The 72,089-nt window shown below is 41.8% G+C and overlaps 1 protein-coding gene and 1 long non-coding RNA gene across 5 annotated transcripts; one reads left to right on the forward strand and one right to left on the reverse strand.

The window, feature by feature from the left end:
* Positions 1–9,813: 9,813 nt before the first annotated feature.
* Positions 9,814–36,159, forward strand: LOC143903179 (uncharacterized). Of its 4 annotated transcripts, none has more exons than XR_013258640.1 (4): positions 9,814–10,251; positions 10,415–12,221; positions 33,503–33,800; positions 34,553–36,124. It is a non-coding gene; the product is annotated as an uncharacterized LOC143903179 (long non-coding RNA). The 4 variants fall into 4 exon arrangements; XR_013258642.1 differs by lacking the exon at positions 9,814–10,251 and having other exon boundaries at positions 10,281–10,823; positions 11,189–12,221; positions 34,553–36,159; XR_013258641.1 differs by lacking the exon at positions 9,814–10,251 and having other exon boundaries at positions 10,284–11,344; positions 12,016–12,221; positions 34,553–36,126.
* LOC143903178 (uncharacterized) lies at positions 26,192–32,549 on the reverse strand. The gene has a single exon (XM_077416640.1). The coding sequence runs from the start codon at positions 32,547–32,549 to the stop codon at positions 30,324–30,326; it is 2,226 nt and encodes a 741-aa protein (XP_077272766.1). The 3' UTR covers positions 26,192–30,323.
* Positions 36,160–72,089: the final 35,930 nt, after the last annotated feature.

Below are 72,089 nucleotides of genomic sequence, written 5' to 3' on the forward strand. Positions count from 1 at the left end.
TGAATCTAATAAATGGTAAGGAAAGGCGGGTAATGAATGTATGTACACTGCGTCTTCCTTTAGAACACTATATATTGTACGTGTAATACGTGGCACGGTTGCTTGCACAATGCTCCCTGGCAACACGCGTGTCGCCCGCATCAAGACGTCTGCGCATTGGACTGCACAGCTAGGTAATGCGCGCTACCTATAGGGACGCGCGCACATGTGAACGCTTACACACAACACTCCCCTCGCTTATGAATACAATGTACGGGGTACTGTGTGATTTACGAATCTTAATCCATTACGTAATCACGCAGATGCAACGGAAACTTTCGGTTACGTGGTATGTACACGTGAAGGCTGAACTGGCGTATTGTCGTTTTTATTATCAACAGTCCCGTTTACAATCCTTGCAAGTGCTTGTATAGGCGTAGACGCTGCTATCACGCTTGGAGGCGTCGCGAACGAATCAGAGCTCGAATCTGCTCTTTCTAAACCCGTAAGGGGTGAATACGGAGGAGCCTTAATCGTACTCGAATCACTAACTATACTATTAGACACATTCTAATCTTTAACGGTTTTGTCAGACGTAACCTGACTTGAATTTGAAACCTTGGACGGCTCCCAGCTTGTATCCGTCATTTCCGTTGTACTATCAGCAAAAGAAGAGTCGTACTCTTCCTCTTTAACCGGTGTGTCTTTACCGATTTTCCGCAGCTGGTTAACATGACGTTTCCACGTACGTCCATCGTCTAACGCACGGTCTTACATACAGGTCTGGAAACTCGCTCAATTTTCTGTGGTGGGGGTAGGTCGCTTATTGAGGCAACCTTTAATTCGCTTTACCGCCACGAGGGTCGTTACGAACGAGTAATGCCGACAAACATAACCAACAAATCAAGTTTTGTCACGGTCACAGTCAGGCTGTAGTGCATTGTCTCCATTCCCGAGAATTCCATCGGCAAGACGTGTACGTTGTGCCCGAGGAACGGCATAAAGCTTGCGTCCGCCGACAGTTTGGCATAGTGAGCGGCGATCGCGAAAAGTTCTTTAAAGCGGAGGAGCGCACGGTTAGTGATTTTTGCTTCCTCCTGATTCGGACTCAAACCAGAGATCCCAGGTTTAGGTCTCTGCTACATAGCCTGTGGAGGGGATAGGCTGTGGAGGGGATAGTCACGTGACGCTGACGTCACGTGACGCTGACGCACACAAGCCAAGCGCCCCGTGTACATGTGCGCTCAGCGCTCGGCCGGCCTCGGCCAGCTAGAGAGAGCAAACAGCAAACATGCTATGCTCTTTCTCTTTCTCTCTTGAACCGGCGCGTCATCAGCCTCGCAGACGAAATACGTATATTAGCGGGCTTGACTGTCGCGTGCCTCTTTCTACACTAGATGCTATCAGATGCGATACACTATCATATCGCTTAATGATTTTACAATTTAGAAGTTAAAATCATTAATTAATTAAATTACCCAAATAGCACTGTTGATCTTTATGAATTCATAAAGATCAGATTCAGATCTTTTTGAATTCATAAAGATCAGCTGTGCTATCTGGGTTATAATTTCTTGTGTATATAAAAAGTATTAACTTAAAATTAAGGAAGTAAAGGATAGAAAAAGAAGATGAAATCCACTCTTGGCCAACGTGTACGTTTTTTTCTTACAAAATCATCTGTTAGTGATTTAAAAAGATGATTTATAATTAGCACAAGAAAATGTAAACAAAGAATTCATATTAAGGTTTTATTACATGCTAGTGGATAAATTATTCTAATAATATATTTGTTATTTTACTAATAGAAAATATATGTAATAAAATAAAAAAGAGAAATTATTTTTACAACAAAATAAATAATTTTTTAAATAAAGCTGAAGGTTTATTTGAGCCAACGCATGATATTTCCATACAATGTACTTATTTAAGATTTTATATTTGAACATGGTTCGTCTTTTCATTTGGAATTAATGATTAAAATAACAAAATTTTCGATTTTTGGTAAAATCAAGAAAAATATCGAGTAAAAATAATTAAGCAAGGAACAAATATTTCTGTTATGTAAATTTTTTTTTAATAGTCGACGTACACATTGTTGCTCAACGGAAACCGCGAGAAGGTGGTGGTCTCTTCCGTCAGTAGGAAATGTAAAAGTTATTTTCTTTAATATATTAAAGAAAATAACTTCTACATTTCCAATGAATGAATGAATGAATGAATGAATGAATGAATGAATGAATGAATGAATAAATGAATATTTAATGTAAATAAGATAGAAGATAGGTAGAAAAATAGATAGAATAGATAGAATAAAGGATAGTTTAAAGGATAGACACAAGATAGATATAAAAGAATAAATAAAATTAAAAAAGAATATAAAGGACAGAGAATAGAAAAGCAAAAGTAATATATAGAGAATATTATGATAATTTTTAGATCACTTTACACAATTTATAATTAACAGAATGTGGAATAAAATCGTATATATGTATATAGAAAAAATTAAAACAATTAAATTTATAAATGTATGCATACATTCATAAATGAATTGTTTCTTATGTTATACGATGCAAAAAATTATTAACATAATTGTATTCTTTATCTGTTGTGAATTATAAATTGTGTAAAGTGACCTTTATACAAGAAATATTAAATAATTTAAACCGTTTCAATTTTTTTAATAAATATATTTTTGATTTTATATATTAAAGATTGAAATAAAATAAATTGAAAGTTCTAATTCTTACTTTAATAAAATTTTTTATTAGAATAAAAAGAACAATCAATAAAATTTCATAATATTTCAAAATTTAACATTTTCGATCAAGTAAGATTGCAACAGAATAAAAAATTGAGTCGGTCGAAATTATTTAGTACTTCTAGTATTTAACTGATAAAAGCGCACATGCTTACATTACTTAATGTAATATAATGTTTTATATAATATAGTATACGTTAATAAAAAAATATTTTCAAAATATAGTTAAATATTTACAATTGTAAATAATGATTAAAATTAACAAAACAAATAATTTAATAAAACTAATATAAACATTAATAGAATCTAATTTATATATCACAGAATATATATATATATATATATATATATATATATATATCACAGATGGTGTGTATATCACAAAAAAAATATATATATATCACAGATCAGATGGAGGAAATAATCTTTTTATGTATCTTAATATATTTTATCTATATATTTTTTAGACACTGCATTCAAAACAAAATACGGAATGTTTTTTGATTCTGTCATGGAAATGTCATGGGAAAAAATGTTCTTTTTAAGAAATGTCATACTTAAAACTAAAATTTTGAAGTAAAAATTGTAGTTTATGTAAAACAGTTTTTTGTCTACAAAAACATCAGTATTTTTAAAGATAAAATTTAAATGTAAAAGCATTTTTTAATATTTTGAAATATTTTCCATTTAAATATGTACATTATGTTTTTTCGTTCATTCTATTCAATATCAAATAAAGAATTATTTTGCTTTTAAATGATTATTTTTAATACAGGGTGTTTCTTAAAGACCGCCCACTAAATACATAGTGATACAAAACTGAGTCAAAAAGTCCTGAACTATTTATGTCTATAATGCTTAATAAAGCAGTATAGACAAAAATGGTTCAGGACTTTTCGACTCAGTTTTTAATGAGGTTTAACACTGTGTACTTAGTGGACGATTTTTAAGAAACACCCTGTAATGAATTAAATTTTTTACACAAACGCATTATAATTGTAAAATAATATATTTTTGTCCCTTGAAATATATATATTGGGTACACTTTTATATTTTTTAAATAATTTTTTTCTATATATACACCAATTTTATTAATGTTCACTTTGCATTTTATTATTCATTTATTTTATTATTTTATTATTTATAGAAAATAGAGTACCACCGGATTTAATGTTATATAATATGCACCACGGAGAAATTATTCCATCTGATTTTGCTTGTTATATATGTATATATTTGCATACATATTTTTTGACTCTCCACAGCTATTCAGTCCATTGAAATTGAGATTATTCTTGTGCAATAATGTGATGAAGTTCAATGATTAAGAGTCCATACTTTTCCAAATAAGAGCGCAGGTTGTAACTTCTGCAGACTAGATTAAAGGCTCTTATGTTGTTTAGAGCCAAAATCAGAAGATTGTAGATGGAGAATTTCCAGATCTTCTTTTTCTTGTTCTTCTTATTCTTCTTATTTTTCTTCTCTTTTCTTCTTTTTCTTCTTTAATTCTGTTACTCCGAAGTGGGACATCGGACCGTAACAGTGTTCCTCCGTATTATAGGTGGACGTGCCAATCGACAATTATTTCACTGGTCTCAAAGAAGGTGTTTATGTTACTTTTGTAGACCGAGTTTTAGACTCTATATGTAATTCAGAGTCGAACCCAGATGACGAACTATTCTCAAGCAATTGTCTTGTTGTTATTGTATCCTTCGTTTTTATTGAGCGTGATTAATATATTGATGTTCCTTGTTTTCTTCAATATTAATCAATTTTTTTATGTTGTTTTTGATGGAGAATATTGTTTGTAGGTCGAATGGCATTTATTCCTCATTGTCAAATTCTTAAGTGTCAAAAATTCCAAATTGGAGAGTCACAAATGTGAAGGACTTTTTCAAAATGTGATGGCTTACATTATAATTCATATAATGATATAATCCATATCATACAATGCTAAAATCGGTGGTACTCATTGTTTTTATTAAAATGTAACGTTAAGTGTACAATCATAAAATTGGCATAATAATTTATTGTAAAATATATATAATCTTTTTAGATTCCACAATTAGATTTACGATTCTAAATATGTCTATAATTGCAACAAAATTTGTAAGAAAATTCAATTTGATGGACTATCAAATATTTATACTTTTTAATTAATAGCACAAAGAAAGAGTATATGAAAAATAATCGTGGATAAAAAGCAGAACAATTCTTTATAAGGAGGTACTCAATGTAAACAAGAATTCAATGAAATATTTTTCAAAATATTAAAAATTATTTTGAAATTGGAGGTTACCCTTTAAATGCAGTTTTTTAATATTTCTTTTTCATTATTTTGACTAGAAAAGTATGGTCTCTAAAAGAACATTTCTAAGTAAAATTAAAGGAATTCTGTATTTTGTTTTATGTTGCATACTTTCAATTCAAGATTTTAAATGAGTATTACATTAAGTCTAAGCTCTCTAAATTTCTGGGAACAAAATTTCACCCGAAATTATTGCAATTTTACTTGAAGCAATAGTGATAATATTAACACTCAAAAGGATATTTCATCTTTTATAACAATTAACATTTAGCTACACCCAAGGAGGGAATTCTCAATCCATGTAGGATCATATTTCAGAAAATTAAGTAAATTTTTTTTTTCGATGAAATCCTATATCTCATTGCTTCAAGTAAACACATTTGTTCTTAAAATTAATAAATTTGTTTAATAAAAAAAATATATATAATATTAAATAGATTCCGCATTCTTTCTACTTGAAATGGAACAAGTAGTTGATAATATTCAGAATACTAAATTCTCCATTTTTGTTGACGAAACATCAGATGTAACAAATAATAAATGGATGACGTTTTTTGTAAGATATGTAGATTCTCTGAAACCTTAGATGTTCGATCACAATTAGAAAAATTGATTGAAATTGATGCAAGAGATTGTAGTGCAGAGAAATTATTTAATGCATTTCAATCTGAAATGCATAAACTTCAGATTCCATTTCTAAATATTCTTGCCCTGTCATGCGACAATGCGTCTGTCATGACAGGAAAACATTTATCGTTTAAAACAAATCTTGAGACAAAGTGTAAAAAATTAACATTTTCATGTCCTTATCATTCCGCTGTATTAGCAGCGCACGCTGCATGCGCTAAATTGCTCAATTTTTGTGAACATTTTAAGAAAAATTGTCAGTTATATTAACAGTAGTCCAAAGCGTTCTGCTATTTTTAATGAATTTTGTAAATGTTTCCAAGATACACATCGAAAAATTTTAAAGTTATGCGATACTCGATGGCTGTTATATGTGTGTTGATAGACTTCTTGAATCGTGGGATACAATGCAACATTTTCTAAACGAAATGGTTATAGGCAAAAAAACAAAATCTGTTGAACCTTTATTAGCTTGTATGATAAACGTAGAAACAAAAGCATATTTTCTATTTTTAAAATATATTTCAAATTACTTCAATTCGTTCAATGCATTCTTTCAAGCTAGTGAAACAAGGATTCATTTGTTACAATCAAAAACTGTTAATCTTCTTAGACAAATATCGCAAAACTTTTTAAAATCAGAGTCTTTAAAATATTTACTTACAAACACATTATTTCAAGATAAAAATAATCATAAATCTCTTTGTGATATAACTTTAAGATCAGATTGCGATGAATATCTTTGTGACTTAATGACAGAAGGACATGAAGATGTTGTCACAAATGTACGACAAAATTGTTTGACTTTTTATGTAACGACTGCCGAGGAAATTAGAAAGAGATTACCTGTTAATAATGCATTTTTTTATAAATTAAAAGTGTTAAAAGTGTTTCAACCACAGATAGCTTTATTTGATAGTAATAGAGTAACGTCGTTTAATGATGTTTCTTATATTGCAAAAACTATTCACGGTTTTGATGAAGACGGTTTAAAACAAGAATGGCTCACATTGCATTCTGATTTTACAATCGAAGCAAAACAAACTCTTGCAACATTAAATTTTGATGACATGTGGAAGAAAATTTTAAAAAGTCAATGTAACAGTGTTCCTAAATATCCTAATTTAACATTAACTTATAAATGCAATTAGATCACTTCCGAATTCGAATGCTGATCTGGAAAGAACATCCCCCCTTTAACTTTAAAAACTACAAAAAAAAGGCTTTTATCTATTTGTATTTAAGACTGCTTTTATTTAATATTATGTATATATATACATATATATATATTTAATTTTACTATATAGAAATATTATTTTTCAAGTGAATTTTCGATCCAAGAAATTTAGAGAGACAAAGTGAACAAATGGAACATTTAATATTTTAATAATAATATGGGTATTCAAAATTCAAATAGTGTCACAGCAGAGATCAGGACCCCGTGGTTTGTCACTTCCACAGCATTTAACGACTCCAAACATTCTCTGTGTGTGTGTGTGTGTGTGTGTGTGTGTGTGTGTGTGTGTGTGTGTGTGTGTGTGTGCGCGTGTGTGTATCTGTCTTAAAAAAAACCTAAAACATTGAATACCCATATTATGTATCATAGTACATGAATAATAATGTTTAAGAGTGAGAGAGTGAGAGAGAGAGAGAGAGAATACATTGTTTTTTAACATTATTATTCATGTAATATGATATACATAATAATGTTCAAAAGATAATATATTATCTTTTGAACACTATTACTGCGTATTATTAGACGAAGAGGGACCAGCAATATCATTACCCGCAGCATGTAATGTCAAAGAACTTTTTGACTTTTTAGCTGCGGGTGCATATAAATTTCTCGCACACATTAATTGTAAATGTCTTTGAGAAATTTTCATACTTAAGGCTGTTTCCCCCCTCGTCTTCAACGCTGACTTGAATACGCAAATAGCGTTAATACTGGCCGACGAAAGGCGATTTCTTTTTTTAGTTTTTACATCTGTTAAAACAGAGAATGTTCTTTCTGGATCAGCATTCGAATTCGGAAGTGATCTAATTGCATTTATAAGTGATGTCAAATTGGGATATTTAGGAACACTGTTACATTGACTTTTTAAAATTTTCTTCCACATGTCATCGAAATTTAATGTTGCAAGAGTTTGTTTTGCTTCGATTGTAAAATCAGAATGCAATGTGAGCCATTCTTGTTTTAAACCGTCTTCATCAAAACCGTGAATAGTTTTTGCAATATAAGAAACATCATTAAACGACGTTACTCTATTACTATCAAATAAAGCTATCTGTGGTTGAAACACTTTTAATTTATAAAAAAATGCATTATTAACAGGTAATCTCTTTCTTATTTCCTCGGCAGCCGTTACATAAAAAGTCAAACAATTTTGTCGTACATTTGTGACAACATCTTCATGTCCTTCTGTCATTAAGTTACAAAGATATTCATCGCAATCTGAGCCTAAAGTTATATCACAAAGAAATTTATGATTATTTTTATCTTGTTGTTCTAAATGTTTCAAAAACTCTGGTTTTAAAAAGTTTTGCGATATTTGTTCAAGAAGATTAACAGATTTTGAATGTAACAAATGAATCCTTGTTTCACTAGCTTGAAAGAATGCATTGAACGAATTGAAGTAATTTAAAATATATTTTAAAAATAGAAAATATGCTTTTGTTTCTACGTTTATCATACAAGCTAATAAAGGTTCAGCAGATTTTGTTTTTTCGCCTATAACCATTTCGTTTAGAAAATGTTGCATTGTATCCCACGATTCAAGAAGTCTATCAACACACATATAATGTGAAAGCCATCGAGTATCGCATAACTTTAAAATTTTTCGATGTCTATCTTGGAAACATTCACAAAATTCATTAAAAATAGCAGAACGCTTTGGACTACTGTTAATGTAAGTAGCAATTTTTCTTAAAAATTGTTCACAAAAATCTGGCAATTTAGCGCATGCAGCGTGCGCCGCTAATGCGGCGGAATGACAAGGACATGAAAATGTTAATAAATTTTTACACTTTGTCTCAAGTTTTGTTTTAAACGATACATGTTTTCCTGTCATGACAGACGCATTGTCGCATGACAGGGCAAGAATATTTGGAAATGGAATCTGAAGTTTATGCATTTCAAATTGAAATGCATTAAATAATTTCTCTGCACTAAAATCTCTTGCATCAATTTCAATCAATTTTACTAACTGTGATCGAACATCTAAGGCTTCAGAATCTACATATCTTACAAAAAACGTCATCCATTTATTATTTGTTATGTCTGATGTTTCATCAACAAAAATAGAGAATTTAGTATTCTGAATATTATCAACTACTCGTTTCGTCTCAACTGGACCCAGAACATTAGTTATTATATTTGCGCATTTCGTCGAACCAATAGTAACAGTTTTCAAAAGTTTGGGAAAATCTGTTCTTTCCCTTGCCTCTCGAAAAAGTCTGAGAATCTTTTCTGCAGTTCCGTGTGAAAGACTATTTTCTGTAATTAATGCAGAAAATCGTATTTCGAATGATTTTTTGAAATCATCGAACGTTAGAAAAGATTCATCAGGTTGCGTATTCAAATTTTCGTTCGATTTGGTCACTTCTACATCGCTTTTACCGCATTTATTTATATGCATGTTGGATTCTGCGTGCCTATGTATCTGCGACAAACCGCCAACAAATGACCGTTCGCAAATGTCACATTTAAACAAATGAGAATTATTTGGGACTTCGCGTAACCATAATTTGAATTCCTCAATATCGAGCCATTGTTGCCGGAATGTCTTTTTTGCAGATGTATTAGAAGTGTGTACGTTGTCGTTAACGTTATTGTGCAACGATTCTACTTCTTTCATCTTATTTTTATGACACGCAGAATCCGCATGCCTGGAAACTAGCGATGAACACGAAAAATTTTTGTTGCACATATTGCAATAAAACGAAAATTCATCAGATAATACTTGGCGTATCCAATGTTTGTAGCGATCATCGCTAAGCCAAGTTTCTGAGAATTTTCGTTTCGGGTTTTTTTTTCGATTTCTCGCAAGTTTCCATGATAAATATTGTGTAATATGCATATTACACAATATATATATATATATATATATATATATATATATATATACATATATACAGGGTGTCAGAAATAAAAGTAACCATCCGAATAGTGGGGGTAGATTGGGTCAAACTAGTGATGGGCAATCTCGATTCGATTTTCAGGAAATCGATCTTTTTCCTCCCAAAATCGAGTTTTTTAAATTGATTCTTTTCTTTTCGATTTTAGCATGAATCGATTCTTTTAATAGAGAATCGATTTTCGATCTATTTGCTATGTTTATTGTTATTCTTTGAACAACTTTTACTAGAAACTTTAAAACAACGATGAGCGGAAAAGCTATACGTTCATTGGATATTGCGCGACGTTATTGCGCAGGTCTACCGAGGCCCAGCCACTAGCCAGGACTAGACACACTAGACACTAGACAGAGGCGCCTGGGGCCTGCCTGAGAAATATTCTAATATTTTGACGCTCGCAATTAGTTTCGTGTTTCGTGAAATGATAGAACAACATCAGGTCTGTTTTTTGTTGCTGTACTGCTGAACTAGTGCATCCTAGTGCAGTAAGTTAGAGTGAAACAAGTACATTTTGTTTCACTCTAACTTACTGTACTAGGCTGCACTAGTTCAGCAGTGCAGCGACAGAAAACAGACCTATCGATCGTATTTTACGCACACAGCCAGGATTATCACTGTCCCGTAAACTACGACGAGTCCGAATATTACGTATTATTTACGTAAACATTCTATCACGCCGGAATCGAGCGGATCGCAATATCGCAATATTCGCAATATCGAGCTGTGCCGAGCCGAGACCCGAGACTGCCTACTGCCGAGAGTGCCGAGCCGAGTGCCGAGCGTTCTCGCCGTTCTCACGATCGCCGTTATCAAAATCAACAATCAACATCAACGATCCCCGTGGGGCCGTGGTTGAAAATTGAAAAAATCCCGGTTTTCCACGCCAGCCCTCGAAACTTACTGTACAACTGTACTAGTGTACTGTGACAAACTTTCAAGGCACAAGGCACTAATTTTCTCTCATCCGAGAGAACTAACCTCAAAAAAAAAAAAACTACATATTTGCATAAGGTAATTTAATTTTCAAAATAATTTAAGAAAGAGTACCTTAGTTTCCTTCTAATTTTAACAATGTATTAATATCTACATTATCTACAATAAAATTCAACTTTAATTATTTGCAATATTACTTTGTTTGCTTGACAATGCTTGAGAATCTGGTATCAGATGCATGTGCATGATTAGACATGATATATTATCAAAACATTCTTATATTAAATATTTTATATCCTATATATGAGAATACTAGGAATCTGTAACTGAAAACTTTCAGAACAGTGTTCTACATTTCTACAATGCACATTTAATACTGAATATGACTATTGACTATCTGATTCTGTTCTGAGTTCTGACTTCTGACTTTTGTTTATTTGAAGGTCACAGATAAGGATAAGGAGATTAAGAATCAAGAAAGTACATTTAGAGATAAATGTGTGATTGAAATATAAATCCTTTAATATCCTATTATCCTATACTATATCTATTTCTAGTTTCTAAACTTTATTTGCAGAAGAATATATAGGGAAATACAAGTAAGCAAGCAATAGAAAATTTTTCTATTAATAAGCAACACTTTTTACCTTTTACTTTTAACCTTTAACTGCAAGCAACACAAAATGTCCTGTGATCATCCTGCAATGTCCTGCATGTACATGTACTCAAGGGCCGATTTTTATAGAACGGTATTCACACTTCACAGTTCACACTTTCACAGTCTAATCTCTAATCTTATATTTCAGATCGTCTTAAGTCTTAAGTTCATCTTCAGATACTGTGGATAGTGTGGAATTGTGGATCGTTTTTATTGGCTGCGGCAAATCTGAAGATGAACTTAAGACAATCTTAAATATAAGATCTGACATTTGACTAAGATGTTTTAAAGCATGCTCCAGAACATTCTGGATGATTTTGGGTTGTCTTGTGCTATCCAGGTTCAAGAGCCAATCCAGATAAATTTGCATAGCTGCAGCATAACCAATATAACCATACACATAAAGAAAATTATTCAATCGCATTGTATACATGTATACGCGCATTTTTAAGATAATTTTCTTTACACATATGGTTAATGTTAATATGGTTATGGTTATACAGCTATACAAGTTTGTCCGGATAGATCCTAATTATGTAGTATGTATGTACCTAATACCTAATGTGATTATATCATTTATGTATAATATGTATATTATTTTGTAATTTATAGTGTCCTTAAAAACTAGAAGTATGGTTTGGGATTATTTTATTCGGACTGAGAATGGTGGCTTTTGTAAATTATGTGGACAGACCGTAAGGAGTGGTGGAAATACAACTAATTTAAAAAATCATATAAATAGAAAGCACGGAGATATCAGCATTACGAAGTCGAACAATGTACAGAATAAAAGGAAACAAGAAGAACAACACGACCATGTAATTTTTAATTATAAACAAAACACTTTAGTAAATTACGTCTTTATTATTTGTATTTGTTAATATTAATATATATATATATATATATATATATATATATATATATATATAATCTCACTAACCTCGCGTACTAACCCCACAAGATACGAGCCGTCATCATTCACAGCACCAGCAGCATCGCAAAACTTGCCGCGCAAACTCGACAGCTACAGCTAATCAGATACGCTGAAAAACGGTAACAATTCACGCGATATATTCGACTCCAAACAAGCACTTCTCGCGTCTCCATGACTTTTTATATAGGACTAGCACGCACGCGCGCTACGCGCGCGCTTCAAACTTTTTCCGTTCCATTTTATCTTAAAACACTCATCCCACATCACCATTTCTCTCCGTTAAAATGTATTCCCTTTCTCATCGACTGTACCAATGTCCATTCGCCACCTCTCGTTCCTTTTTTTCTCTCCGCTCACTTCACATATCTGTCTCTCCCATATTTTGTTTTTTTCTTTTTTTTTTACTTCTCGCATAAGACTTATCACACTTCGCTTCCTTGGCTCTCATTTTTTTCCTTACACTTAACTACTTCTTACACTGCACTAACGCGCGCGCCATCCATGTCCTTATATTTCCTGTTATATTTATTCTAAAATATTTATCCCATTCCACTATTTCTCTCCGTTAATTTATTCCATTTTTTCCTCTACTGTACTAATATCTAATCGTCACCATCTCCCATTTCTCTCCTCTCTTCGCTTACTTCACGTACTTATCTCTCTCATATTTTATTTTTTCTTATTTCTTATTTTTCATATAAGACTTCTTATACTCTAATTTTTTCATTTGGTATTTTTCTTTGTCCGTCAACAGCAACGTAAACAAAATTGGGCTTAACGGGCACCCCTGTCTAACTCCCCTTCCTGTTCAAAACCTTTCTCCCAGCTCCTCTCCCACCCTTACCCTGCATCCCTCAACCGCTCCTTACATCTTATCACAAAGCCCTTCTTCACTCCTCTTTTCCTCATCGCTTCCACCAGAATCCTTCTATCCACCGAGTCAAAAAAGCTGCCTTCAAGTCCACGAACAACACCACCATCTTCCCCTTTTTTTAATTTACCTGCCTATTTATTATTAAGTAATTTAATACATAGATGTTGTCCGTGGTCCCTACCCCTCTCCTAAACTTTGTCTGACTCTGCGGAAGCAATCCCTTCTCTTCTACCTCCTTCCTCAACCTTTCCGCCAAAACAGCAGCGTACACCTTGTATGCCGTTTGTGCTAACATCACCCCTCTGTAATTTCCCACTTTCTCCCACTTCCTCTCCTTTCTTATGGGCACTATAATTCTTTCCCTCTAACCTTCCGGCCAACCCTCTTCTTTCCACACTCTATTACATACCTCCCACAACCATTTTTTCACCACCTCTCCTCCCAACTTTTATACCTCATTTGGAATTCCATAACTTCCCATCGCTTTTTCTTCCCGAAGCTTTCCCACTATTTCCTACATCTCTTCTCTCCTTATCTTCTCCTCTCCTCCTCCAACTCCTCCCAACAAATCTCTGAAATACCTATCCCATTCCTGCATACTAATTCCCTCGTTCAATCTTCTTCTCTTTTTTTCTCTCTGTTTACCATCTTTCATATATGTCCTTTTGTCTTAATCTCCTTTACCTCCCCTTCCCATTTCTCCACTTCTCTTCTTTTCTTTTCCTTATACAACTTCTTGTATCGCTGTTTTTCCTCCCTATAACTGCCACTCTTTCTTCCTTTCTTTCTCTATTTTTTTAACATGAGCCCTTTCTCTTCCTTTCCTTACATTCTACACCCCAACAGCCCCTTTTTCCGCCCTTTTTGCCCTACCCATTTATTTCCCTTAATACCTTCCCTATCCTTCTTTTCAGCCCCTGGCACTCCTCTTCCACTCCCCTTCCTGAATTTGCTTATCCCCCACTAACTCCTTAAATTTTTTCCTGCCCTCCTCTGATCAATCTCCTCTTTCATTTCCGCCCTTCTCCCCTTCCTTTTACCCAAACCGTCCTCTACCCATTCTACCTACGCCGTCACTGGCTGGTGGTCTGAGTCGACCTTCGCTTCCACCACTACCCGTTCTATCCTCTCCCTTGTCCTCCTGTCCCCCAACACGCAGTCAATCACCGACTCCCCTATCCTCTTACTCCCTTAAAAATCGCCCACCCATGCTCTTCCAAAAACCTACATAACTTTCTTTCCTCCCCGTTTACCTTGCCATCTTTCGTTCTTCTTTCCTTTTCTCCTCTCTCTTCCTCTCCTTTTTCTACAAATTCCTCCTCCTTCCCAGTCCTTGCGTTAAAATCCTTCCTATCAGCACCCTCACTCCCGTCTCTATCTCCTCCACCCATTACTTTAGATCTTCCAATTTCCTGCCTATATCTTATTTATATACACTCCTACTATGTTCCACCACTTCTTCTCTAACCTTACCTTTATCGATAGCATCCTTTCTTTATCATTTTTCGTCCTTCCTTTTTCCATTTTGACCCCTGCCCTCGCCCCTACTATAATTCTTTCTACCGCCCTTTCCTTCCGATTCTTCCTCCCTGCTTTCTGCACTTCCCACACGTAACCTTTTGGCAGCCTTTCCTTTATCTTTTCTCATCCCTTACCATCCACCCATTTCTCACATAACACCATTACATCTTATTCCTCCAGCCCTTTCCAAAACTCTTATCTTTATTTGTTAATCCCGCCACATTTCAAAAAGCCACCTTATATATTCTCCTTCTCTTCTCTCTCTTTCTCTCTCTCTCTCTCTCTCTCTCTCTCTCTCTCTCTCTCTCTCTCTCTCTCTCTCTTTCTCTCTTTCTCTCTCTCTTCTCCCCCTCTTTCTCTCCAAATTTTTTCTCTAAATCCTCTTTTTTATCTTTTTCATTCTCTACTCTTCTTTCATCCACCCGTTCCCTCTCTTTCTTTTCTACTCAACCTACTTTTGCACTTCCTCTCTTTTGCTTTCTTTCCCTTTCCCTTGCCCTGCTTCCCAACACCTCTCTCTACTATCTCTAAGCACATCTCTTACCTTATCCCACACCCACCACTCCCCCTTTATCCATACTTCTCCCTGCCCTATCCGTACCCTCTCCTCTTGCTTTCCATGCAACTTGATTTACCCTCCATTTTCTTCTTATGTCAAATCTTCCTCTATCCAAGTACTTTTGTCTCTCAATTTCCACTTATTTCTCATTATTCTTGATTTCTCTTTCTCACTTCCTACTCTTACTACTGCTATACCTCTCTTCTCTTTCCTTCCCGCATCTATTTTTCTAATCTCCTCTATCTTAACTTCTAAGCCTATCTTTTTTATTACCTCTATTTTTTCCTCTATTCCTACCGTATCTTTTTTCACTCTTTTTATCAAAATATTTCTCTTCCTTTCTCCCCTCTCCTTCACTTTACACCTCTTTTCCAGCCTTTCCACCCTCTCTTTCCAATCAGACTTCTTTCTCCCCCCCTCCTTTTTCCTTCCTTCACTTCCTTCTGCACCTTTTCCTCCATCACGAACTCCTCTCTTTAACTCTATTTGCATCCCCTCCAATTTTCCTTCCAAATCTTCTATTCTATTCTTAAACTCTTCTCTTTCCTTTCTTCATTTCTTCTCTCTCTCCTTTAGTTCGTTCCTTATCTTCTCAACTTCTTCCACCATTGTCTCCTTTTGCCCTTTCGCCACCTCTCTTAATTCATCTCTCACTTCCCTTAACCCTTCCCTCAGCTCTTATTCTAATTCTCTCAACAACCCTTTCATATCTATATCTTCTTTCCTTGGTGGCGTTCTCACTATCTTCCTGCTTTTCTTGAAAAGGTCCTCGCTCCCTTTCCCAACCGCTCCTTCTTCCTTCTCCATTGTATCCCTCTTCCTCTTGAAAAGCTCGTCTCTGTTCCCCGTACTACCGCATCTCTCTTTCCCCAATTCTATGGCCGTACTCCTTCCCCGCGTTATTCCCAAACTCCCCAGAATTCCCTAGCTCTTTACCCTAGCGCTCTATACTCTTTCCCTTCTACGATCTACGTCTGTCTCTCTAACCTCAACCTTCCTGTTTCTCTTCAGCCTCCACGGGCTCTTTCTCTCTCTCTCTCTCTCTGAACCCTGCGCACTTCTTCCACTCTCACACCTTCCCTCTCCTACATTGTGCTCGCCCCTCGCTTACCACACACACTCTCTCGCCCTACCTCTCACACTCGCACTCCGTTATTCGCTTATCCCATTTTTCCTGTTCCAGCCACGTCTCCATCAACTCCCCAACATCCCACTTTCTTATCCTTTCCCAAACTCTTCCTGTTTTCCCTTCACTCCTGCTACATTCCAAAAGCCTATCTTTAGGCTTCCTTCCTGTTCCTTTCCCTCCTTATTTCTCCTGCATTCCTTTCTTCTCACTCCCCCCTCTTTTTTCTCTCTTTCACTCCTTTTTACTTTCCACACTCTACTCTCTCTGACTTCTTTCTCCCTTCCCCTCAACCTCAGCACACTCTCTTCTACCCTACTCTCCTCCTCCCTCTTCTCCCCGCACTCCCCTCCCAACGTTTCTCCACCCTCCTCACTACCTTTCTATTTCATTTTTCCGACCCTCTCTCTTCTACCCTTTCCCTTCTCCTCTGCTCCTTTTTCTCCTCCCTTTTTTTTTTGTTCCCCTTTCATTTTCCCTTCCATCTATCAGGACTTTTTTTTCCTCATCCCAACTCCACCACTTCCCCTCTATCCAAATCTTTCCGTACTTTACCCAATCTCTCATCCTATTCCTTCTCTCCTTCTCAGCCATGGTGTAAAGAAAGTAAGGTGTGCTCATACCGAGGACGCGTTTTCGTATCGTTCTGCGCATTGTACCAACCGCCTCCATTTTTAAATTCGAAGGTTTGTTTGCGTCGCCCCAACATGCTCTTTCTCACTTCAATGCGCTCCAATACGTTCGCGTCACCTGAACCAAGATGGCGACTAGATGTTCGCGTCACGTTAGAGCATACTCCAAGGAGCAATTAGGAGCACGCTTTATTTAGCAATACGTTCGCGTCACCTGAACCAAGATGTCGACTAAATGTTCGCGTCACGTTAGAGTACACTCCAAGGAGCAATTAGGAGCACGCTCTATTTGCCTCACCTTCGAAGGTGGTGCAATTGAGGCTATGTTATGCGCGCATCACGCGCATGCGTGTAAAGTGTGTAAACAGTAGCCATTGCTCAAGTCAGTCGGGTCTAGAGTCCAGAGAATATTTCAAAATTAACAATCATGGAGACTTCTTTTAAACGTAAGAATTTCATATGATGCTGATTACTTAAATACAATACTTTAGTTATATTTTTACTTAATTTACTAATAAAATAAATTCTAAAAGATAGATTAAATAACTGTATTCTAAGGTAATTTAAATTGCATTTATTTAAAATTTTTATTTCAAGTTTAAATAATTTTTAGTTTATTAAAGTTTATTTCAGTTTTTTCATTTATTTCTTTTCTGTTATTTTGATAAACAGCGTAACAAAGCTGTATCAAACTCTGCAACAGAGCAAAGCTGCATTTACTTATTGAGTTTTTTTTTACATAATAAAGCAGCATTATTATTTACTTGCAGTCAAGCGTACAAAGCTAATGTTGAAAATCAAAACTGTCATTTCTTGTCCAATTTACATTTTTTGTTAATTCTCTATAACATTTTTGATTTTGATAATTATCGATAAAAAAATCATATAATAGTAAAATATACATTTACATTATGCAGTTATATTTCTCTATTTGTATGAAAAAATAGGCGTATATGACAATAAAAGACTGATGTATGGATAAATTTTTAACAAAATTGTTTTATTTGTTGTCTTTTTTATGATATTACATGAGAACTTATTTCATCAAATTTAATATCAAATTTTAATCTATTTTAATTAAAATGAGCTGAATAGAAGATATATAATTGTAATATTCATAATTATTAATAAATGAAATATATTTGTGTAATCGTTAATTGTTATAATCGTTATAATTACAATCTAAAATTTAAATAACGCGTTGCTGTTGTTGCAATTCTTGAAAATATAATTTATACATTTTGTTTATTACATTTTGTACATTATATTTCCTAATTTTTATAACTAAAAAAAAACAACATAAATATTTGAAAGCACTTTGAGGTAGTTTTATACGTCAAGTACATCATACATATTTTTTAATTAAACGACACAGATTGATACGATGCAGCATGTGATATGTCAATGTTAACAACAATATCGATATTTAAAAAAAAATAATAAACATAATATTTAAATATTAATATTAGAAGAAAATATTTAAACAAATTTATTTGGATACTCTTATTCAAATCGTCGTTGAAACAATTGTCTACATAATTCATCTCTGAGATCGCGACCATGTCGATCATCATCTGGATCTTCATCTCTATCTGCTGCTGGGACATTATGCAACAATACTTGCGCATTTATATCGGCATGATTGTCGACTTCAGGTTCTTCCATGTGTTGCAAATCATCCAAGTCAGCCAAATTGTGAAGAACGCAGCAAGCGAAGATGAATTTGACGATGAATTGCATATTTCTCAGCTTGAGAAAATATAACTGTCTAAAACGTTGTTTCAGTATTCCAAATCCATGCTCAACTGAAATTCTGCACTGACTATGTATACGATTAAAATTTCTTTGGGCCTGCGTCAAATGTCCATTATCCCGATATGGAGTAATTAATTGGAGAAGGCATGGGTATGCAGCATCTCCAAGAAGTATGCTTCCATCTGAAATAAAAGCACGTATATTTAAGATTAACAGCTAATGCTAAGGCTGCGTTTTGATATTCACTCTGCCAGCGTTGAAAATTTATAGTTTACATGTACTACAAATTTATAATACTGGCAGTGAATATCTTCTCCGGACACTTTCAAATACAAAAATTATAGATAATTACCAGTCCATATCTACAAGATATTTACGATTTTAACTGAATTGAATAAGAAATACAAAGCTAGTTGGTTTATATACAAAAATACAGTAAATTATGAATGTGATAAGTTTATACTTTCACAAAGTATTGGCAAATCTTCAGCCAAACTGGAATTTGCAAATACTCTTGCATCGTGCACTGAACCAGGGTAGCCAATGAATACATCTAAGAACTTCTTCTGTTCATTAACGGTCCCTTGCATGTGTACGGAAAAATAATGCTTTCTATTGATGTAAGCCACTGGATCTTCAGAAGGTTTGTCAATACGGATATGTGAGCCGTCAATACATCCTACAACACAAAAAAGAAATACCCTAAATAAATTAATGTAATTGGATTACACATACTGAATTACAAAACTGTGAGCTTAAATTAAATATAATATCATCGAAGAGAGTCACATTATTACCAATTACTCCAGGAAAACCTTTACTTTCAAGATAGTATCTTTGCGTTCTTTGCTTCTCTACTTCAGTAGGATACCGAATAACTTCATTTCTCATATCATACAAAAATTGTGTGACTCTACGTAACACAGATTCAAGGGTACTAAGAGAGAGATCGAATCTGTCAGCAACATCTCTGAAACTAGCACTTTGATGGCCAGCAAACCACAAAAAAGTGAGAATATGTTTCTCAGCCGAAACTACTTTGAATCCTCCATGTCCTATAAAATATTGATCAAACTTTATTTAAAATAAAGTTAAAAATTTTTAGTATACACATATCTAATTTAAAAAAATCAATACTTACCTCCTAAATTTCTAAAATATGGCCAATGGCTAAATTTCTCTACCATACTTATAAAAAGTGTTCTCTTCAAACGAAAATGCATAACAAACTCTCTATCCGTATACATAGGCACTATATTTTCAATGTAATTAGTTATGCATGTTCTATGTATTCTTTGGACGAAACCATCTGCAATTTCAACAATTGCGTTAATGGCAATATCTGCAAATATCAATCATAAAATACAATAAAAGTGCACAAACTACTTAAGAAAAAAATAAATTTAAAATTACAAGATCGTTACAGATTACGTCAAAGTTAGAAACGCCACATCTTTATCATCAATACTCACTTTCTATTTCATCGTCGTTCCCATTGTCTTCTAACAAATCACCAATTCTTGCCAAAGGTACAAGATTTTCAGCCAAAAAGTCATCATTAATATTATTTATTATCATACGAAAACCGCCCAAAAAATCTAAACGATCCATTATTTACCAATTTGGAATAACCAGTCAATGATGTGCGATGTGCGATTGGAAGTTTGGAAGAAGGGAAGGGAGTGCTCAAGTCTGTTCGTGTCACTGAGCGTTGGTGCACATAAACCCATCTGACCCAACCGCCATCTTATCTGTGATCCAAAAGTCCGTTCGTGTCACTGAGCGTTGGTGCACATAAACCCATCTGACCCAACCGTCATCTTATCTGTGATCCAAGTGCTCTCTGGTGTACATTGGAGTATGCGACGCGAACAAACCTCGTATGTTTACGTTGAAAGACACTTAACCTTAATTTTAGACGTCTGTGCTGCAGTACCCGGCAATTACGCGAGTAAAAAGTATATTAACATGCTTTCATGTGCAGTAAAAAGTTGCCGAAATTATACGGGAAAAAGGGATCTGAAAATCTCAGATTTTTTAGATTTCCTGCAGATCCAGTAATGAGTGAGCAATGGAAAGTTATCTGCGAAAATAAAAATATTAATGTAAAAAATGGTATGTTAAACAAACACTTTCTATTTTGATGTATTTGTTAATACTATAATAAATAAATAAATAAAAATAATATATATTTTGTACACATATGTGTAGCTCGTATCTGTTCGCTTCATTTTCATGCAAATGCATACAAAGAGGCTTCATGGATTATTATACTTGACCATACATATTGTATATGTATATTTAATATATATACATTCGTAATAAAATGTTCCGTTTGTTACTTGTTCATCTTAAAAAAATTTTTTTTTAATTTATTATTATTTTCTTTATGTGTGTAAATGTTTAATTTTTTTATTACAATTTTATATAATATATGCATATTGAACGTACATTTTATTTTCTTTCTTTATTTTATCCTTTTATTAATTTTATGCAAATTGTATAAAAATGAGTGTGATATGTCAATTTAATTTGCCACTACAAAATGGCGGCCGCTGGAACAAAATTTGATTGGCTGTTCAAAAACCTGCGTAATAGCACACCTTACTTTCTTTACACCATGCTTCTCAGCTATCCTCTCCAGGCTCCATTGCATTTTTCTTTGATTCTTTCCTTCAAGGTCATGTCATTCTCTATTCTTTCTATTCTCCCTTTCTACACATTCTTCTTCTTCTGCATTACCTCTCTTTTTCTTACTGTATCTTTTAACCTAACTAAAACCATCTTCTCTTTCCCCGTCTTTCTTCCTTTCTCTTTTACCTCTTTTATTTTTCCCTCTTCCGCCATCTCTAGCCATAGCTTCTCTACCGCTCTCTTTCGCCTTCTTTCCTCTACCTCCACCCCTTTCACTACTACTTCTCCTTCTGTCTCTCTCTTCTAACTCTCTCTACCTTTCTAGCTCTCTTAACGTTCGCTTCTATTGCTTTATCTCTTTTTCCTATCTCCCACTTTCCTTCCTCTTTCACTTCTCCCTGCCCTTCCTTCTTCCCATATCTCTCCATCTCTTAACTAATATATTTAAATTTATATATTAGTTATAATTTCTTTATATACACTATATATACCGCTCATTAATTTCAATATACCCTTATATTTGTTAATTTCTCTGTAAGGATGAACATGATACATGTGTTGTTTTGTACAGAAAAGAATTCATTTGCTGTTATAAACATTTTCAACACTTGCATGTATTGCATTTTTATATATTGTTTATATAAAAATCCGATGCATGCGAATGAAATGTTTATAACAGCAAGTGCATTCATTTCTGTGCAAAACACGTATCATGATGTTCATCTTTTACAGAGAAATCAACGAATCTGTTGTATATTGAAATTAATGTGTGTGTGTGTGAGCGGTAGTATATATAAAAAAATTAACTAATATATAAATTTAAATATATTTGCAATATAATAAATATTTTTATAATATATTATACTTTTCTTTATATTGTTTCTTCTCTTCTCCTTCTTTCTACTTTTTCTATTTCTATACTTTTTTCTCGTCTTAAAATACTTTTTACTTTTGTATAAACAGCTTAAGATATTGATACAATAAATAATACTAAAAGCTACATTTGGGTGGTAATAATTTACACATCCTACCTCTATAATTATGTTAAAATCATAATAGCGTAATGAAAACGATTCATAGAAATAAATGTGATAGTATTTATGAAATAAAATTAAGTATAAAATATACATTTAAGAAATATTACTTTAGATTATATTATCTTACGCGTTATTAACATTCCATACAGGGGAAGCAAATAGATGCTATGATATACAGGATATCTTTAAACAATTGTTTTATTTTCTAACATTTTTCAGATATACTGTAATATAATCGTATAATCGTCATATTTTTTTTACACAGAAATACTAACGCAAAATTATTTGGCCACTGTCACTACTAAAATTAAAAAATCAGATGAAGGGTTAGGTAACGTACATATTTTTAATTCACATATCTCTCATTTATTACCGATCATTATTTCATAATGATAAATTTGCAACGAAATAGATACGCCAGTACCCAAAACGTATATCTGTAATCTAAACACAAGTTTTTATATTTTGGAAACGATACAAGTGTCTTAAAATACTTTTTACTTGTTTCTAAGCAGCATAAAATATCGATACTATCCGAATAGTATAAAAGGTACGTTAACAAAATACATCTTTCTTTTCTGAGCATTTGGATGGAACAATAAGAATTTGGACACCCTACCTTTATAATTTTGTTAAAATCGTCAGATATACTGTAATATAATCGTCATATTTTTTTTACACAGAAATACTAACGCAAATTATTCGGACATTGTCACTAAAAAATTGGATGAAGATAGTTTGTAATCATACAAAGATACTGTTTAGGTAATGTACACATCTCTTTTTAATTCACATATCTCTCATTTACTACCGATCATCATTTCATAATGATGCATTTGCAATGAAATAGATACGTCAGCAACATTTGAAACCATCGACTGGAAAAAGCATTCCTCTTGGTCTATTCCATAAAACCACATGTACAATTTAAATTATTTCTTCTCTCTGAAGTTGTTCTACTTTTACCAGTTCGCCGTTAATCATCATCATCACCCCTTCGCTCTCTGTAATAAGTCATCACATTTATATAAAACAATAAATAACATATAAACAGATTATTATGATTATATTATTACTATATCAAATCCCAAAGTTTGATATAGTATGCTTAGACTGTAGTAAAAGTAAAAAAAAAAAAATATATATATATATATATATATGTATATATATATATATATATATATATATATATATATATGTATTGTCACGACTTTTTCACTCCCGGACTGCTCCGGGACGTGTGCCGGATCAAAAGGGGTAAGGAGAACGGGATGACGGGCCTCTCCGACGATTCCCTCGCACCTCCGACACTTCACGAAACGAATTTACCGTTGGGCGCCAGACGCGTCAACGCGCGTCCGCGAAATCGCGAAAGAAAACCAACACGAGACGCAAAGCGAGACGTGCGGATGTGCGAGGAATCGGCTAGCTCGACCTAAGGGCTGAGGCGGGGGTGATGAAGGGCGGCGCGATATTCGGCGGGGTGACACGCCATAAATAAGGCCACGAACTCAAGCAATTAACAAATCAAAATAACATTTATTTGTTAGAAATTCACGCGTGAACCAATAAAAGCCGAGTCGGCTTCGGTCGGTCAGACAAATCATATCATCAATCGCGCGAGCGTCAGAAATGAAACAAAAGAAGTAGTAATAGCGCGGACCCCAGAATAAACGAGGTACTGCACTATCGTATAGTAACGCGCAGAAGGCGCTGCGATTATCTCCAAACAGTATGACAAAACTTACAAGTAATATGGAACATCGACGGTAAACCCGAAATAAGCACGGAATTAGAAAATAAGATCTCGCAGGAAAAGTCGCGACAGGACGATACCTCACGCTCGGAGTGCGTGAACGCAACGCCGGGAGTCGCGCGAGAATTCTGTCGCCAATTATCCTAAGCCTAACGCAAGTATGAATCGTGGCGTAAGCCACGTCCCAACGTAATAAGGATCGAACGCCACACCATAACGCGAAATCAATTTCGGCGCGATTGCAAGGAGACGCGAAATACTATAACAAACGCGAAAATACGGACTTAATCTAACGCGAGAAATGACCAAAGGTAGCGCCAGTCATTCGGGCAAAGACAATACTGCCCTCAGAGATTTCCGAACGCGAAAACGGGACGCCAAGGCAATCGGCGTAGCGCAAAGTACCGGAAGAAACGCGAGGAAATGGTGCGGAATTACCGCGAGCAATAATAACACGCAATCACCGAACAACGCCTCCGAACATAACTACCCTAACACGCACGATTCTCTGAGGCAATTAGCCACTCACAGACGGCCGATTAACGCGAATGATGTGCCGACGCATGCGAAATTCTGCAAGAGCGATGTTTGGTAATTTGATACGCCAGGAATACGGAAGGCACGGGACACAATCGCGAGCGCGGACAGTGCACGAAACGGACTCGCAGTAACGGATTTCGCCACGAATCTATCGCGATCTCCAGAGGCTCGCAATCGCGTCTTTACTTCAATTCCACGGCCACGATACCATCCCGAGGCCCTTCGCTCTCGCTGTCGATCGCCATTCGATACGCGGTCTCCAGGGACCGTGCGCGTCGCGATGTTACAACGTTTTCCCGGACGAGAGCGTGCACCGGAGGGCGGCGTCGTGGCTTTACATCCCGATATTAATTACTGCGGGCCACCTCACCGATGTGATGTTTCCTCGTAGGGTTCCTCGCCGTCACCTCGTACAGAGGATCGTCGCAGCGTAACCGATTTTCCCGACTCGGGGCGGCTATCGCGTAGTTTAAGAAGAACGTTCGGACTCGCCGACGGACGACCAGAGAGTGTCTCGCTAGATTCGCTCGATAACGGAATCGATGCGGCACCCCCTTCCGTAGGGGCGTGCCAACCAATCGAGAGCGAGCTTGCAAGCTCGCGCGATATTCTAACGCAGGATCGTCGTAAGGTGGATCCTTCGGGGGCGCGCAACGGTCCCTCGGCGGCGTAGCGACTTCTTCAATTTGTCCCTGGGCAGCGGACTGGACTTTGTTCTGGCCGGTGTGCCTCCGGTTGCCTTCGGGGCGGTCATCAGTCACCCCGCGGGCCGGTATTCCGTGGAGGCAGATTGCTGAGGCCGGGTTTTCCCCGGTACTTGGGGCCCCGCTATCGGCGGCCTTGTCCATCGCTGCCCCTTTCGCCGCACGCCTGCCGCGTTGCTCTCGCCGCCCGTGATCCCTGTAGTTTCCGCTTTTGCCACCCCTCCTCGGTCCTTGGTCCTCTCGGACTCTTTTCGTTATCGGTACTCCGTCGAAGATTCGCCGTGGTGTGGGTGAGGCGCTGCGCGCATTATAATTACACATGAAAATAAAAGAATAGTCAAAACGCGGAAACGATATCGACTTTTTGACCTCTGGAGATCTTGTCGTCGCCTCTCTGGCTCGTCCCTGGGCGCAAATTTCCGCGTCTTGTGACGGCGGCGGGGCGCTGTTACGAAGCGGCGGGCCGCAACGTCACAATATATATATATATATATATATATACACATATATATGTATGTAAAAATTACATATTACATATATATATATATATATACACACACACACTGTTATGCCATAACTTTTCTTTTTCTTTTTTTTATTGTATTTCATGGAATATTGTATTGTTTAATAAAGGACACGAATATCTTCGTGGTCAATTACATAAATCTGTTTTTTTTTTCATTTTTACAGATACATTTTTTAGTTAATCTCAGTTATGTAATTTCACTTTTTTAAAAGTCTATTATACTATTGCATGAAAAAATGTTTTATACTAATTATTGCATTATTTCTTATTAATAGAAAACTCTTACAATAAACACGGAAACATGCATGTACGGAACATTGATGTGACAAAGTTACCAAAATTGGTTTTACGTAATGTTCGGGCGCGGAGCAGATTTTCACGCTGAACTGAGGTTGCCGGGATCGTTCAGAGAGAACGGTAGGGATAACAGGCGGAAACGAGACAGTGCATAGGCGTAATGAAGCAAGGAGCGAGAAGCGAGGGAATCCAGATTCAGATCTGGCTGAAACACACTCGGAGGGCAAAATAATGCACCGTTTTAGAGTTTTGATTACTCCAGTGGCACCGTGTATTTGTAATTAACAGGTGGTGGCGATTACAACGTTCCCGCGACACTTGCTTAGATTTCACGCAGAATAGCCGAGACTGACTTCGATCGATCATATGCGAGTTCGGCGCAGAGAGTGATCTCTTAAGACGTACAGACCAGACTGAGCCCGCTGGCTCCGACTTCCAACACGAGGGAAAACGGCGCGATGCCCTTGTTGGTTGATGATTCCGCGATCGCACGTGTCACGCTCCGCGAACGTGTCAAGATGAACGGGACCACGCAGCCAGCACGGCACAATACATAAACGAGACGCGTTGTCGAACAATAATATGTATTTAGGCGAAACGCTTGACTAAGAAAACATAAATTTGACTCGAAGTCGTTACACGCTACTTATAACATAAAACTAGAATTATTGAACATCTGATAATAAATTATAAATTTGTTAGTCAATCCTGAACATACCGCCCGCCTCGAAACTATCGTTTCAAAAGGTTTGCTGATCTTGAAAGGAGCAAGGCCTCCTCATGTAGCGGCCAGAGATGGTCGACCATAAAGAAGAGTCGAAGGAAGGATAGGCGAGGCGATCGATATGTCACTTACATATGTTACGAATTGAACTTGACGCATTGAATATAAATGTGAAACAATCGTTCCGAATTGTCTAGTCTTCAACATACCGCCCGCCTCGAGACCCTCGGTTCCATATACGGTTTACAATGAGGAGAGAGGCGTTTGAGGCGAACAGTATGTCAAATCACAATTACATTTGATTATCGCTGTGTTCGAGATCGATTGGCAATAAACAGAGCTTTCCTATCGGGCGCTTGTACTCGGAAGACGCGGTTTTTACAGTTACAACTCGAACTAAGCCATCCTGGCCCGCGTGACAATGAGTTATGCGTCCTAACTCCCATTTGCAAGGCGGAAGCGCAGGATTCTGAATCAACACCAAACGGCCCACGCGAACACCGTCAGTGACAACCCGACGCCACTTCACTCTTTGTTGTAGCGTGTTGACATAATCGGTTTGCCAACTTTTCCAGAAACGCTCGGTAAGTTGTCGCACTACCTGCCAGCGCGACAGGCGATTTTCCTTAACGTTAAGGAGTGAGGGTCCAGGACTAGCAGTGAGGGCGGATCCCATTAAAAAATGGCCGGGAGTGAGCGGCTCACAATCGTCGGCGGAGTCCGTGAGGGGAGCGAGCGGCCGGGAATTAAGGCAGGCTTCGATATTGCACAAAAGAGTAGAGAACTCTTCAAAGGTCATAGTGTGGGACCCTACAACGCGGCGAAGGTGATGTTTTACAATGCGCACGCCAGCCTCCCATAGGCCGCCGAAGTGGGGAGCGGAGGGAGGTATAAAATGCCACGAAACGCGATCCGAGGCAGTCTTATTTAAAAAATTCGGATCCCGGAGAGACGCGCGAAACGCGGTGGTCAGCTCGCGATCTGCTCCGACAAAGGTCGTGCCATTGTCAGAATAAATTGATTCAGGAAGCCCTCGACGAGCGCAAAATCGGGAGTAAGCTCCCAGGAATGCCGGTGTTGAATACCTCTCGACAACTTCCAAATGGATCGCACGGGTGGTCAGGCAAACGAACAGGGCGATGTATGCCTTTCGAGATGCGAGTCCGCGGCCGGACATGGCTCTAATTAACACCGGACCGGCGTAGTCTAAACCGCAGTGAAGAAATGCGCGAGTGGGAGGAGAGACGCGCACGTGGGGAAGATTTCCCATAAGCTGGGTGGGCACTATAGCTCTTTCGCGAGTGCAGACAACGCAACGGTAAATAACTGATTTGACGATATTTCGAGCTCGAAGGAGTCAGAAGTCTTGGCGTAACGTGGCCACGGTGAGCTGCGTCCCGGCGTGGAGGGAGCGCAGATGAGCATGCTCCACTATTAACGTAACCAAGGGATGAGAGGCTAATATAATTTGATGTTGCGTTTGAAATCGAATTGGGGCGTTGGCCAGCCGCCCACCAACGCGAATCATTTCCTCTTCGTCGAGGAAAAGATTGAGTGATAGCAGAGGGCTCTTGGATGAGACTGAACGTTTGTTCAAAAGAGCTGATCGTTCGAGGGGAAAGACTTCCTCTTGTATACGTTTGAGCCAAAATAAGCGCGCGATTCGGCATTCGTCCGCGGAAAGCGCCGACGGGCTCTCTTTGGCAGTGGCGCGAGACCGTGAGCGATTGCGTAACCGAGAGATAAAACGGAGAGTGTAGGCTGTGATTCTTATGAGTCTCGGCCACGACGAGTACCGAGACGCGAGATCCCACGGTTCAACAGCTTTACTGAGATGTGAGAGAGTTCGCGGATTCTCTTTCACGGAGGTTTCATGCGACGATAGGTCGACTAGCGGAGGCCATTCGGACAGCGGAAGTCGCAACCACGATGGTCCGTGCCACCATAAATGGTGAGCCGCAATCCGATGGCCGTGAATCCCTCGAGACGCACAGTCAGCAGGATTCTCATCGGTGGGAACGTGTCGCCATGAGGCGGATGGAAGTTGAGTCTGAATCTCGGAAACGCGATTCGATACAAAGGTCTTCCATTTCGAGGGATGTTGCGCTAACCACGCGAGTACGACCTTAGCATCCGTCCAACAGTGGCATGGCACATTAGAGAGACGAAGCGACGTTCGAGCAAACTCCATTAATTTGGAAAATAAAACGGCAGCCAACAGCTCGAGACGTGGGACACTTAACGACTTTACTCGAGCAACCTTGGATTTCCCGACTAACAACATGGTGATAATTTCTCCAGCAAAAGAAGTGACGCGAATATAGACGGCGGCAGCGTAGGCTGCTGTGGACGCATCGCAAAACCCGTGAAGTTCACATTGTACCGTATCTGACCCCCGACGTATCCAGCGCTCAAGCTGAAGGCCATCGAGCTCTGTTAAGGACGTTTGTATCGTTTCCCATTGCGTTAAGAGAGGACTCGGGAGAGTCTCTTCTCAGTCAAGCTTAAGCTGCCACAATTGTTGCAGAAAGATTTTGGCGGAGATGGTCACTGGCGTTACCCAGCCCAGTGGATCGAAGAGTTTGGCGATCGTAGAAAGAATCGCCCGCTTGGTCTTTGAGGGAGACGATGGAATTGATACTTAAAACTGAAAAACATCCAGAGAGGGACTCCAGCTGACTCCAAGAATCTTTAATTGTTCATCGATCTGCAACGTTTTACTACATGCTAGCCCGTGATTCTCAATAGCAATATCATCAAGCAACTTTGGCGAATTGCTTGACCATTTTCTCAGCTCGAATTGTCCGCGACGTAACAATGCGCACAATTGATCGCGCATCTGGCGCAGGAGAGGGATATCATCGGCGCCGAAAAGGGCGTCGTCGACGAAACGATTGTCTAGAAGAATTGCGACCGCCAATGCAAAGTCACGACCTTCGTCTTCGCAAAGCTGGAGCAGCGTACGTAACGCCAGATACGGAGCGTAGGCAGTACCGTATGTCACTGTTAATAGTTGATACGCCTTTATGATCGCGTTGTCGTCCATCCACAAGATTCGCTGGTAGTCAATATCACGTGGATCTACTTGGATCTGTTGATACATTTTCGCGATATCCGCGGAATACACGTATCTAAACTGGCGCCACCTTAGAAGGACCGCGGCTAAGTCTGTTTGCAATTTAGGGCCGGTCAACAGATGATCATTAAGGGAAGTGGTGTTTGAACTGGGGCTAGAAGCATTAAAAACGACTCTCAAATGACTAGTTACACTATGGTTCTTTATGACTGCATGATGTGGGATTTAGACGCATTGATCGGAGGAGGGCGCGGAGAGGGGACATTGTCGCATGTGTCCGAGTCGCTCGTACTCTCTCATGAACTCCGTGTATTCCGTCTTCAACTCGACATTATTTGACAGCCGCCGATGCAGGCCTTTTAAGCAACGTTCCGCGATATGATAAGAGTCTCCAATGGCGATCGGAGGACCCCGTTTGAAGGGGAGGTGCACGACATAGCGGCCATCGGAACAGCGAGAATGAGTATTGAGAAAATGCTCCTCACATTGCTGATCCTCTGGACTCAATGTCGTGAGCCGAGGAACTTCCTCGACTTCCCAAAAATTTCGAAGCTCCCGATTGAGAGAGAGCAAGCTCGAACAATGCTGAACGGTGATCGTTCGACTTGACGACGGCAGCGTAGACATCGGATCCGAGAGTACCCATCCGAAAATTGTATTTTGAGCGATGGGCTGGCCGCTGCTTCCCTTACGTACCCCGTCGAGAATGAGCTTACTATATAGATCGGCACCTATAAGGATGTTTATGGGGTCGGAATTCATAGGATCCGGATCTGCGAGAGTGAGATCGGCGAGATGACTCCATGAATTATGAGGCGATATAGGAGCGGGAGAATAATTTGTGAGCGAGTTTAGTATTGAAGCCATAGTCGTTAAGCCCGGATGTGCTCGTCCTATCGGATGGATTTTGATCTGAGCGGCATAGCGACACGTGCCGGCATCGACGCAGCCGACGGCTGAGATTGAAATAGGCATTTTAATGCGACGCATTTTTAAGACTTGAGCAAGTCTTCCCGTTATGAATGTCACCTCGGACCCCTGATCGAGCAGCGCTCGCGCGACACATGTGCGACCAGAGGGGGAGCGAATTTCAACTCGCGCAGTGGCTAGCAGAACCGGAGATCGAGCATGAGTGTCTGATTTCGAAAATAAGGCAACCGCCGTTGACGGCGGAGCATCATTCGCGTCCGACTGCGTAGTCGAAGGGACCAAAATGACATTCTCACTTGAATTGAGTGAAGATGAGGCAGCGTCAACGTGGAGCATGGAGTGGTGCTTTTTCTGACACGTTCTACATGCGTATTTGCTCGTACAAGATTGCGCGGCGTGTTTCGAGCTTAAGTAATTTAGACATCGATTAAATCGTTTAACCATCTCCAGACGTTGACTCGGACTCTTCTTCATGAATTGTTGACACTTATTTAAATAATGAGACGCGTTACATATGGGGCATGAATTGGGAGCTTCCGGCGATGCAGTTGCGCTAGTCACCTTTGGCGACCGATTCGTCTTCGAAATATTAAGCGGCGTGGACTCCTCTAGAGCGCGAGCGCGAGACGTTAAGAACCGATCGAGATCCTCGTATGTCGGGATGGTGGGGTCATCCCCGCCTTTCAGCTTCCACGCCTTGCGTGTCGCAGGATCTAACTTTTGTGAAACGCTGTATACGAGGATGTCGCTCAGCATCTCCTCTGGAGACCGCTTCAAATTCTTTAATGAGGCGACAGCACGATTTGCCTTATCTCGCAGCTCGTTTAGCTCAAATGATGACTCGCGGGAAACGGTCGGAAGGTTATATAATGCGGCAACATGTACTTCGACGAGACGCCGTTTGTTTTCGTATCGAGTCGTTAACGTTTTCCAAGCGACCTTGAAATTGTCCGCGGTAATCGGGATGGTTTTAATTGACTCGAGTGCCCGACCGGAAAGATTCGATGACAAGAAATGCATGCGCGCGAATGCTGACAAGTCCTTATTATCGATAATGAGCGCCGTGAAGCGGTCGCGAAAGCTTTCCCACTCTTCACATTTTCCCGAAAATGTAGGGAGGTTGATCGGCGGCAGATGCGATAACGAGAGGGATGATAAATAATCACGCTGATGTACATGACCTGATGATGAGAGGTCGACTCTCCCGGAGTCGAATGTCCTTGGCGGCTCGATCTCCTCCAGACACTCCACCATGTAGTCCAGCGTACCTTGGTAGATGTCCTCGATTGCATCAAATTGATGTTGCTTGAAGTAGTCAAAGGCAGCTCGGTTGTCCTCAGGGCAGGCTTGCAACAGCTGTGCGTTAACTTGAACGCATTGCGACCACGTCTCCTTAAGGCTGGTTATTCTCGACCGAATCTTTGCGGCGGTGTAGTTATTTTTCCCAATCTTCTTGAAGTTTTCAAGAGATCGAGAGATTGAGTGCAGCAGAGCTTGCTGCTGTACTAAGAGCTCACTCATGATGGCGAGTATGAGAGAGACGAAGTCAGTCAGTGTATGTATGCACTAAGTCCGCACAGATTTCACCTCATCCGGCTCGAAGGACCAACTTTTATGTTCGGGCGCGGAGCAGATTTTCACGCTGAACTGAGGTTGCCGGGATCGTTCAGAGAGAACGGTAGGGATAGCAGGCGGAAACGAGACAGTGCATAGGCGTAATGAAGCAAGGAGCGAGAAGCGAGGGAATCCAGATTCAGATCTGGCTGAAACACACTCGGAGGGCAAAATAATGCACCGTTTTAGAGTTTTGATTACTCCAGTGGCACCGTGTATTTGTAATTAACAGGTGGTGGCGATTACAACGTTCCCGCGACACTTGCTTCGATTTCACGCAGAATAGCCGAGACTGACTTCGATCGATCGTATGCGAGTTCGGCGCAGAGAGTGATCTCTTAAGACGTACAGACCAGACTGAGCCCGCTGGCTCCGACTTCCAACACGAGGGAAAACGGCGCGATGCCCTTGTTGGTTGATGATTCCGCGATCGCACGTGTCACGCTCCGCGAACGTGTCAAGATGAACGGGACCACGCAGCCAGCACGGCACGATACATAAACGAGACGCGTTGTCGAACAATAATATGTATTTAGGCGAAACGCTTGACTAAGAAAACATAAATTTAAATCGAAGTCGTTACACGCTACTTATAACATAAAACTAGAATTATTGAACATCTGATAATAAATTATAAATTTGTTAGTCAATCCTGAACACGTAAAATTAATCGACAGCTGGAGACAAATGAACGGCAAGCATTACAAAAGCTGAAGACTTGAAACTCAAATATACGAGGTAATCTTATCACCATTTAGTAGTACACAGTACTGCTGTAAATTGTAAAATTAAAGTTATTTCTTTTTGCACAGAGACATATAAGCAATATTAAAAATTTTATTTCCGTTTTCTCTTCACAGATAAAGCGATATATGAGGTGCCAGGTGACGATTATAGATATTAATATTCGGATGACAGTAATGCCTGTGAAGAACTTCCATTCCGCATTGTAAATTGGGATCTTCAAAACAGTCAGAATGTATCAACAGAGAAGTCTACCGAAGATATCTGCACGCTGTGTACTACAAATGCGCGAACACATATTTTTGTACCCTGTGGTCATCTTGCCTGTTGCATTGAATGTATCGAACGTTTGGAACATAAGTGATGTCCGATATGCAATACTACTTATGAAACTTGTCTTATAGTTAGAAAACCGTAAGAAACTGTCTGCTTCTGAAATGTCTTAGCATACACAAATTTCAGATATTTTAAATCTAGTGAAATTACGTAGCACGCATTATTAAGTTTTTCTTAAATCACTTTCTTCATTATTACTAGTACATAGCTCTTGTAAAGAGAAAGTCGAATATCCGAAAACGTCAAGTATTTTTCAATCTGACAAATTCAGTCTGTATTTATAATTAAATTTAGTCTTTGTACATATAAATAAAAACTAATTTCCTAAATATTAGTGGAATTATTTTTTGAAAAAGGCCAAAGTTTTTATATTCTTGATTCAATATATATAAGTGTATATATATAGAATCAGTTTATACAATAGAAGATATAAGTTTCCAAATTTTTTATACGTATCTTCAATTTTTTGAGACATGCAGATAGGAAACTTGTAAAATACATGGCCCTTCTTCTTCTGCAATAACTTGAAAAAAATTATACTCTTAAATAGTGCGAATCAGGTCAAACACAAAAGCTTACTTATGCCATAACTTTTCTTTTTCTTCTCTTTAATATATTTTATAGAATATTAAAATTGTTTAATAAAGAACACACGCAAATACCTTTATGTGGTCGACTATAAAATTTTATTTTTTTATTTTTATAGATATTTTTATTTTTTAATTTTTTTATAACGTAATTTTCAAATTCCATTTTTCTTTAAAGTTTATTATGCTATTGCATTAGACAAAATTTTGTATACTAATTGTTGCATTATTTCTTACTTATAGAAAACTCTTACAATGAACACGGAAACATACCTGAGCGGAGTATTGATATGACGAAATTTCCAAAATTGGTTTTACCTAGAATTGATCAACAGCTGCAGACAAATGGACGGCAAGCATTACAAAAGCAGGATAATTCAAACTGTCAAGTTTAATAAAAACCCTCTTGTATTTTTGTACTCCGTGGTCATTTTGTTGTTGCGTTTAATGCATCGAACGTTTGGAACGTTATCGATGTCCGGTATGCGATATTACATTTGTGAAAAGTATTTTAGAGTTAGAAAACCTATAAGAAGCTGTCTGTTTCTGAAATGTCTTAGCATAAGAAAGCATTTTTTATATTGGTATTGTTTCTATTGTGACATTCATATTTTTGCAATTATACTTATATATTTCAGTTTCGTCTTTATTATAAGCACAGTTATGTACTATGGCGGTGTCCACATGAGTTTAAACTAATTTTTTTTATATGTAATTGTCCTTATCAAATAGTCTACAAAGAGACGAGAACTAACGACGTTATAAATGTAAATTTGTTGTCAGTGCGACAGAAATGCAGATCTTTTGTTTAAAATTATTTTTATTTTCCTGTAAGTTAGTTCAGAGCGGAAGACATTTTTTCATTTTTTTTCTATTTTATTTTTATACGATTAAGTACCTTTCAAAATGTAAATAAAGGTTCTAGTTCCTAAAGTTGTTTATGCGTAATATATGCAGCTCATTGTAATTAAATACATAGATTTTACCTTTTGTGCAAAGGATACATGACCAAAGATAATTTGATAGTCTTTCTATGTATAGATACATAAATATATGTATAAATGTATAATGCGCTGCCATGTGGTATTATTTTTCTAACGTTTCGCCGTATACATTATACAACACGATAAGTACATTTTATAAAAATTATAAATTGTAAAGAAACAAAGAAAAACGTGTTTTAATAAGAAACCATTACCATGATTTTACAATTATCATAGACTACGTTTATACAGCGATTTACAACCCAGTTTAGTATCTATCGTATATCATCCGATCGATAAAATTTTTTTATTACAATTATTTGAATAACAGTCCATATTCTAAACATTTGAATCAATCTCTTTTAATGTATATACACTAGAAATTGTAGTTTAACTATCAAGAAACAGAGGTTTATATATAAATGATCATTATGATTAAAAGAATACAATTTTGTGTAAATAAACTTTTAATTTATTTACGTCATTTATTGTATATATATATAATTAATACATAATGTTGCTCTTTGTAGATTCTTGTTTTGACTGCTTGTGATGGACAATAAATGGCATTGTACAAACACGCTTTGAGAGTAAAGCCTCAATTTCCCAAAAAGTCAGGAAGATAAAAGATGATCGTTGATGTTTTCATAACATTTCACAGGATTCTAATAGCGGAGAAAATTATAATCAACTCTCGCTTAAAAGAATCTCGTGTTTTGTTAATGAATTCTTTTTTAGTGCTCGATAACAGGCCTGCTGTGCAAATTGCTATAGATGCGTATGATATGCGGCTCTCAGTTCTCTTATACCTGAAATAGGCGTTTAAAAATGTTAATAAATAGTATTATATATTATAAATTTGTATACAGAAAAACTTTTTAGTAGAAATGTCAAATCTCATGAGTATACGTATTGCAGTATATACGTACGAATAGTTTATTAATTAGCAACTTACCTGAAGGACACGGAAACAGCAATTTGTATTGTAAGTAAACTTCTTCCATCTCAGCACTGATGAAGATGCTGCACAAAACACCGTAATATGCTATCTATAACATAAATATACAATAGAATATAATTCATCACTGAAAATAAGGAATCTAATACTTCTTCGAATATTGCTAGGAAAGTTATTAAACTGCATTCTTGTATTTTTACGAAATATAAAAATACACAATACTTACTGACATTACATTCGACATAAAGCTCAAAGAAGCATGTTTCTGAAATAAAAATAAATTATTACGCTGACACATTACGAGAGGTTAGTAAATCTGTCAAAACGGTGGTATGCAAAGCAAACTTATACGGAACGATATAATATAATTATTAATAATTACATTATATTATTCTCCAGTTTTGCCTTACACTTCATTGCCGTTTCTCAGATGTATCCAGTCATAACGTATGAATATTTAAGATACCTTTGATTTGACTGTGCGCGATTAAACGGTGCGCGATTGTACGGTGCGCGATTGTAACGGTGCGCGATTGTAACGGTGCGCGATTGTAACGGTGCGCGATTGTAACGGTGCGCTATTGTAACGGTGCGCGATTGTACGGTGCGCGATTGTACGGTGCGCAAAAACCGTGTCCAATCCAACACACACACACACATACGTTTATTTATTTAAATAAGTTAATAATATATGTTGTGTCCAAAAGCAACGGTGTCCAACGGTGCGCCAATGAAATGTGTCCAAACGGACTGTGCGCGATTGTACGGTGCGCGACTTTATGTGTCCAATAGTACTATGTGCAATTGCAACGTGCGCTATTGTACTGTGCGCCAGTGAACCTCTCCCAAATAGCGCGCGCGAAGCGCGCGTCTGTAGTGTCTAGTAGTAGTAAAAAAGACTAAAGAGAGGGAACCAAAGAAAAAACGACCAAACATTGAAGAGTCTAAACTGAAGCAAATAAATAAAGAAATGAAAAAATTTACTACATTTGTTAGAATCTAGAGTTTTTGAAAGTTATAATTCGTTATAAGAGGTTCAAATTCTATTACATTTTCATATTTTACTATATTTTTATATTTTATATAATATTATATTTCTTATTACATACGATGATATATAAAGTTGATTCATTATTTTGTAATACGTCGTATTGCTAAAATAAATAACAAAAGATATAGGGTGTTAGAAATAAAAGTATACAGCCGAATAGGGGGGGTAGATTGGGTCAAACTAAAAAGAAAAGTCTTATACCATTTTGTAAAATTCGCAATAGTTAACGAGTTATTAAATAAAACGTCTGAGCGAATGAGCGCGCAAAGAGCGATAGAGGCGCGTCTCGGCTGGCACGGTGCCGGCACGAGGCGAGCGGGGCGCGGCGCGGCAAACGGCGAGCGACAGATGTTATACACTGCGGCAAAAAAGTATTAGAGCCAGCACATACTAAACTTACGATAATTCCTTCGCGTAAACGAGATTTTCCTTAAATTATGTGTAATAGAAACATTTAATTTTAGTAAATTTAATTATTTTGCATGTCAAAGTTTACGAGGTTTACAAAGTTTTAACTTTTGTTTATGTTAGAATAACTTTAATGGGGCGTGTCTACCTGCGAGTAAAACTCTCGAGAGTAGCCCTCGAGATTGATTCTCGCAAATGGACATATTCCCGGAGAGTACCTAACGGAGAATGAATCGCTGCTCTCGGCGAGCGAACTTTTCAAGACCTACTCGCAAATCGACGCGACGTTATTTTAATCTCGGAGATCAGCTCGCCAAGCTCGAATTTTGAGAGCTTCATGTTGAGAGTAAAAACCGAGATGGCAAAAGTTTGTTCCTTTGATGACACAAAGGAACTTATTCAATAATGCGGAAATCATGAACTATTGTAGAATACTACTGTGACAGAAATAAAAAAATTTTTAAATTTTTATGTTCTGCGAATAATGTGCGAAAAAATTCATAATTTAAAAAATTAGATAATAATATTTTTAATACATTCTCTAATTACTTAGTCAATAATTAGTTACACTTTAGTTTTACATACTTTGCACGTTTTAGTTACAGTGCTGAAATTAAATACATTTTTACATCGCGAATTAAGTACATTTAAAAAAAAGAAAATAAAATTATTAAATATTTACATGTAAAAATCTAACATTAAGGTATTTCGCAAACTGAAAACTAAATAATAATATCGCACTACGTATTCCACTTCACAACTTGTAAGTCTGCAGAAACTTTTCATTGTTAGGAGTCTTCAATCTCAAGCTCTCTAATTAAAGCAGATCCAGCACCGAATGTACACCTGCGATCAATCCATTGCTTGATCCAGAAGGTCTTTTTGTTGTTATTTAACACCTTTTTCCTTTTTAAAATAATGCTAGCCACTATAGCAGCCGCAAGTTTTTTTGTTTACGCGACATTATGATGTCACCACTCTCAGACATCGACTAAAAAAATACGTAAGTGGACACGGTTTTGAGAGAACTCTCTGAAAGAATACTCTTCGGATTCTCACGAAATGCTCGCGAGAATACAATGTCAGAAAAATTACTCTCAAATGGACAGTGTCAAGATAACTCTCGAGAGTTTTAAGGTGCGTGTCCACCTGCGAGTAAAACTCTCGAGAGTAGCTCTCGAGATTGATTCTGACACTGTCCATTTGAGAGTAATTTTTCTGACATTGTACTCTCGCGAGCATCTCGTGAGAATCCAGAGAGTATTCTTTCGGAGAGTTCTCTCAAAACCGTGTCCACTTACGTACTTTTTTAGTCGATCTCTGAGAGTGGTGACATCATAATGTCTCGTAAACCAAGAGACTTGCGGCTACTATAGTGGCTAGCATTATTTTAAAAAGAAAAAGGGTGTTAAATAACAACAAAAAGACTTTCTGGGTCAAGCAATGGATTGATCGCAGGTGCCGGATCTGCTCTATTTAGAGAGCTTAAGATTGAAGACTCCCAACAATTAAAAGTTTCTACAGACTTACAAACTGTGAAGTGGAATACATAGAGCGATATTATTATTTAGTTTTCAGTTTGCGAAATACCTTAATGTTAGATTTTTACATGTAAATATTTAATAATTTTATTTTCTTTTTTTTAAATGTACTTAATTCGCGATGTAAAAATGTATTTAATTTCAGCACTGTAACTAAAACGTGCAAAGTATGTAAAACTAAAGTGTAACTAATTATTGACTAAGTAATTAGAGAATGTATTAAAAATATTTTTATCTAATTTTTTAAATTATGAATTTTTTCGCACATTATTCGCAGAACATAAAAATTTAAAAATTTTTTTATTTCTGTCACAGTAGTATTCTACAATAGTTCATGTTTTCCGCATTATTGAATAAGTTCCTTTGTGTCATCAAAGGAACAAACTTTTGCCATCTCGGTTTTTACTCTCAACATGAAGCTCTCAAAATACGAACAGCGTTCGAGCTTGGCGAGCTGATCTCCGAGATTAAAATAACGTCGCGTCGATTTGCGAGTAGGTCTTGAAAAGTTCGCTCGCCGAGAACAGCGATTCATTCTCCGTTAGGTACTCTCCAGGAATATGTCCATTTGCGAGAATCAATCTCGAGGGCTACTCTCGAGAGTTTTACTCGCAGGTAGACACGCCCCATTAAAGTTATTCTAACATAAACAAAAGTTAAAACTTTGTAAACCTCGTAAACTTTGACATGCAAAATAATTAAATTTACTAAAATTAAATGTTTCTATTACACATAATTTAAACTAAACTAATTAATATTATCTAAGGCGTAAGACGCTACGGCAATGCCCATGCAATACGTGTGCTACCTGTTACTACGTTTACGCGAGCGTTACTTCTGTAGTAATTTACAATTAGTCACTCGTTTACGTAAGTAAATTATCGTAAGTTACTACAAAATCCCGTTTACGCGAAGGAATTATCGTAAGTTTAGTATGTGCTGGCTCTAATACTTTTTCGCCGCAGTGTATAACATCTGTCGCTCGCCGTTCGCCGCGCCGCGCCGTGCCCCGGTCGTCACGCGCGGGGCACCGTGCCAGCCGAGACCCGCCTCTATCGCTCCTTGTGCGCTCATTTGCTCAGACGTTTTATTTGATAACTTGTTAACTATTGCAAATTTTGCAAAATGGTATAAGACTTTTCTTTTTAGTTTGACCCAATCTACCGCCCCTATTCGGGTGTATACTTTTATTTCTAACACCCTCTTAACGATAACGACACTGTCGTTAAGAATTACAGAATAGGGGCCTCTAAATCTCAAGATTTAAATTTTCGCGTTATTGAAGAGTGGGGGGATTCAGAATGGTTTTTGAGCTGGTAGATTGCTCTGAAACTTGAACACGCTATTTTATTATGACAGTTTCCATTCTATCTGATCCTCTTTGGGAACAAGTACATTTGATTATTAGTGGCATAGGGAGCCGCTCTCTGCGAGAAACGGCGGCCGTGCTGAGCAAGGAAGACGTCGACTTATTCCTGCAACAAATGCAGATAATAAGTGCCTCAGGTGAAACGGAGGTCCAGAAGCAGACGAGAAAAGGAAGTAAAATGCCCCGAAGGGACAACAACAAGGACAAGGCCAAGGATAAGAACAAGAAGCCAGGAAACGAAGGAATCACGTGCTTCAAGTGCCAGGCCAAGGGGCATAAAAGTTACGAGTGCCCGAAATTCAAGTAGGACGACAGGCAACACTCAAGAAGGACGCCGGCGGCCATTGTAGTATCAGCCGTGCAGGAGGAACCCGAAGAGGAGGACTCGATCACGATAGCGTTCGTCGATAGCGATTCTTATTCCGGACAATCGTTGTCAGTTATTTCGCTCAATTCAAATAAATGTAAACTATCCGCAATAATAAATATGGGTAGCCCAATTTCTTTTGTCCGCGAGAATGTATATAAGAAACTTATCGAAGGCTCGTCAGGGCCGTTAGCTGAATCAACAATAGCGTATAAGGCACTAAATAATACGCCAATACCGAATCTGGGTATAACAAGGTTTAACTTGATATTGGAACAATACCCGAATACTGACTTAGACGTCGAATTTCACGTGATCAGAGAAAGTTCTCGGCTGATTGACTTGGTGATAGGACGCGATCTTTTAGAAAAACACGAATTATCCGTATGGTATTCCCCTTCAATAGGAGAACAACAAGAAGTGTTTAAACTATTCAGGCCACGAAACGCGATTTGCAACACTTCTAGTAAAATAGATGAAATAATCGATAACCTAGACATAAATTCCGATAAAGAGAGAAAACTTGAATTAAAATCGTTAAAGAATATAGAAATTAAAGTTGTTCCAGTATCAGACGACGACTATATAGTAAAAGTGGCATTGAAAGACTACTCAACCTACGCCTATGCGCCGAGGCGTTTCGCGTGGGCCGAGCGAAAACAAATAAGAGACATAACAGACGATCTGTTAAAGAAAGGGATTATAAAATGCAGTACCTCCCCATATCCTGTTTTAGCTTCGTATAATCCATCCGCGGAAACACAACTGCATACCGACGCAAGCGCGCTAGGGTTAGCAGCTATGTTTTTACAAAAGCAGCGAACGGGTGCTTGGGCGCCAATCGCCTATTATAGTCAAGCGACCAATCAAGTGGAGATGCGGTATAATAGTTACGAGTTGGAAATGTTAGCGATTATCAAAGCCATGGAAAGGTTGTAACCAAACGGCACTACAGGAAGGTACGATTCACGCTAGATGTCCTCATAATCAACGGTCGCCACTCGGTTTGACCTCAGATAACCGAGAAGGTAAGTATCTATGATTCCTTAGAATATCAATTTAACTAATTTCTCCTTTTTTCAGGTTCCTGCCCCGGATGGATCATCGCCGTCGCCGACACTCTGAATCACCGCTGCCACCGCCGACCAGGATCAACGAGGGACTTCGATGGACCGACACCGATGGTAAGTAAAAAATAAGTAAATGTGATAATTCCAGAAATTATTTGATAACTGATTAATCAATGTATTCAATCTTCTTTGTTCACAGTGATGGTTGTTCACAAATCCATATTACACAAGATGGTGGTCGCACGTATCGCTAAGTCACGACGCACAAGTCTTCGGTGGTATACAATACCGTTCGCGTTTGTAATTGCGAATAATAACGCTGTTCTGCGGGCGTTCCCGTTTGTTAGGGATGTCTCGGTACGAATTATTTCGAAATCAGATCACAATTGCGGAAGTTATCGCGACAACGTGAGAGATACGAGTTACGCATGTTACCTCTGAGACGATCCACGAGAGACTGCCTTGAGCCGCGGGGGTCTCTTGGGCTCCCCACTTCTCGTCGCATCACCACTCCGTCGCCTATTGCGCCGTAGTGCCAGATGTTCCGACTTTCTCTTTTCCCCCTCTACGCGTGTTTACGCGTTCGGGTGTTCCAGATGTTTCCCACGGAAATTTTCGCTGTTTTCGCGTTCTAGAGGCTTCGCCGCCCTGGTGCCCGTGCACCGGTTTTTCACCTTCGGCGTTTTTTTGTCTGCCGTCGACGCCGACCTATGCGCACGTCCTAATTATGTCTAACTTGCGCGATTCCGGGCGTTCTCCCCGTAGACGATGTCCAGGTGCATCGCACCCTGGACGCCGATGACGCCGACCTCCTCTGACCACTTTTGGTGGCCGACTAAACCTAGTTCCGCGCCCATTCCCAGGAGATGACGTCTGGGTCGGGAGATCGCGGGACGTCGCCGTATCTTTGACCCGGGTGACCGGATCTCGACGCCGACTTACCCTGTCGGTGTCCTAGTTTCCCCTAGTGAGTCAGGGATGGTCCTTCCTCGGGGATGATGTCTCGGGAGCTGGATCGTATGCCGTCTCCGGAATTTGCCTCTATATCACCAGGTCGCGTCGCAGACTTACCCTGGTTTTTCGCGAGGCCTCGCTAGTTCGTCAGACGCTAAGTTTTCGCGTGTCGCCCTAACTCTCGCGCAGTTCATCAGACAGCGCCGCCGACTTAGCCTGTTTTTATGCTTGGGCACTTGTGTGAGCCAGGACTTAGTTTCTGACTTGTCGCGCTAACATCCTAACTTCGCGTCGGACAGCTCCAGCGGCCTAACCTGCTTTTCTCTCATGACTCCGGCTTGAGTCAGAACTTAGTTTTTCGAGTGTCGCGCTAACACCCTAACCTCGTGTCGGGCCAGTCCAATGGCCTAACTTGCCTTTCTCTTATGACTCCGACGTGAATCAGAACTTAGTTTTTCGCGCTTGCGCGCCTGCCATTGTGTTATCCGGCCAGGTTGGTTCCGTTAAAGATTGCGTGTGGCTGTACGCCTACTTCGTGCGCCTCTTGCGCCGATTCGCGCACGTGGACCGAAATAAATATCTCAATGCTTGGGCCAAATATCGGATCAAACTAAACTTTAATGGATTGGTCTGTAAATCGCTTAATCTAATCGGGCCGCTGCCCGGCAATCATAGTCGCTGTGCTTACGTCTAGATTTTTACTTAATCTACGCATTCGCGCCGGATGGGATCGCAACACTAGGGCTTGGCCCTCTCCATTCTTGGAGCGCCTTTATGCCGCTTCTGCTGCTATCTCGGCTTGTCCTCCTGCCCACGGATGTGGTCGTCTTCTTGTGTCTATCGCCGACTCTGTTCTACGGGAGACCATTGGGTGTACCCCTTCACGAAGGAGTCTCGACTGGGAAGCGTGCGGTTGCAAGGTTCTATATATATCTATACGGGTTGGAATTTGCCGTCGTGACCGATTGTAACGCCCGAGTGCACGCGGTTAATAAAGCAAACTTAACCCGAGGACAGCTAGATGGACCTTAAGATTGCGGGGCTGTAAGTTTAAGGTCGCCCATCGCGCGGGCAAACAAATGATCAAACAACTGCGCGATCATATACTACGTTTACGCGAGCGTTATTTCTGTAGTAACTTACGATATATCACTCGTTCACGCGGAGTAAATTATCGTAAGTTGCTACAAAATCCCGTTTACGCGAAGAAAAATCTCTTATACGTGAAAGAATTATCGTAAGTTACTACAGAAGTAACGCTCGCGTAAACGTAGTAATAGATTAAAGGAAATAGCTGAAAACCTCGAGTTCGGAGATAATAATAAATTTGAGCTGATAGACGGTTTAGTTTATAAAATAGACGATGATCGCCCTCGACGTGATGTTAACACCCGAGAGCGACGAATAAAATAGGATCTACATGAATCGATTTATTAGTTTGTAAGAACGCGTAGTGAGTAGAAATTAATCGAAATAATCTTTATTTTTGACGTTCAGCCAAAGAGTCTAGATTTTGTTAACACGCCTCATTTGGGACGAATGACGTGTCAGAAGAGTCAAACTGTAAGAAACCGTTAAGTTAGTCACGTTGGCACCGTAGTTGGCAAACCTGCGGAAACTTCGAGAGAAGACATCACGCCGGACATGCGTGATCAGAGCCGAACACGGAGCTTGTTGCTCCGATTGTAATGTGTGGGCAGACGATCGTGAGCCGCGAAAGGTAGAGGTGGACCGTCTCCGGTTGCGCGCTGCGGTGCCTTCTGTATTGAATCGTGCGTAACAAAACTTAAATAAACTGTATTCTATTATCTGAACTGGAATCTAATTAATCCTGACATCCCGTCGAGTTGATCCTTACAGTAGTGAAGATATTGGAGGAAAATTTTCAAATTACATTACACCGTAGTGGATTACTGTTAAATCCATATTTTCCTATCATTGGTGCTTCTCCTGATGCAATAGCCAAAAATTTTGTTGTTGAAATAAAATGTCCGGTTAGTTTAAAATCTGAGGAGAAGTATATTACGAAAGACAATCGGATAGGCAATAAATATTTTACTTAAATTCAATTGCAGATGTTTATGCAAAACGTGAAAATAGATTTTTTTGGTATGGCAAAACATGATTTTGAAACTTCACAAAGCATTATGGTAATTTGTGTCAATTATGACGAACAATTCGTAATGGAAATGATAAATAATGCCAGAACTTTTTGGAAACAAAATGTTTTTCCGTTGCTTTTCAATGGAGTAGCAAAGTAGAATGTAAGCAAAGGGTTATTATAAAAAATAAATAAACGTGCAAATATTTTCAAAATTTATTGTGTTATAAATAGTAAGTGAATATTAATTAAACCTGCAACCACAATAATTATATCATCTACGGTGTTTATTGTATCATGATGAATGGTAGAATGCGGCTTTAAAATATTAAATTCTCTTATTCTTCTAATAACTCTTTTTACATAAATTCTTAAACTAGCGATACGCCGAGTCTCTACTATTTCCTCCTTTGTCGGTTTTGAATTACTCGAAACACTAGGCGGTCAAACTAGAATACATCCTTTTTTTGTAATAGATGTTCAATGTTTTTAAAACCTCGATTAGCCATGACTGCACAGTTTTCTGGTAGCTTATTTAAATACTGGCTGAATGTTACGATCGCAGCATCGGATGTCCTCCCACAAAAACCTTCTGATATAAAATTAATAGTTCCATCCGGTGACATTAATATTGCATCGACAAGATGACAAAAGTGTAGGGGAGACCGGGGCTAAACTGCCAGTTTTTTTTTCGGTGCCGACAACAAAATAAATAATTTTAGTTAAATAAAATATACCACTGTAAAGAGTGAACCTTTAGCTACAAAATTTATATAGAAAATTTTTATCTATGTTGCTTTGTTTAACTGGTATAGAGCCAAAAACGACAACGGTGGAAAAATTGAAATCTAAAAAATGCCAGGGTTGAACCGCCACTCCCCCGAAGCTAATCCGTCTTATTGCATTTTCAATACATATACGTACATCTAATCCTGATAAATTATAGGATACATTTTAATAATTGTTTTTAAAAAAATATATATAAAAATTTATTTAAAATTTTTATGCGAAACGTTAAAAATAATTGTTTTACCTATTCCATAAAACAATTTAGACGTGAATACATATCTTGACGAGTGCACGACGACGACGACGACGACCACCGACACCACCACCACTACACTGACACTGACACAACGACCAACAACGACGATCTACCGCGGCCGGGACGATCTACCACGTGCGCGGCATGTCAACTCTCCCGCGGAAATCTCAGAGCCGTGCCGTGCCTCGCCGTACCTCGCCGACGTGCCGTGAGCGCGAGCGATCTCAAAAACAACGGTCCGCCATCTTTTTGGTCGGCCAAAATACCCGTTTTACGACGATACGTGCGTACCATTTCACTCCTATACAAACTGACGCACATGCAAGGGAAGACAGAATCACGCTCGAGGGAATATGCAACCGCATGCTCCCCAGTCGCGGCCCCGATATGAAGGGGCACACCCGGCGGTCCTCCAGGGGACATACCTGATGCGACACGACCCTGTTACGTCCGGACGATCGTTCGGACGTCGGGGTGGGTTAATCAGTGAGGAAGAGTGAATTGAAACCTTCGCGATATTGTGTGAGTGCCTCACATGAACGAGGAGAGACGGTAAGTCTACTATATATATATATTTCTTCTTTAATTTTTGACTGGGTTGGTACTGACTTCTCTAAGTATCAGGCGGATTTTTTGCGTTAACGTCTCGATTTTCGTTATCTTAGGTAACTGTGGGTCTTGGACCATGGCACTCGATTGCTCCCGATTTGCAACGACCGGCGATTCTACGCGAGGATCAGTTTTTACTGTCGGTGGCGGAACGGTGTTTAGCACGCGCGGATCGAAATCGCCGCCAGAATAATAGGCTCGTTGTAACCTTTTCAGTTGATGAGCACGTCCCGATCGTCTGGATCGCACCATTGATGAAAAAATGTACCTACCTTGGTAACTTGCTGACCTCCGAGTACGTTATATAAGTATATAGTGACTGGTTCAACTTCCTTCCTCCATCAATCGCATGCAAGCGTGTGTGTGTGCGTGTGTTCTTGCGAGTACGCGGGTGTGTAAGGACCCTTACGGTAACGTGCAGCCAGTCGTAATTAATATATATATATATATATATTTTCGCTGATTTAGATTAATATATGTTATAGGAACAAAGAAAGAACAGAGAAATTTAGAGAACGCCCTGAGAGAGGCGCGCATCCGTTTAAGGAGCTGTCACGAACGCCCTGAGAGAGGCGCGCATTGACGGAAGGATCGGTTGAGAACGCCCTGAGGGAGGCGCGCATCAACGGGTATCCGGTAGAAATCAGTGTAAGATAAAAGAAGGATAAATCTTTATGTCTGGTAGAATGAGTATTTATTAATGCTGATGGCGTTTCGTTATTACAGAGTATCCGGCAGCACGACGCGTGAGAAGGCACCACGATCTGTACACTCTCGCGGCTATGTCCCTCGAGCTCGCAAGGCTCTCGCGGCTAAGTCCTTTCGGACGACAACGCTCTCGCGACTAAGTCCCTTCTCGACTCGCGGTGCTCTCGAAATCGAAAATGAAACTGAGAGAATCTGAGGGAATCTGCCTGGCCCGTCTCGTTGGGCCCGTATTTATACTACCCGGTCGGTGGCGTCCGGGGTAAAGGGAATATTGTAATCACGCGAGTACGTGAATTTATCACGTGAAACTCTCTGTACACCGTGTTATTGATCGAGAGCGTCGCGCGTCGGTCCAGACTACGAATCGATTGATCGATGACGAATTTATCTAATTATGCGAATATTATTTCCACGTTCCTTTATATTGTTGCGGTTATATTTTACACTGTTGCTTTAAATAGTCTGTAATAAATTTTAAGAACAATACTGATAATACTTAACACTATTATTAACAGGCGATTTACTTAAACCTACGAATTATAATAATATCAATACTGTCATGAGTCGTAAATTATATATACATTTATTCATGTGTAACATTGAACGGTGACAATATTAATATTATTATTCGTGCATCTACTAATTCTTATTTCTACGCAAAATACAGTATCTATACGTGCAACCTACTCTAAGCGTAATTTTACAGCAGTATCAGTGTTGCTAGCAATATGTATGTTGTGTCGTTTACATGCGGCCTTGAGATTTTTCGCGGTTCGTTACAACCCCTACGGTCGCATGAAAAGGCGGAGCCCCGAGCACGATGGGTCTCGTAACTCGAGGCTGACAGGGAGTATGCAACCGCACGCCCCGTGTCGACCAACCGACGGGAATAACGACGGTGGCGCCGCAGGTAACGACGCCAGACGAAAAGGACGAGCTGGACGAGGAGGACTTCCGGAGCGCATCGTCGGGGGAGGACTTCACGCCAGGGACTACAGAGATGCCCCGGCCTAAGGCCAGCCCTCCATAGCGTTCCGAGGACGGATCACGAAAGGGAACCCTGATTCTAGAACTTTCTGTGTTTCCCGCTTAGCAACGCGCGATTAGATTTATTTTGATTATTTTTATCCGTCCGGCGCAATTAGATATAAGATACGCGACAACAGTCGCCGAGCAGCGGCTCGTTTAGATTAAGATTTAGTTTCTTCCCAGTCCACAAAGGATTTTAGTTTGTTTGTATAAAGATGCCTGACTCGACCGAACAGGTTAGTTTAGACTAGGTGCGTGGATTGCGGTGAAGCACCGACGAGGTCAATGACAGAGTCACGCACAATCTTCAGAACGAGGGCGTCGAACGCCTGAACCACGCGTACCGCGCGAACGATGGCCAAGGTGCCAACTCGCGAAGGCACCAAAAGGAGGCACACGTGAAAACGGCGCGATCTGACCAGCCGAACGCTTAGTTCCGGCGACAACCCGCGAAATCGCGAACGCAGCTCCATCTCGTAAAATGGCCAAAGGTGCTGATCAAGCAGCACTCGGGACACCCAAAAAGTACATCGCGGGCAAAATCCGACCACCAGGACACTTGGTTCAGGCGACGACCCGCGAAACGGCAAACGCAGCGCCATCTCGAGAAACGACCAGAGGTGCCGACAGGGCCATACCTGGTACACCCAGAAATCGCATCGCGACCGAGATCCGACCACCCGGAAGGTAGGTTACGGCGACAGTCGCATAAACCGATAGACCCGGACATCGGCTACGGGAATTTAGGCCGGAATAATGTCGTTAGGCACCGCGAGAAACGGCACCAGGCGCGCCGTCGACGGCGAACATGTCAAGAACGACCTGGACATCGTCTCCGAGGAGTCGACACGAAATCGGTATTAGGGACCTAGGAGAGACCGTGCGCACGGGTCGGCGCCGTAGAAAAGTTATTTTTCAAGATAGTGGAAAACCACTACTCGGGAGTCAATTAAGCGTCGCGCATATAGTGTACTGGCGGTGGAAATTTCCACCCGGAACATATGGCACGCAGCTGGCGGTCTCGAACTCGTAAACACCCATTGTCTATGCGTAGCGTGGAAAAGTACTGCGAAGAGAAAGCGGCCGAGACCCTATGGTGGGGGTAGAACTTCGGTGGTAGGGAGCCCGAGAGAGGAATATTCCTCGAGGCTGTCTCTCGTGGGCGCTCGGAAAAGTAGCAACCCTCTCGCGCGTATATCTCAGCGTGTCGCAGTAACTATCGCGAAAACGTACCGGATTACGATCGTAAGTCTACCACAGCGTCCGAAACAAACGGGAACGCTACTACTTTTGTTATGCGGTATTCTACCTTATTCTATGGTGTGTGAGTAGAAGTTGGTCCATGGATTGTGAATCGCAAAGGGGTAGAAAGGAAGATGACACAGATTTGCATTTAACGATTGATATATATTTACACTATATACAACTGTGAATGTGTCAGTGTTTGTAATGTTATTTGCTTGAGAATGATTCTGCCTCCTGTTGGTTTGGTCTGCGTGGCCGCGTTTCGTCCTTCCTTCCTTGGGCTGGTTTCTGTGAAAATCGAAGGTGTCCGTGCGCCTAGGAAGTTGCGCTAGTGTCCTCAATCTGTGCTGGGGGACCGGCGTTTGTCACGCTTTGCGTGGTCAATAGGCGCTTCTTGCAGCGCCAGTGACCGTGCGCTCTGATTGGCCAAAGGCGATTCGCACCGTAACAGCGACCGAGCTCTGTGAGTAGCCAAGGGGCGACTTGCGCCGTTGGTAGCAACCGAGCGCCCTGATTGGCTAGCGGCTCGCGCTGTTCGGGCGACTTGCGCCGCGTAGGCGACTGGCGCCGGTGGTAGGCGACCAGCGCCGAAGGCGGTTTACGCCGAGGAAGCGACTCGTGCTGGATGCGGTTTACGCCGAGGAAGCGACCTTAACGCTTACAGGCGATTAACGCCGAGAATACCTGCCAGCGTCTAGGCGCTCTTGCTCGCGGCGACTAACGCCTAATCAATCGTCTTGGTCCCGTAGGGGGTCTTCCTTTATACTAGTCGATGCGAAAATTTGAACTCGCGAAGATGTCCCGGCGATGCGACGCCTAGCGTTGCTGCGAACTGCCAGTATTACAGGCATCGCGCAGTGATGTATCATGGGTGGAGCGGACCGCCACATCACCCCCTTCGTTGTTTTGAAGTCGGGCGATTTTTAAAGGCGATTTGTTCTGCCTTTGGATTTTTGCTTTTTGGCATGTGAGACATGCTCTAGTCCATTCTTGGCAGTCGACTTTAATGCGTGGCCAGACATACCTCTGTGCGACTAACTTTGCCGTCGCTCTGGTTCCTGGATGCGATAGGCTATGCAGTGATTGGAACACTTGTCTCCTGTACTCTTTTGTAACAAAAAAACGTGCTATTGGGGTTGACGTGTAGCAATACAATGCTGCACTTGTTTCAGAGATTGATACCTTTGTCAATCTCAGTGAAGAGTTCCCTTTTACGATGTTTTCTACCTCGGTATCCTCCTCTTGAGCTTGTGACAGTTTTTCTAGGTTGATTGCGGACCGAATCTCCTCTACTCGTGAGAGAGTATCAGCGACTATGTTGCCTTTACCCGCGATATGACGAATATCGGTAGTGAACTGCCCGATGTATTGTAAATGTCGTGCCTGCCTAGGAGAGCTGTGGAGTGGATCTTGTCGAAAGGCGTATGTGATCGGCTTGTGATCGGTGAACACCGTGAAGATTCTTCCTTCTAACATGTGCCGGTAATGCTTGATAGCGGCGTAGATTGCTAGACGCTCTCTATCGTAAAGGCTATATTTTTGCTGGGCCGGATTCAGCTTTTTACTGAAGAAGGCTAATGGTTGCCATTCTGTTCCGTCCCGTTGTTGAATGACTGCTTTGATGACTGCGAGGACGGCTTGCAACTGGTGGGCCATCCGTGGTTTTGATGTGATGGAGCGTGCTGTGTTTTACCGTATGTCTCTTAGCAGTAGCCTTTACGATATCAGGAAATTCTGCCAAGATTCTGTGGTATTCGTCTTCGATAGCCAACACTCTGATAGATTCCACAACCCCTTTTTCTGTTGTGCCTTTCTTGCGCAAGTATGTTTTACCATCGAGCAGAGTACCTTTCTGTAGGTCTGGAAGGATATGGTAATAGGCAAGGAAATCGGCTCCGATGATGGGCTGCGTGACGTTGGCGATAATGAAACGCCATGGGAAGGCGCGTCGTAACCCAAGTTCCGGCTGTAGTGTAATTGTGCCGTAGTGTAATTGTGACTGGCGGGAGGGATAGGTCCTGCCCTATTTGGGCCTCGAGCGCCGCGCGCTCAGTTCCCCACGCCGGACACACGGCTAGCGTATGTGGGCCGTGTCCAGCTCGTCCCCGCAGTGTCAGCACTGCGGGGTGGGGTCCCTCCGGATCCAACACAGGTAGTCACCGAAACACCTGAAGCGGTGAGCACCTGTGCCATCTGGAAGAAACTCTCCTCCTCGACCGATCGAGCCACTCGCGAAGGAGCGGAGCGACCGCCCTCACTGTCCGATTGGACAGCCCTGGGGCGGCCAATTGCTCCGCTCACCTCGCGAGCATAGCCTGTTCGGCACGGGCTTTCACCGCACCGCGCACGCTAGAGGCAAGCACGTCACTTCTACCCCTCGCCTTCGCATGGAGCCGGCGCATGCGCTCGTACACAAACGCGTACGATTCCGCGACTAGCTCCAGAGGCGGAAGGCCCGCGAGAACCGTGGCCGCCTCGTATGACACGGTGCGGTAGCACCGCGCCACCCGGAGAACCACCTTCCGCTGCACGTTGCACAGTTTCTTGCACAGCGTGCGATTGGCGGTAACTCTTTCCGCCCATATAGGCACCCCATAGAAAGCGATGGAACTCACCACCCCCGCGAATAGTCGACGGGCGCGACTCCCCGGACCACCCACGTTGGGCAGAAGCCTCCCCAGGGCGATGCGACGCCTAGCGGCGTTGCTGCAAACTTCCGGTATTACGGGCATCGCGCAGAGATGTATCATGGGTGGCGCAGACCGCCACAAATGATAAGTCGGCGCAAAATAAAACTCCGAGATCACGAGCATTATATATGCTTTGTAGAGTGGTAAACCATCAAGAATGTAGTTGTACAGAAGTGGGTTATGTTTGTAAGTAAAATGTAACAAAACATTTAGAAACATTAAGTCGAAAGCAGTTTCTTCTACACCAGACCTCAAGTTCATGTAAATCATGTTGCAACAATAATGCATCTGCAAGTCCATTTATTCTTCGATACACTTTTAAGTCATAGGCATATAGTAAAAAGAGGCAATGTTTAATATGTATAGTGATATTGTTGATAAATAAAATAAATAAAAGAGAGCCAAGATGCGAACCTTGCGGCACCCCGGAAGAGACAGATATATTTCTATCTTATATTTCTGTCTTATATATTGTTTGGATCCGTACTCCGAACGGCGCGCCTGCGAGAGCAGCAACCCGTTCTGCGCGCTCAAGCCCGCCAGACCGGGTGCGCGCGGCACCACCCCACTCGCGCGCGGCAAGTAACACCTGTCGCCGCGGGGCGGCTGTCATTACTCGCACTTAAAATTCAGACGGAAACGTACATAAGGGCAAGCCTACCCATACGGAAAGCATTCGTCTCTCGCATAGACACTTCTCCGGGCGTTACATATACCAGGGTAGAGCGACTGCGATTGAGACTAATACCAAATCCGCACCAACCTGGAGCGAGCGGAACACGCTTCCCGTTCTTCGGAACGAACTGCGAGCAACCAGCGCCTGCTGTCGAGCCAGGGAGAGTCCAGCCCTTCCACCCGCCGAACAACCGTTCGATCGGTGGTGGTAGTGAAGGGCCGCTCTGCTCGAGGCACCAGCAGAGGACGCCGAAGAAGACTACGACCACGGAAGAGAGCCAGGAGGCCCTTCCCACCAAGACGACCAGAGACCGCAGAACCGGCGCCTCCACCAGGACCGAAGTGGCATTTAATTCGACTAAGCCTCCCCGAGTCAATTAGGCGGCTGACACGACCACCAGGGCTGAGCCTAGTGCCCGGCAATCCTCGGGCACAGAGGCCCTTACCACCGGGTGCCTGGAAAACCGTGGGTACCCAAACGGATAAGAGGGAAAAGAAATCGAAGAGGAGCAGCGAAGCAAAGACCAGCGAGCCGGCCCTGTCCCCCCTGTAATCCCGGAGTTACCCCTCGATCGGGCCCTCACAACTCCGGGAAAATCATCTGACGTTAACAATAACGACACCATAACTTCATCTAAACGAGCAGCAAAGAACCTCTCGCTTTAGACTTTTGAGAAGTCCGGCGCTCTAATGCGCCGGCATAAGAAAATCTAAAGTTAAACCCGAACCTCGATGTACATATAGATAAAGAATAAACTTCAACTTTTACCAGAGCTTCGAGAGTCAGATTCACTCGCCTTGGACTTCGAATTCCCTGCCGTTCCAAAACATATACTGTTTTTATATAGATTCCCCCGTTAATCCTCGGCGGGGGAGCAGGTGAAAAGTTCGGAGAGGAGAAATAAGGTCGAAAACAGAGTTGTATGAAAGGGTGGAGGTGCGGGATTGAAGGAGGGTGTGAAGAAGGTGGAGAGGAAGCGGTGGAATTGGAGGTGAGGATGGAATCGACGTGAAACGGCCGAAAATTGAGGGAGAAAAGGAGAGTTGAAAGTGAGGTTAGAATGACGCGGCAAGAGGAGCAGGAAGAGAGGAGGACAGAGACGGAAGAGGAGAGAGAATCGAGAGAGGGAAAGGTGGCAAGGAGCAGGGTCTAACCGGTCGGAGTGGTGAAGGGAGGCACGTTGGTTGGCTGGCGAGGAGAACGGTAGAAGCGGGGGCATCACTAGTGGTCCGGCCCGGAGCGGGGTGCCCCAGAAGGGTAGGTTGGCACCACTGCGGGGCGGTGGGACTGGCGGCAGGATTAGCGGGCTGAACGGGCCGGCAAGAAAGAGAGAGGGGATACCGGGACGATGGACGAACGCGCAACGCGCGTCAGCGCGTCAACGATAGAGGGTCGAGTGTTGGAGATCGAGAGATCGAGAGAGGCGAAGTCGACGGAGCGTAGCGAGCGCGCGGCGATGCACGTGGTGACAGTAGAAAGAGGAGTAATGCTAAGACTCCATAGACGCGGAAACAGCGTGCGGTAGAGTGCGTTGACTAATCAGAAAGCTGCCGCAAGTCGCCTGCGGCAAAATCAAAATTTGTGATTGGTGAACGCACTCTGCCGCACGCCGTTTCCGCGTGTATGGAGTCTTAGCATAAAGGTCCGGACACACACTTCTGCACAACGCATAATGCGTAAGCATAAGAAAATTGATTGGTCCATACACATGTGCATAAGGAAATAGACCAATCAGTTTTCTTATGTTTACGTATTATGCGTTATGCAGAAGTGTGTGCTCCCCGCTTAAGTGTGAAAAAACTGCGAAAAAAGCAGGAAAAATAATTCCTTAAAGAGGGTAAAAAAAGCGGGAGAAAGGAAGAGAAGGAGCGGGCAGGTGAAAGGTAAACAAGTAAGTGAGGGGGAAGGAGGAGTGAGATAGGAGCGTACACGGACACGCAAAGGAGAGGGAGGGAGAGAGGTCCTGATAGTGGATTTGGAGGATGTGAAGGAGAGAGCGGAGTTGTTAGGAAGGTGTGGGGTATTTAGGCAGAGGGGGGGATAGCGGTGGACGAGGACCTGATCATATGAGCTACAGCGAGGACCTAGAGTGCCAAAAATTAATTGTAGGAGGAGGGAGAAAGAAGGCAGAAGAGCGGACGGAGGACGAAGGAGGATAAAGACAGGAGTTACACACATGCACTCACACGCACGGAGGGTAGAGGAAAAGTAGAGAGGAGGAGGGAGGGGATGTTAAATGATGAAGAGACATGAGCTTTGACGGGAAGAGTGGCGGAGGACCGAGACAGCGCCGGGTGTCAGGTGCCGAGCGGGGTGGCATCTTGGCGGGACGTCGAGGCGGCGGCTGAAGTTGAAAGGAATAGCACTGGAGAAAGCTGGTTGTTGACAGAGGGAAGAAAAGACGGGGGTTGGGTGAGAATTTGAACGGGAGGGAAGAATTTTTTTAAAGAGATCTGTGGCGGGGGGAGGCGAAAAAGTAACTAGAGGAAGAAAGGAGAAGGGGAATTGGAGCAGGGGTAAAGAGTTGGCAAAAAGCGGAGCGGAGCTGGACAGGAAGCGAAAGAGGAAGTTCGAGAGGCGACTGAGCAGGAAGGAGTCCAGCTAGAAGTCAGAGAGCCTACCGCGCGAGAAAAGAACGGATGACGACAGAGAGAGGAAATGAAGCGAGGAAAAGGAGGAATGGAGGATGAGATTGGATGGGAGTAGTTATACCATGAGTGTTCTACCCCGGGAGCTCCAAGGGGGAGTGAGGGAAAGGGGGTATCGGGTTACACAAGGATATCGGGTTACACAAGTGACATCCACGGTGGCGTTTTTGACGGATTCGTTTTGGCGAGAGCAATCGATGATCACAAACGGACCGTTACGTAGAAAAGTCGAAACGGTGAGACTCGGCTCGAGATATTCGTATCTGTAATAGCCCTTGCAGAAACGCGCGTACATATCGTACAGAATCGCCCATCTGTCCAAATTCAAATTGTCGTACGGATAGACTTCCGAGTTTAAGTAGAGTTTCACGTTGGTCAATTTGCAGTAGTCAAATCGGCTCGTGTCCGCGGACATGACGTTCTTCCGATCCGTTTGCAGAGCGAAGACGACGTATCGCGGTTTCTCGAGCTGAGTCGCGGTCTGAATGGCCCACGAGTGCTTGGTCGTGTTCTGCAACAAGGGGTACTCGTACAGATTTCACGAACGGAAACCCATACTTAGATATCGTCCATTTTCCAAGGTGCGCAGCATCGACAGCTTGTTGACCTCGCTCAATACCACGTGAGGCATTCGCCACTGTATCTTGAGTAGTTTGACAGTAGGCTCCAACGCGAGACTTCCCATCAGACAATTGTTGTCGGTGCGCGATCGTATCAAGATTAATTCGTGACGAGCGTTAATCACCACGCGTTTGTAATCCTCGCAAAATCCAGTAACCGGTTGAGCGGTACGCAGAAATTGAAGTATCCGTTCGCGTTATTATGTGGTTCCCAGCCCGCGTTTTGCAGGATTACGCTTCTGTCGGACGATAGCGTTACGTAGTTCTTGAGCGTGCTGGTTATTCCTACGTTTCTGCAATGATCAATCGCCACACCGTCGAGCTCGTATCGAATTTCATCGAACATGAACGCGACGCAATTATTCCCCAATACCACGTTATCGGCTTGGCCGGCTGCTCCGGTCACCGTCAATGTTCCTTCGACGTAGAGAAAACTTTCGCACGGCCACGTATACAGATCCTGCTGTTGTATGGGTATTCGTATCTCGTCGCTATACTCGAACGTTGTGTTGGCGTACGGGTTGTACGAGTGAGTCTCGATTTTGACGATGCGATCGTCAAAGATCGGCTCGCCTCCGATGTTAAGAATTTCAGTCATTGTTCAGATGTTTCGTACGGCGAATTCCAGAGATTGTAAAAATTTAACGTTTGATGCGTTGAGCTTCTTTCCCATCTCTGTTTTAACGCTACCGAATGTCGATTTCATGATATCGTCGATCGTCGCAGTCGTAAAGATATTCTTATTTGTCGCGTGCTCCGAGTCATTCAACACGAACATATCGCACGTCGCGCGTTATCGCTGTCGCCGTCGTACGTGCAATCTGACGGTGATCTCTTCTCCTCGAAAATCGAGCAATCGTCCGTCTTGATCCGTGACGCGTATCGTTAGATCCGTAACGCTTTGCGCGATGATCGGCAGATAAATGATCTGCGCCGGCGTTTCCGATATCTTATATTCCGGTGGTACGCTAGGTGAAAATTCGTGTATCGTGTGAACACGTTTGCCGTTGCTGTACGCACCCGCGGTTACGTTACACTCCACGCGGATAATGTTTACGTTGATAATATTAAACAAAACAATTTCCGTCGCCAGTGAATAATTCAAAATAAGTCGTTTTATTTTCGACCCAACTGGCCAATTGAAAATAAATTGCACAACGTTTCGACCGAATTCCGGTCCTTATCAAGTGCTTTAGGTTACACCGATCCGCATAACAAATTTACATGCATCGTTGACGTGGTGTCCTGACAACGTCAAGATAAACGCAAAACTAAACAAAAGACAAAATAATACATTTAACAATAAAAAACTATACAAAATCGTCATAATATCGCGCTGGTCAAAAACAATAAATTAATTAACACTGTAAAAATCAGTTAAAAACTTACAATTCTTATGCGCTCCAAAACAAACGGTGAGATCAAAACGTCACAAGCCATATCGAGGCACAACGTCCGAACAGTAAGACAGTCAAAGCGAAATGAATTGTCAAACGAAATCCGCGGATAGCAAAAGGTGCTCTGGTGGGAAAAACGAGCAGAACCGAATATACAGGGCCGACTAAGTAATACCAATGACACGGTTATAAATAGATGGCAGGCTCTCAGTATCGTTTTGTAAATTGATTGTGCAATCATGTTTTTTAATGAAAAACATTTCCGATATTTCTCTTTTTTTGAAATGTTTTTCTTTGTATAAAATTTTTGGATGTTGCCACTTAAAATCATGATTGTGTGCAAGACGGTGTTTGCTCACAACCGAATGATTGTCTACATTTTTTCTGATATCACATCGATGTTCTTTGATACGCGTTTCTAAATGCCTTTTTGTCTGGCCAATATATACTGCATCACAATTTGCACAATCAATCTTATAAACTAACTCTGTCTGGCTGAGATTCGGCAACCCGTCCTTGCCCTTTCTAATGACATAGTCTAATCTCTTCGGGATGGTGTGAAGAACTCTAAAATTCATGTCTCGCATTGTACAGCTAACGTTCTCGCTAAGACCCTTTATGTAAGGTACAGTAATGCACCTTCGAGGATCTTGGGCCACCTCGTTGCTGAGAGGATCATTGTTGTTACGATTTCGCAATTCACCAAGTCGGACATTGACATATTTATCAACAATTTTCTTCGGGTAACAATTATTAATAAGGATCTTTTTTATTTCACTAATGTTAGACTTGTGAAACCGCGCGTCGGACAAAAGAATCGCCCGATCAACCAAATTCCTTACGATGTTAATTTTATATTTCATAGGATGATTTGAAAAATAATTTATATACCGGCCCGAGAAAGTTGGTTTACGGAACCAATTCGTGAGCAATGCGCCTCCCTCGCGGATGACCGTGGTATCAAGGAAACTCAATTTACGACGGGTTGCCGAATCTCAGCCAGACAGAGTTAGTTTATAAGATTGATTGTGCAAATTGTGATGCAGTATATATTGGCCAGACAAAAAGGCATTTAGAAACGCGTATCAAAGAACATCGATGTGATATCAGAAAAAATGTAGACAATCATTCGGTTGTGAGCAAACACCGTCTTGCACACAATCATGATTTTAAGTGGCAACATCCAAAAATTTTATACAAAGAAAAACATTTCAAAAAAAAGAGAAATATCGGAAATGTTTTTCATTAAAAAACATGATTGCACAATCAATTTACAAAACGATACTGAGAGCCTGCCATCTATTTATAACCGTGTCATTGGTATTACTTAGTCGGCCCTGTATATTCGGTTCTGCTCGTTTTTCCCACCAGAGCACCTTTTGCTATCCGCGGATTTCGTTTGACAATTCATTTCGCTTTGACTGTCTTACTGTTCGGACGTTGTGCCTCGATATGGCTTGTGACGTTTTGATCTCACCGTTTGTTTTGGAGCGCATAAGAATTGTAAGTTTTTAACTGATTTTTACAGTGTTAATTAATTTATTGTTTTTGACCAGCGCGATATTATGACGATTTTGTATAGTTTTTTATTGTTAAATGTATTATTTTGTCTTTTGTTTAGTTTTGCGTTTATCTTGACGTTGTCAGGACACCACGTCAACGATGCATGTAAATTTGTTATGCGGATCGGTGTAACCTAAAGCACTTGATAAGGACCGGAATTCGGTCGAAACGTTGTGCAATTTATTTTCAATTGGCCAGTTGGGTCGAAAATAAAACGACTTATTTTGATAATATTAATCGACGCGTCCGATTCGTGCCACTGTTCCGGCTGCAATATACGTTTCGACGAGAATCCCAGCAGCGATCCAACGTTGTTCGGTTTGTTAAAGTTCACTCTGAAAGCGCACTTGATCTCGCTCTTCAGCGTATTGTAATTTGCGCGGAGCACTATCGGATATTCCGCGACCTCGTCTTTGTAGCCGTTCGCGCGAGCAGTCGTCTCTTGCGCGATATTCGCAACCGACGTACGATCATCGTTGGAACGATTTACGCGTCGCGGGCGTTTTCGTGAAATGTCGCGTTTTAAAAACTCATGTATGGCTCGTATCTTGTACGATCCCTCGGGAATTGTAATTTTCGTGTCATTTTCGTTGAAATAAAATTTATTGTTTGAAGAATTCACGTTCGGAATCGTGTGATAAGTCTCAAAGTACATAATTAGACCGAGCTCGTAGTCACCGTCGCTCAGATCCACGGCGAGAAAATAGTGCTCCGCGAGGATGCTGCTCTTCCCGGTCAACGTGAACGTTATAGACATGTCGGCAGAAACCGTTAACGAATACTGAGTCACCACAACGCACCGTCAGACTTTAAATTAGCGTCGATCGTCCGGAGAAATCGCAGACACAATTGTCCACAGATGTTCCGATCGTATCGCTGATAAGACGTGCAATGTACTCGATCTTCGTCACGCTCTGCCCGAAATATTGCACCAAATCTTTCGGCGGTCGAAGATTGCCGAAACTGTCGAAATATACGACTCGATCTTCCCTCTTTGCGTACGCTACCCAATGAGTACCGGGACCCGCTGCGTCGTCCAAATTCACGATACCGCTCTCGTTTCGACGTACACCGCCGATCGGTAACGAATCACGCATGAAGACACTTCTGAAGAACGGTACGCGCATACGCCTTGCCAGTCGATTCAATTGTACGTTAGTCGTAATACCGGCAGGCATATTTAACGTTTTTTCGACGTTTTTTTTTTCGACGCTACTCCTCGCCCGCGTTTGTGCGGGCCGAGATACAGCCCTCGTCCATATTTGTACGGAACGAGATAAAGTCCGCGACCTTCCGCGGCGCGATTGTGACGTTGCATTTCTTTCAGTTGACGCCGCGCGGCTTTGTTATCGTTCACGGCCTTTACGACTCCCGCCGCTCCGCCGGCCAGAGAACCGAGAATTCCCAACAACGGTAGAATCGGCAATACGCCGCCTCGTTTCGCTGTCGGAAGTATCCGTTTCTTCGTTAAATTTTTTTTCTTCACCGTTTTCGATTTTTTTGTTTTCAAACCCATTCCGAGCTTTGTCTTAGCCTTCATGGTCGCCCAGACGGCTGTAGCAGCAGCTTTCTCTCCGAGAGTCGAATATCTCGTAATGCGTTTTCGCGCTTCCGCAGCGAGTATCTCGTCCGCCGCGTGTCTCTTGGTAAGATCGCGGTTACGCGAATAGGCTACGTCGTGCTCGCGACACGCCGCGTCCAATGGATTAATACCTTGATCGCCTCTCGCCAATCGTTCTTGTATACGAGTTTCCGGACCGCAAAATTGATAGCTGGAAATGTGTAATTTGAACAGAAGTGCGTTTATCGCGTGATTTAACAGGCCTCCACCATTTTTTTTGTTGACATTCGCTGCAATCCTTTATCATTGGCGCGGGACCGTCAATGTGCGTTTGCTGCCACGGTCGATTGTAATGTTCGTAACAGCGACGATATGTTTGAACCTCCAAATCCGCCTTCATATGTTCCGAAAGCTTGTCCCACACGTAGTGGACGTGATCGCCGCACGTTTGCAGCAGAACGGCTTTTGGCACAAATTGCAGCTGTTCGGCGCTCAAGTCGCGAATATCGGAAGATCTCGACAGTAGGACGAACATTTTTGCTACTGAGCGATTCGCGGTTCCGCTCGCCTATGAATGGGCGTTCGAGTCAGCCAGAAAATCGGCAGTGTAAAAAGAAATGAGATTCGTGCGACAACCGTTGGCGATTTGCGTGACGAATTGCGACGACAGATCACGGTCGATGGGGGGCAACGTGGAGAAACGCAAGCACGGTACGATGTTACCGACTACTATACGTGCGATCATTTGCGGTCCCTCGAATTGCGGTAAAACCAACGTTCTGATAAGTTTACTAAAAAGTCCGCACGGTGTACGTTTCGAGAACGTGTACGTGTACTCAAAATCGCTGCAACAACCAAAATACCGATATCTGGAGAATTTATTGACATCGATCGACGAAATCGGATACTACACCTTCTCCAATAACAGTGACGTTATTCCACCGAGCGACGCGTGTCTCTAAACTCGATATTCGTCTTCGATGACGTGGCGTGCGATAAGCAAGACACTGTGAGAGAGTATTTCTCGATGGGCAGGCACTCGAACGTCGACTGTTTTTATCTCTGTCAGACGTACGCGAGAATACCGAAACATCTGATACGTGACAACGCGAATCTACTGATCCTGTTCAAACAGGATGGCACTAATTTGAAACACGTGTACAACGATCATGTAAATACCGACATGTCGTACGATGAATTTTGCTCGTTGTGCCACGATTGTTGGCAATGCAAGTACGGATTCGTAGTGATAGACAAGGACAGCACGCTTTCGAACGGGCAATACAGAAAAGGATTTAACGTGTTCGAGATACCGCAAAAGCGGTCAGTCGTTGCCGATACGTTGTCGAAGGTAAAACAACGTTAGCTTTACAGAGAGAGATCGACACTCTGCTTTGTTTTTTCCCCCCTACGATGGCTGCGATCGACGGGAGCGAGACAATTCGCAAGCGCGAGAAGATCATAAAAGATATTGCGAAAATGAGTAATTCGATTCGCAAGAAACTTCGCGCTTTGAAAACCGGTAAGATCGAGAAGGACATTGAGTTGGACACGCACTTTAAAGCCCTCATCGGGCCGCTGAAAAAGATCGTCGACAACTCGAGCTTGACCGCGGTTAAAAAAGAGGAGCCGACGGAGAGCGACGCTGACGCGAAAATCAAACCGCTATCCGTTCAACAGTGCGGGGAGGAGGAGGAGGATGCTACACCGAAGAGTAAGAAGAAACGATTAGACTCCTGGCTGGATCTGTCATCGACACCGTGTAAATTTGATCAATCAAAACGACCGATAACTTCTACACCGATAACCTCTACACCAACGCGAACCGTGCAACGTACAAGTCCCGAATTTCTTGAAACCGCGAATGTTTTCGAAACCACGGACGACTCGATTAGGACGATCGTTCATAATTGGTTGCAAACGTCGAAGGGTCGAAAATGGTTTATAAAATCGTTGGAAGATCACTTGGGTCCACTGAGCCGAATTTACATCGCAGAGGTTTTGGGCGCCTGTCCAACAATAGACATAGCGTACGGCGTTTATCTCGGCAATAATGAATTGATGCTCGGTAATAAAATTTTTGACGTGGACAAAGCGGATAACATTTATATTGACGGCGTACGATACGCCGGCACCCGGTATTTACGAGTTGAACTTTAAGAAAATACCCGATGACACGATCTACACGGAGGACGATAAGCAAAAGTACAGGAGCATATTGTTGGCAACGAGTGCTCATAAATTAAAGCATGATCCTCTCGGGCGACTAAAGGGCAACGTGGAATTCAAGTATCGATTTGTAATCTCATCGTTGATGTCTACCAAATCCAAGAAGAAAAAATCCGGTAAGAGATTATTCGCGCCTCGCGCGATGACGCTAACCGATAATAAGATCGACTACGTGCACTGGGATGACCCCACCGAGCTGGTGGATCGTCTACGATTGCTCGACGCTTTGCGTCAAGCTGGCAACAATGCCCACGACAACGAGATCACGTCGATCATCGAAGAACTTCGCGAGGCTAAGCATATTATAAATTAAACGGCGCGACAGCAATCCGTTTAATCGATGTCGAAATGCCGATCAATAAATTTGGATTGTTTGAGCAGCGCGAAGACGCGACGAATGCCATTTCCTATCATTATCGGTGGAGCGGATTAGTGAGAAATTTCGTGCAAGAACAGTTGTCGGACGGCTGTCGAGAGGTTCAAGAACGGTTATCGGACGGTTGTCGAACGGTTCAAAAACAGCTCAGAAACGATTACGAGCGGTTTAGAAACAACTGTGAACTACGCGGAGACAGGAAAGGCTACAAACGGCTGAAGAACGTCGACGACGACGACGATGAGTGGTAAGAAGCAGTTAACTGACGATGACGAACGACAACGAACGATTCAGGAACGATTGTCGTACGGCTGTCGAACGATTCACGAATGGTTCAGAAGCGGTTACGAACTGTTCAGAAGCGGTTATGAACTGTTCAGAAACTGCTACGAACGATACACTAAAAGCAGAAACGGCGACAACGAAATATGAGGCCGTTAAAATCGACCGATGTGGATAAAAATATCGAAAAACGACGGTTGGTGGACGAATTGCACGCACCGGCGAGAAAAAATTTTCCCCGCAGACACGTCATAGTGCGAGGGTACGACGATCTGTGGCAAGCTGATATCGACGAGATGCGCCAGTACTCACGTTTCAACGGAGGCTACCACTACATACTTACCGTCATTGATATGTTGAGCAAGTACGCGTGGGCCGTGCCGCTCAAGGGTAAAGGTAGCAGCGAGACAGCTGACGCTATTGCTGAGATAATTCGAGATAGCGAGAGGTGCCCTAGTAATCTACAAACCGACATGGGGAAGGAATTTTACAACACCGACGTGCAACGTCTCGTGAGAAAACACGACATCAATCATTATTCTACGTATTCGGTGATGAAGGCGTCGGTTGTCGAGCGATTCAATCGCACGTTAAAAAACAATATGTGAAAGATGTTTACGCTTAATGGAAATTACAAGTAGGTCGACGCGTTGCCGCGACTCATGTCGGATTTCAATGCGAGCAAGCATCGAACGATCGGCATGCGGCCCGTCGTCGTTACCCCCACGATCGCTGAAAGACTCTTAACTACGGTGTACAGTGCGATTAAGATCGCGGGCCCGGCAAAGTTCAAAGCGGGCGACTCGGTACGCGTCAGCAAATACAAGACAATTTTCGAGAAGAGTTACACACCAAATTGGACCACCGAGGTGTTTAAGATCGTTAAAGTGCAGCATACCAATCCCGTAACCTACCTACTCGAGGACTATCGTGGCAAATCCGTCGCTGGAGCGTTTTACAAGTACGAGTTGCATTGCGCGACTTATCCGGACGTGTATCTCGTGGAGAAAGTACTGCGCAGGAGGGGCGACGAGGTTTACGTGAAATGGCTGAGATTCGATAAATCGCACAACTCATGGATACACAAGAACAATATGATTTAATTCGTGCAAACTGTATTTTATTCTTAATATAAAAAATGATACATGTAAAGTGTTTGAAATATGTATAATACATATACAGTATATAATAAAAAATATTAAATACTAAATACATGTGCGATATCTTTATTAATATCCCTTCTCATATATAATACGATATTTACTCGAGGACTATTTCTTACATACATACATATATGTTATACTACATACATTACATACATACATTATATTACATATATACATTACGTACATACATTTATATGTACATACGTACATACATTTTATTACATGTATAGCCTACATTACATACATACATGCTTACATACATTATATTACATACATACATGAATCTTCACTGTTCCTTATTATGATAATTACTATGATAAAGGTATGCGATAATGTCCCCACGGCAACGTATCGGTTGAATCCGGCACGATATATCGCTTATCGTCGTACGGACTCGGAGCAATTTTCGTCTCGCTAATAGTGTACACTTCGTGCATTTTTGATCTTATGCACGACTGCGGTCGAGTCATTTCATTCTCATCGTTCAAACACCGCGTGTAGTCGTCGAATGTGATGGTGCGCGCGATGACGTTGCTTTTGACATTTTTCGCTTTTTTACAATCCTTTTTGCCATCGACTCGTAAGGCATACATTTTCGCCTTAAGTCCAACGAATTCGGTCATAATGACCCCGTTGTTTTCATCTTTCATCAGGCCCGGCACTTTTTTATTGACGAGAGGCATATCATAAGCGTTATCTACCGCATAGTCACTTGTGTCGAACCTGACTGTATCATGTTTCATGTTCTCGTACGCGTCGTCGCACTTGATATGATAAATCAAACTGTCCGTGTCGGTATACATGATTCTACACGAGTCGCGGTACAGAGGAGACATGTATTCGTGGTGAAATTTGTATAGGCACACTTTCGACAAGTCGAGGATGCACATGCCGACGTAGATCGGTTTGTCGAATTTCACCTCGAGTTTGCGCAGTTTGATGGCTACCAGATTTTCTGAAAACACGATACTGCTGTGGAAATTCGGTCGCGCGATTATTGTTTCCGCACCGTATCTACCCTTCCAATTCGTCACTAATTTTACATCGACGTGGTTTCGTACATTCTCCATTGTTTTTCCAAAAACAGCGTTATTCATTAATTTATATAACGTTTTTTCGAACTCATTTTTGGCTTGTGTTCTGAATTTTGTATTGAGTTCGATGTAAGAACGGAGCCACTCAGATGAGCGAATTGCAATACACGATGTATTTTAGTGATGCGAATGCCATGCCGCGTGCAGTGTTGCAGATTGCGATAATGGATGACATAACGCTCCTTATCGTGCAGCGTGGCGAGAAGTTTGTCCTGCCGTTTGCCGGGCAGTTTATCGCGCATCGGACAGAACGGTAGGTCAGCGTGCGCGTCGTGTTTATCCTGCGGATACTCGAGATCGACCTCGAGAATATAGCCCGTAGGCGAATCCAAAGCGATTGCGTTAACGTCGAAATTTGACGCGTATTCGACCCATCGAAACTCCGCGTAGGGCAGTGGCTTACACATCGCCCAGCCGTATAAGTTGTTGACATTGAAGTACATTAGGTATGATGACGGTTTCGGTGAATCGTACGTCTCCATATACTGGTTGTTGGCCTTCGCGTATCTGCGGGAACATTGACTCAGGCCGCCGCGTATACCACGTTCGATAAACATGACCATGTCAACGTCGGTCAGTAGTTCAAAATTGATACACGTATGTTTCAACATGGCGTCCCACGTAAAACCTGGTAAAGTGTAGTAGTACGCGGAATCAAGTCCGTAACTCGCGACGCAGCTATCGCGGAAAATTTCAAACACGTCGGCCAACAGCATGACATCGGTTTTCAGGTATAGATCGCTGTATTCGCCCAGGGTTCGAACGAAGAATCGCTGCCATACGTTCGCGGCGTGCGCGTAATCGCTCTCGGATACGGTGTCACCGGTCAAGGAACTGTAAAATGAATCGCGCGGCGGTAAACACGTGTCCTCCAGCTTTTCGACGCTGTCCACGTATTCGTATGGAAAGACACCTTTTCGCGTCAATAATTCAAAATCGTCGTCGGATAACGCGGAAAATTTGGAACGTATAATTTTCAATTTATCTTTATCGAGGAAGGATGCCAATTTTGCGAGACTCGCGCTCAGAAATTTGTACGAGTCGATAAATCTTAATTTTATATCGCTTCGCGAATCAAATCTTTCCGCGGTGTCTTTCCCGTGTTTAGTAAATGAAATGTACTTTTCCTTATTTGTTATAGGCAGTACATCAATTGAGCCTTTGAACGCGGCAGCTATCTCCTTGATAATAAAGTGCGCGTCATAGCCCGACAGATTGTGGAATATTACTGGGATGAAATTAGATTCCTTATAATTCAGATTGCACGTCGAGTGTGCTGGACCTCTGTAACGCCCGGTCAGGTGGTAATGATCGCGTACACGATTATCATCAGGTGCAAACTGTTGTTCGCATATGAGACATTTTGTCGCGCTATGAAATGTCTCCCACTCGTCTCGCGTTAGGTCTACTATGCATACAATGTCGGACAAGATGTTTTTTACGCGATGCGCCAATCCGTTGAGTTCCTCGACGAACCACGCGACGCAGTCATTATCGCGACGAAATCGATACGTCGATAACGTTTCGTCGTACGAGCACTGTACGTAGTATGCTATACTACATACCCGATGATATTGATAGGCGTATGACGCGTGTTCCGTCTCCGGTTGTGTCTTCTGCAGCACGCACTACAGATCGGCGTACACCACGAAGGGAAGTCGCTCTTTCCTGCTGTGGTTCTTGAAGCTGAGCCACTTGTTGTTCTCGCTCAGTAGTCGGATTGCGCATTTATTTACCTCTTGGCGGTTTACTGTGTGGGTTTCCAATTTCATGCTCGTGTAAAAATAGTGCAGACATCTACAAAAAAAACACAATATTATAAATTTTTTTGCAAAAAAATATAAAATGATATATATTACGCGACGCTTTTTTTCCCGGTCTCGCAATCCGGTGGAGGGCTATCGTGGATCGGCAGCACGCGCAACTAATTCCGACACCAAAGATTGGGCGCCAGGTGCGACGGATCGCACCACCGTACATTATTATATATAACGCGATATTCCCGGCAATACCTCAAGGCGTAGGGCTCGTTCAGGGAATTCGGAGAAAGGCGTCAAGCAATCAAAATCACACACAAAAGAATAAATAATAATATCATATAATATATTTAGTCAGGTAATGTCAATAGGTGTAGGTACAATCGGTCTGAACCTCTCGTATTACCGCAAAAATGTCGGATAGGCTGACGCACGAATGCCACATAAATACCGCAATAAGTGCACGCGGTAATGTCAAATTAAACATTGTAAATTAACGCACGCGAAGTTAGATCAACGCAACAGATAAACGCCGACGAACACACAAAAGCTTAACATAAGAAACAATTACGATTCAGGTATCGCGGTACCTGGTTTTGAACTCACAACGAACTTACGCCACGAGGGCGACGAACCGACTCGCCGCACCTTCGGTTGCTCCTTCAACGCGCACCCGGGCCACCTCGATACCGCACAACGCAAAAATTATGGGCGATCTCGCCGTGTCGACCACGCTGGCCGGCGGTTGCTCCCGAACACGAAATAAGGACTCGTATCGCGGACGATTCCGCGGCTTGCCACGCGAATCCCGAATTCTCTCGGAAGCACGGAGATTCCGCGGCCCCGCGCCGATCTCGTCGATCCCTCCGTCCCGCTAAACACAATATTCGCCGTCCTCGAGGGCCCGGATACGTTACTCAGATACGAGGGCGAGCGCCCTTCAAATTACATGACCACTCGCGGCTCGCCGTTACCCGCACAACTCGCTCCCGTTACCGCCACGCAAAGCATCACTCTCATATAGCCAAGACGCGACACGATTACAAACATAAACTCTAACACAATGAAACGCGACACGATTACGAATATGAACACCATGAAACGCGACACGATTATTTACATTAACGTAACGAGACGCTACACAATTCGACCCGATTAATCCGACTCACATATCTCACGCCACGCGACTGTCGGCCGTGGCGGTGCTCGCGGTGAGGGCACGATTGGTCTCTACGCACTAGAGAGCTCACTCTCGGCAAGGCCTTGGCACGATTTCCACCCGACTCTATCTTAATGCGAGCGCAAGGTACCGCACGCGCTCATCTCGCAGTCCACAGGTAATCCTGCGGCGCTCAGGTAACCGATGCGTGCCATGGGCCAGTGCCTCAAGCGAACCCTCTTTTCCTTAACGCGGGGACGCCAGAGTGGTGACCTTGCGACCGCCCGCAAAAATGGCTCGCGACGCCAGCACGCGGCCGCTAAAAATTGTATTGTGCCGCCTATCCGACGACGCAATATAGATGATGGAGCGACGAGCCGAGGTCCCGGAGCAGCTCGTGGTAGAAGCGGCGGCCGATCCGCCGACAAGGACGGCGGAGTCGGGGGCAACGGGCGCGCGGGCGACGGAGGCGAGTGAGGGTGTCGCACTGCAGGCGGCACCCGAACGCGCGATCCCAGCGAAGGGGGGCGACGAGCCCGGTGAACCGGCGCCGGCTAAGGCGCCCGAACAGGTAGAGCGACCCGCCGAGCACGGCCGGGGCACGGCCGGGTAGCGACGGCGCGCCGCAGGTAAGCTTCGCGGACAGCGGGGAGAGGGGTGATGGGGCGAGCGCCCAGTCCGAGCTGCAACACGGGGACGTGGGGCAGGCGAGCGTCGACGTGATGCAGGAGGCAGTGCGACTCCTCGAGGAGGAGTTGAGGGCAGACCGCCGCGCGGTCATGAAATTCCACGCGACGAAATTGCCCGCAACGAAAGTACACGCAACAAAATTACACGAAACGAAATCACCCGCAACGAAATTACGCGAAACGAAATCACACGAAACGAAATCACAAGCACGCTGACTGTCGGCAGCCGTACGTTCGCATCCCCGAGACGGGCACTCGCGATCACTTTGTCGCGCGGGCCCTCCCGCGGTATGGCACTCGGTATTCTTCAATTACGGCTGATTTCATACTTTACCGCGGCACAACGCGACTCCCGGGAGAGCCTAGGTATTACCGCGATCTTACTTCGAGGAAGGCTGAGCAGTGGCCTTACAACTTCTTCCTGTTCCGGCAGCTCGTCGCTCGGCTCGCAGGGCTGGATGTTGCCGGGATGGCGGCTCGCACGACAGTGGCGTTCCCTCGGTCCGGCGGGACCACGCTGGGCCCGCGCGCGCCGGTTTCCCTAGCCTGGTCGGTGCTGCGCCCTGGCCTGCCAGCGACCGGCTGTCCAGGCTGCGACTCATTGTCCGGTACCTCGACGGCCAGGCTGGCCGGGCCTTGGCTCGTCGACCGGGGCGGTACACCGGAGGTGGCCCCGTTCCTTGACGGGAACCTTCGTCGGGGCGTCCCCCTCTTCGGGTCCTCCGTACTCGAGCTGCAGTGCTCTCGTGCCGCCGGTGCCGCCTTGGCAGGCCAGCTGATTTTCCGGTTGTGGGCTCCAGCGTGACCCGCCCGTCGACCGTCCGCCCTCGGAAGCCCCTGGTTGTCCGGCCGTAAGACCCTCGATGCGGCATACGCCGTTACAATTCCGTGACCCTGGCCATCTGCTCCGCACTCCCTCGACCTGTAACGCTCGCAAGAGACCTTAATCCTAACCTAAAGATTCGCTCTCCGCCCGCCTCGGGCGGAGGCACCATCCTCGACGCCTCCCTCGGCCGAGCTCCCATCTGGGGTGAGGGACGTGACATTTGTCACGTCACAAAAGTTAGGTACGTCCCTTAAAAACGCCACCTGTTTTGTATGATGAGGTATGATATTATTGGTTGGGCAAAGACGAGAGAAATGACTGCAGTGTAAGAGGTTTGGGAACGTTCCTCGTGTGAGGAATGAGAAATAAAATTAAATATGATGCTCGGTAAACTTGAAGAATGGATAAATGTGAATATGTTAAAAATGAATGCAGATAAAACCAAATATATGATAGTTAGAAGTATAAGAAAAGAAATAAAAACAGACATAATAGTAAAAAGTTTGGATGGAACTATAATTGAGCGTGTCGAGATAACGAAACATCTAGGTGTAATGATCAATATTAAACTCCGTTGGGAGAATTACTGTGATTATATGTTAAAGAAAATAGGGAAAAAAGTGAGTTTTCTGAATAGAACAGGAAATGATATATCGGCGTACACTCGATGTACTGTTTATAAGTCTATCATAGCGCCTCACTTTGAATATTGCGCAACGATGTTAGTAGCCATGGGTGAAACGCAACTGATTCGACTGCAAGTGGAACAAAACCGTGCCATGAGAGTCATACTGCAATGCTCGCGATATACAAAGGTAGAATTGATGCTGCAAACCCTTAAGTTTATGAATGTAAGACAGAGGCTAATGTACAATGTATGTATTTTTATTTTTAAAATAGTAAGAGGCATAATGCCAAAACATTTAAGTAACAGGATAGAAATAGTAGGAGATGTGAGTGGACGGAAAACGAGGCAGACTGAGAATATTAGAATTTAATATCGCAGGACAAGAAGCGCACAGAAAAGTCTATTTTATGAAAATTTAATTATGTATAACGCCCTGCCGATAGAAATTAAGCAATGCGAAAGAATTGAACCTTTCAAACGTAGGTTAAGAAAATATATTGTACCTCACGTAGAGGAATTAATTTAAGGATATTTTATGTGAAAAATAGCCGAGAAGGCTAATAAAGCTCAATTAATCAATCAATCCTTCTCGCTCTCGCTCTCCCTCTCCCTCTCTCAATTGACCCAATATATATACCTAATTTACCTAAATAGAAATCTTCCTCCTGACCGATAAGTCTATCGACCTAATTTACCTACTAGATCGACCGAAATACGCGCGCGATATCAAAACTGGCGATACCTGCGCCGCCAGCGTCGAAAAAATGAAAGTGACATTTCTCTGTTATATATATATATATATATATATATATATATATATATATATATGTGTTATATGAAATGAGAGCGGTCGACGTGGAAAGTATCTTAAAAATAAATTTTCACATTTGGACTTTGCGTCGCAATATCTCCGCTCGTAGGGCACGTAGCGGAATATTATAAGAAAACCCCCTCCCCCCTATATGGACCTCAAGCTATCGA

The sequence above is a fragment of the Temnothorax americanus genome, unplaced genomic scaffold (assembly GCF_048541705.1).
Source record: "Temnothorax americanus isolate GAGA-0224 unplaced genomic scaffold, ASM4854170v1 Scaffold44, whole genome shotgun sequence".
Classification (NCBI taxonomy): domain Eukaryota; kingdom Metazoa; phylum Arthropoda; class Insecta; order Hymenoptera; family Formicidae; genus Temnothorax; species Temnothorax americanus.

Excerpts from the sequence above, each read along its gene's own strand:
- LOC143903178 (XM_077416640.1), bottom strand. The coding sequence starts at position 32,549 with ATGAGTGAGCTCTTAGTACAGCAGCAAGCTCTGCTGCACTCAATCTCT.